Here is a 72,089-nt window from a genome sequence, read left to right as displayed (position 1 = left end):
AAAATGTCTGGGGGAAGGTAAAATTAGAAGCCAAATGTAGGCAGCAGAACAAATTTCTTCATTTTCTGAAGGCCTAATCCTGCAAAGTGCATGCATATATGAACTATTTCAGGGACATTCACTGATTATTTTCCAGCTTTGGAGATCAACCCACTTCTGCTTGAGTAACTGTCTCTTAACTAGGGATTTATTTACCCTTCCTAATTTTAGGCAGTCAAGTATAAAAATTTTGGACATAAATCCTTATTTAGTCACCTAAATACCATTTTAAGCATTAATTTAGTGATTTACTTACTGCAGTAAAAAGGCACGTTATGCGGTCAAGACTCAAAACTGGTCCTTTAGTGCCAATGGAGCAGCAAACTGGAGTCAGCCTTTTATGTTCATGAAACAATAAAGCAACTGATAGAAGCTTTGCTTTTTCAGAGGAATAACAGCCAAGCCACTGCACTAAGCAATTCCCTTTATTAATCTTTTTAAGAAAAAAATTATCTGAAGTACACGAGAATTTTATTACAGTATTTTTAAAGAGTTCATTGAAAAATGAAACGCTATGCTGCTCGTTGCCTTGTTTTTGCTGGTAGTTTATCTTTAATTGAATCAAATCCATTAGTTAGCAAGGGAATTGAGAAAACAAAATATAGCCAATGTGCCCTGACTTTAAACACCTGTTAGGGATTGCTTTATAGTGTTCCAATGAAAAACTCCATGGCTTTGAGAAAAATGACACCTTCCACATAAACAGCATTTTTATTGTATTTATAGCTGAAAGGATGGTAGGACTTATTCTGCAGTGTGACATTGGCAGATACACACTGATCAAATTCCTCAGGATCCTGAGGACACTAACAACCCTTCCTGGCCCTGCACAGGCCCATGTGGGACCTCCCCCCACCCCTTCCAGTCCTGTCCCTCTCCCTTGGATGGACCTCTTGGCACTACACTGTAGCTACTCTCCTGGCCCCTTCTCCTTTTGCCCTCAGTTTGGCTCTTGGAAGGATCCCAGACCTGGTTCATCACTTGCCATATCAGGGGCTGCAAATAGACCCTGTTACCAGTCCCCGTCTCTGCCTGCCATGTTCAGCCCCCACAGGACCATGCTTTAATGGTGAGAGCACAGCCTGTGCAAGGTCACCCTCAGCGCCTGTCTTGACACCCTCATGGGGCAGCTTGTTCCTCAGTTCTCCATCACACTCATTATTGAGCCTGTCTGTGATGTGGGGACACGCTCCTCCACATCAGGCATTAATGCTCCTTTGGATCTTTCAAACAATGCAGTGTTTGATTAATTTTGCCACAAAAATCATGGGTTTAAGTAAAAATATTTGCTAGTAATGTTTCTGATGTTTTCGGAAAAGAAAAACAAGGAGGCAAAACAGTGATGGTTCATTTAACTATGTTTTGCTATTATGATGAAATGCAATTACAGCTCAGGTTTCAGTTTTTACTCTTTGTTCACAGCAAAAGAATTCACAGTGATAAAACTTGTTTGTTATAGAGATAACTGTGCTTTAGAGTAGTATCTTTTCCAGCTAAAATAGCTCAATTTTTTCAATCATTTTCACACTAAATTAATTCCTTTTTGTCTGTCAATGATTATTTCATTTTTTTCTAAGAAAACCCAAATCAGGAAAAATTATTTCTTAGGAAACTCAATTTAATTACTGGATTTCATCTTACTAAAATTCCACATTTCCATATTTTCTGCCACTGACAGACATAAAAAGATTGTTGCTTTGTATGTATATGATAAATATCTGCTGGTGTCTCTGATGCACCTGGAAAAGAGGTGGAAAAGAGGAAATTATTAGGTAGTTGAAGACTAATTTGATTAAATGCAAATCTGTTATCTTGTTCAACCTCCCAAACCTGTATGTAGGTATGCAAGCTATCAAAATGCAGACAGTCCAGGTCCATAGAACAGCCGCTACAGTAAATAATATAATTTCCCTGATTCCAAGATATAATGGGTTGCAATAAGAATGTCACAAAAGGAAGGGTAATCTGGTGCTAAGAAAGATATTATCAGGTGGAGATGTCTTCTAGTCTCCTGATCAACCAAAGCTGAGAGGGCCTTGTGTTAGTCACCCATTAATTTTTAATTGTTTTATTTTTTTCTATTATAAGAAATAAAACACTATCAAGAAAAGAATTTGAAGTTTCCTGTAACTAACTCTTCCTTGAATGGTCAGTCTGTCAATTCTTCTGCTGAAATTGTCGACAGTTTTGAAGGAGGGCCTTTGCGGTATCTAAACAGAAGAAAAGTAAGATCCAAAAAAACAGTTTTACAGAAGACTTAGTAAAGCAGGACAGCAGAGGGAGGAACAAGAAGCAAAGGAAAAAATAACTCTCACTAAGCTAAGGATTTTCTGCTTCTCCACCCAAAATCTGTACAAACCATCGAGTATATATAACATGTTGTAGGAAAACATGAGTGGATATGTGTAAAATCTGATTACAGCCCAGTGTTAAGCTTTCATCGGTTGAATGGATTTGAGAGAGATTCCAGCATTTCTGTAAACATCAATGTAAAGGAAAATGCAAATGTCTGAGGTTTTGCTTGCTATTATGATACATTAATTCCTTTATGGTTTGGGGTTTTTTTATTATTTTTAGGGTTTGCTCAATGGGATGAACTTTAAAGAGGTGATGTTATTCTTTCCTTAGTTGCTATTGTAACTAAGCCAATATTTTTTATTTAATATGGCTTAAAAGAGAAACATATGTATAGCTATTATTCTTCTATACATTTTCACCTTATTTTGGAGCTTTTTTGCCCTCTTCTAACTTTCCTATTGCATCCCTCCTCCTCCAAACTGGTATATTTATTCTGCCTTTTTCTGAGTAGAGTCTAATAACAATACAGGATATGGTCTTGTCTGCAGGAAAATATTTTAACTGAAAAAAAAAAAAAGAGTAAGGAAATGATTCACAAAAGGAAGCTGAACAACACAAGAATGGAATTTTTTGCCTTAGTTCAAATTTATACAGCCATATGTTTAGGAAGTAAGAACACCTTATAAACAAGACTCTGAAGAGGCATTTAGTGACAGAGATTAATGCAAAGAAATCAGATTGTAAATCAGCCTCCAAAAAAAAAATCACCATCTCCTATAATATAGGTAGTATTTCTTTCTCCTTTTGTCCCACTGATTGACTGTTGCATACAGACCTCATCAATTCTTAAACACAGACCATCTGCAGCTGTAGACCTGCACTGGGTAAGTCTTAATGTCAAGTTAAAACTGTTTGATGATGTAGGTAACTGTATTCTTGGATCTTACAACCTTCTTGAACCAAATATTAAAAGATCATTGGATCTATCTCCAGTTTAACCCATAGTTTATCCAATAAATTGTGACAACACCTAAGAGCAGGTAGTCACCAAATCATTGAGCAATTGTGTGAGCAATCAATTGCTGGACGGAATTCTGGAGTCATCCTCAGTATTTGCCGTGGTTGGTTTGGAAACTACATCTTGTGTACTGTGTTTCTATTTTGTTTATGGCAATAGTGTCTGAGCATATCAAAGAAAATAATGAATTTTATTAGTGCTGCTCCTTTTTAATAGAGATTACAATAATTTTGGGAGGTTTTGATTTTTTGTTTTGTTTTGTTTGTTTTCTGATAGAGGATGGAGACAGAAGGTTTAACAAGCTGTCCAAAATTACATAGGAAACTCATCCAGGCTTGGAGAGATACATCTCTTGAGATTATGTCATTCATTGTCTAACGACAAATCTATTAATCTGCAATTACTATAGATTTACTGAAGATTAAGCATAAGATTCTTTAAAAAAATCTTGGTCTTAATTATGATTCTAATTCTGCCTTTTCTGCTTCTGCTGTGTTTTCTACTGCTTTTTCTTCTCCTACTGGCAAAGAAAATGCAAAAGCCAAAAGGAAGACTTTTAAAAGAATAGGTAAGGACTTAGCCCAGTTCTTCTTCTGAAGCCAAAGTAACTTCATTACATACTTTTATAGGAACAGATTTGGGCAAATGATGACTATTTTTGAAAATTTCACTTACAGGTTTTATCGAATCTACAGTGAACCCATTGAGAAAAATGCTAAAACATAATATCTATTAAAAAACAAAACCAAACCAAAAACCCCACCAAATAATTAAAAAAAAGAAGCATAATTTCAAGATCATCATGACATTAATTCAGAGACCAGAGTTAAACATTATTTTAACAGAATTTTTACACTGTGTATAAGGAATTTATCAATATTTGGAAAGACACATTCCAAGTGAAATGGTCCAAGAAAGGTAGCTTGCTTCAATGGTCAACAGGAATGAAAAGCCATAATTCCAAGATGATAATTAAGTGATATTATTCCAGCTATAGAATTCTTTCATACCTGAGAATCTGTCACAAAACACAGCCTTGATATTTTAAACTGTATTTCCACACAATTCACAATTAAAGTACTTCCTGCTTGCTGCCCTGTTTCTTTATGGACTCTCAAAACATGTCTTTATCCTTTTATCCCTATCATATATTTGTTCAGGAATTTGAAATGTCTATCAATTTAAAAACTTTTCTAGAATATTCTCAAATCCTGATTTAAACATCAGATATTTAACACAAAATTAATGGATTTCTGAAGTAATGAAAAAAAAAGGAAAAAGACTTCCTACCTTGACAATACAGAATGAATTTAAAAATTTGATTCCTTGTTGTTGTTTCTTGTTGCTATTGTTGTGTTCCTGAAGTAAAAGGCTTAGGAATTTAATTTTCATTAAAATATTGAATGAATATTGACTTCATTATATACTACTTCCAGGAATAAAATGCCTTTGAATCTATTTGTATGTCATCAGGCCAATAGGCCAATAGGGCAGGAGTCACTAAAATGTTACCAGTCTCAGAAAAGAACACAAATAAATGACTCTTCTTATTACAGAATTGTTGTAAAAACAAAATCAAAATGTACCTTTTCCATAGTTTTTATTTCTTAAAACTGAAAAATTTTTCAATTACACTTAATGATAGCTTTCAGGCTGAATGAAGTAAAATTGCTTTTAAGTCACTGAAACTGCATTAGTGGTGAATTTGTCTCCATGAATCTTTCTTTAATTAACATGTTGATATTCTATTTTAGTTTCTGTTAATCTAGAAAAAAATTATTTCAGAAAAGATTTAGATAACATTTTATTGCTGAAAAGAAAAGGTAACCTATTGAAACACTGTCTATTTTTTAATATATACATGCACACATTTTACACTGGTTAGTAGTTTATTAAAACTAGCTCTTCTATTTATTCATAAAAAAATACAATGTATTTATTTCTTTTGGAATATAATTTCAAATAGCAACATAACAGTGGTAACATCCATAGAATGCTTGTGGTCACACACAAATAATTTTTATTGTCAGTAGATGTAGTTTGGAAGTCTTAATGATAATTTAGCAACTAGCTTGGGTTATACTATTAGTTAACTGCTTACTTAAAGGGTTTTTTTTTTATTTTCTTTCTCTCCCTTTTTGCCCCAGTCATCTTTGCCTCAAGCAGGAAAATCTACAATCCAAATGTAAGTAATGATTTCATATATAATTCACTGAAGGAAACTTGCCATCCAGGCTTAAGGGAAAAAAACTCTGCTCTTCCAATTAACAATTTTTTCTTTCTCTTTTTAAATCTACATTTGCATTTGTGTTATAAAAAATTCATCAAACCTAGCAAATGACTGGGAACACAAAGTTTTATTTTTGTTAATAACACCAGTCAATTTTCTCCCTTCTGTTTGCTTCGAGACATTGGTCTTCACCTGTACTATCTTCTATTGCTTTGTTCAAGGTCTGGTGATTTTGTTAGCTTTCGTGTTATTCCCTTGACACTGATTTTTCCTGTAGCTCTTGTTTTTTCTTTGCTAGACCTGATAGCTTCTTCTCCCACCAAAAAATCTCAGACATCTCCTTAGACCCCAGTATCCTAATTAAAACTGTGTATTGATGTACTGCTTAGTTTGGTTTAGTAGTACATCGATAAAGTAGAGAGCAGGTTGGAAGGCAAAGTCTCCCAGAGCATTCTGAGGGATTTTGTATTGATTTAAATTACTGTCCACAGAGTAACTTTGTATTTCATCTGGTGCAGGTAATATTATACTCTCTCTGGAGCTATTAGTATGATGTTGATTTCAAACATTATGGTTAAAATTCTGGTCACTGTTGCAATGGGAGACTGCAGGTGTGAGAAGCACACAGGCAATCCTGTCTCTCTTTTCCCTTTTTTGAGGCAGCTAAAATCTTGTACACAGAGTAAGAGCCCTCTTATGACATGGAAAAAAAACAACAAATCCGCACACATTTTAAGGGTTGCCAAGAGTATGGTATCAAGATTAGTGGTGGATTATCTTCGTTATTATTGTGATCAATGTGGGGTGCATTCCTCTAAGAGATGAGTGAAGTGATGGAAACAACTCTGAACAGGTAATGGCATACTGCAGACATTCAAACTTCTAGCAGCATCAGCAGAAGTCGACAGTCAGAGTTTTGTTTCTGATTGCTTCCTCCACTCTCCCAACACTTGCTTCAGGAAAAGTCTATCTGTCCCTAAACCACTAATTTTCAGGTTTGTTGTGATGGTTATTCACTCCCCTTTTCTCAGTCCCTTCCTCCTGAAAAAGGAGAAAACAGCAACCTCTTTGACCAGTTTGACAGCCTGCACGGAAGAGATGTGCTTGCCCTGAGGCTTAGAATTCAACTGAAACAATGTTGCACAAGACAGGTTAGGAGAAACTTCCATCTCATCACTTTTTCCAAATTAGATGAGGACAAGCTGTTAGATCTGGATGCTGGTACTGGCAGCTCAGGAATCCAGACCCCAGCAACAGTGTCAGGTCTTTGTACGGGCCAGCATGTTTCTGAATCCTCTCTTCTTTTTTCCTTCTCATCTCCACTGCACCTGGTGCTCCATAGCAGATACAAACAGGAGTATTAGACCAAATTTAGCAGAAGAGAGAGATTTCTGGTGCATAGCAAGAGAAGATGGAACCTCTGTGACCACAGATGTCATGAGACCTGGTATTAGAGAAGTTAAAGTATGGGAAATACTATGACCATTTTACTGCAGTGACTATATCCCTCCTTACATTAAGAAAAGGGGTTGAATGTGGGAAAATAGGCAATAACCTTCCCGTAATGCCCACCTTATTATGTATCCAGAGTCATTCTTCCTGCAAGAACTGCCATAATTCTTGCACAACTCTGAAACCTGACACCCTTATTTACTGACTCTAAATATTTACTTCTGTTTCTTCCATCCATCCATCCATCCATCCATCCATCCATCCATCTGCCCATCCGTCCATTCAACTTTTCACCTTTCTTGGGAAGCCCTCATTACCTATCACACCCCAAACTGTGACTAAAATCTGTTTAGAGTGGACTTGATATCAGACTCAGATAGTTCTGGCATTTTGGGTAAAGTCCAGTCAGAAATTCTGTTACGGAAATTATCGCTTGTACATCTGGTTTATATGGGTTGTTTTGAGATAAAGGAGAAGGAAAAAAGTTGGGATGCCATGGGCTAAGACAGTCCTTGTCCAGTCTGTACTTTCTATCCCAGAGCAGAATGACCTAAATATAGGATGCTTATAACAGTACTATTCTGACAGTTCTTTTAGCCAAAAAGTGGAGGATGCTGTGTTCAGTTTATCAGCCTGGTTTGCAAAGACTTAGATGAACCTGTTCTAGAGGTCTGTTTTGTGGGGGGTAGTCATGTCAGAGGGGTAATTCCTGCTTGGTGTGAAAGTCCTACCCCCACATCCGTCTCCTCAGCAGAAATAACTCCAACAATGTATTCTATCTCCAAGGTCTTCATCTGAGTTTGTCTCTTTACTTTAATCTCCTCTTCCGCTCCATTCTTGATATCTGGGTCAGAAAAACGCATTTCTGCCTGTACCACTGAAGAGCATTAAACCAGCCCTGAGATGTGGTATAAAGCATTCCTGCCTATGTATCAAGTGGCTGCATTATATTCTGGACAGAGCTTTGTGTTGTCATTTTCAGTCCTGTGTACAAAGGAAGGAAAATGGGCTTGAGATACTGCGCAGTTTCACCAACATCGGTGTGTCTGCGCAGTCAGTAATGTCTAGCAAAGTAATTGCAGTTCTTCAAACAAAGGAGATAGGTAGGAACTGGAATTTTATTTTCCCTCTGAGTTCCACCAAGCACTTCAACATAGTCTGGATTAATATAGGCTGCCTATAGAGCCATATGCAGTACAATTATTTCAGACATATTTTACAACTAAAGGTTCTATTCCTATGCATCATTGGTAAGTATCTTACCTAGAAGAGCCTAAAGAGTGAATTATTTGTCGATGATTATATGTAGTGGCCTCATTTGCTAATAGTTTCGTTGTATTATGTTGAGGTGGAGCTGAGGATTTGGTGTACATAAGATGCTACCGAAGGTAGTCTCTCATCTCTTCACGTTTATCTTTCTCATTTAACAACATCAATTCTAAATCTGAATTCAGCAAGATGATGTCTAGACTCTGACATCGAGAGACAGCTCAGTGACCCTTCTTAGACGGGTACTTATGCAAAACCTATTAGCAAGTAACGTCCTTGTCAAGACCAGGACTTTCAAGCCAAGCACACATCACAAAAATGCCATGTAACTAGTGTTCATGCTGGAAGTGTCACCAAACAAACAACTGAAGGAATCTGAAGAGTGAGCTGCTTTCTTAACTTCAGTTGTTTTCTCAAAGTGCAGATGAAGTTAGCTATGCTTATTTTTTAGCTATTTGGTAACTAAACTGTTACTGGAACATGATCTTTCCATGATCTTCAGGTTCGTTACTGAAATTGTGAAGATACTTTAATAAATACTACGTGAATCCACATGGCAAAGGTTACATTTCTGAACATCTCTTCTGCCAGTACTTTTTCCACACTGAAAGTGCATTTATGGAAGCACAGTTCAGCAGAATATATGAAATACAGATTTGACTAGGAGACCGATTGGATTAGGACCTCAGCTGCATACTTTGTATGGCATATTTATGGTTATGGAGAAGCTAAACAGAGTGTCTAGTTAGGGACTGAGTGATTCCAAAATTTATTCCATTATCTGTACTTTAAGGTTCCCAGTCATGAGTGACTTATCGTCCTGTGTAAGGTCAATTTCCTCAATAGTGAGGATACCCATGGGAAAACTGTAATATGGTGGGGCTATTTATAATGTTGACACAGTCATTTGTAACAGTAATCTCTCCTTATATAGTAATAACAAAGACACTGAGGATTCTGCTGAAGTAAATGCACTGAAAATTTAGTAACAACAAGGTCTAAAATCAAAGCTCAGTGACGCCCTGCATAAAGCCACTCATCTTATTTTTCCCAGAATTGAAGGATATACAAACAGTCCAGTTGGTGGGTTCACTGAATATTTCTCACCACTTAATTTTAAATCATTTGTGATGTATATAGTAGGAAAAAAGTCCAAATCTTTTGAATATGATTCAGCACCTCTGCTTGCACTAAGTTTTTCCTATCTAAAATGTTTCATTGTTAGACTAGTTAGAAGATAGAATATATTTCAAGTTGACCATAGGTAGCACTGTTCAATCACAGTGATCTCATCAGGGAGAAAAACTCAACATCATTAGTTAATTGGACCTGTTTCAGACATTAGTCTATTCTCACTTTTCCAAAGACTTCTATGGGAAGCTCTTGTTTAAAAAACAGATACTATGATATGTTCACCAAAGTGACTATATCAAATTATGTTAAGTGTTTACTATTTTTTGTCTTAAACCTTCGATATAAAATAACACAAATTAAAGAAACTGCATCTATATCCATGTGTTTGTACGTATACATGTAAGGATATATGCATGTACACACATGAATATACATCATGACTAAGAAGTCTGCAAATTTGAGAGCATTGCAAATGACAGCATAAGCAAAATTTTATGGTCACCAAAAATCATAAAACAAGTTAAAACTTCTGTGGGAATATCTGAGCCATGGTGCATTCTTCAAATGTGTTACTACCTGTTGCCAAGGGTCCTGTTTGGTAGTTCCCCCAGACATACTTCTCAGTAACCCATTTTTTTCTTCCTTAAAGGACTCAGCCATATTATTCTTTCTCTATTCCTATCAAAGAGAATGATGCAAGAATGGCCAATTTTTTTCTTGACAGGATTTTGCCCAGCAAGAATACTTCACATTAAAATGATGACCAACAAAACCTCAGTTTAATTGCACTGACATTATACTAGCTCCATGGCAGCTGTAATGCTACCATCAGTGTATAACATGGATGTAATTAGAATCATAGAATCACAGAATGATTAGAGTTGGAAGGGACCTTGAAGATCATGTAGTTCTGACCCCCTTGCCATGGGCAGGGACGCCTTCCACTAGATTGGGTTGCTCAAAGCCCCATCCAACCTGGCCTTGAACACCTCTGGAGAAGGACCTTCCACAGCTTCTCTGGGTAACCTGTTCCAGTGTCTCACCTCCTCAGAACAAAGAATTTCTTCCTAATATCTAATCTAAGTCTACCCTCTTTGAACTTAAAACCATTACCCCTTGTCCTATCGCTACACTCACTGATAAAGAGTCCCTCCCCATCTTTCCTGTAGGCCCCCTTTAGGTACTGGAAGGTTGCTATAAGGTCTCTCCAGAGCCTTCTCTTTTCCAAGCTGAACAACCCCAACTCTCACAGCCTCTACTCATAAGAGAGGTGCTCCAGCCCTCTGATCATCTTCATTGCTCTCCTCTGGACTCGCTCCAACAGGTCGATGTCCTTGTTATGTTGGGGGGCCCCAGAGCTGGAGGCAGTACTCCAGGTGGGGTCTCACCAGAGCAGAGTAGAGGGGGAGAATCACCTCCCTCGACCTGCTGGCCATGCTTCTTTTGATGCAGCCCAGGACATGGTTGGCTTTCTGGACTGCATGCACGCGTTGCCAGCTCATGCTTCTCATCCACCAACACCCCCAACTCCTTCTCATGGGGCTGCTCTCAATCCATTCTCCACCTAGCCTGTATTTGTGCGTGGGATTGTCCCTAAGATCCAGGTTCATGGTATTTTCAGTCTAATAACTCCTTCACAGCCTATGTAACTGTATATGTAACTCTGCAAACCTTCTTTGAAATCAAGTTGCTAATATTCAACGTATATTCAACATTAATATGTAGTAGATGTTGTTCAGTGTTTTGCGATCTGTAAAGTTTGTGAAAAAGTACAAAAGTAGCCTTTTTACTTTTATTTATAAATGTTTTGCATAGGTACTCTATTTAGTCTCATTAAAACTCCAATTTGAAGTTCTCAAGTTTGATCTAGAGGAGAAGACATCATTGAGGAAACAAAGGAAAAAAATTAAATGATTCCTTCCCTCTGTCCTCCATGTACTAAAGTCCACAACTCTCTGTCTGTTCTCAGGAAAGCAAGCAAAAAAAATCCCAGAATAATCTTCACAAGTTTCCATTGTTTATTTTTTCTATTTCCACAAATATTTAGGCTAACAACTTGCAGATTATCTATTGTTCCAGTGCAACTGGATCTTTGAAAATCGGAGCTTCAAATGGAATTTTTTTCAGACTTTTATATGTAGTTGTGGGAAAATATAAATGTAGCGGTTTTTGCAGTTATACATTTGAGAGGGATGAGAGACTTGGAGTCTACTGGAAACAAGACTAATTTGTTGTCTAATTTTTAAATTTTTTTAGAAATAAGCATTTTTTATATTTTGGAATGGTGAGATCATGGGCAACAGTATTTGAAAATGGCCCAAATTAAAACTATAGGCCTTTTTTTTTTTAACCAAGTAACATTTCAACCCTTTCCTCTAAGACTTTTATATGACAAAAAAAATCCTCAGTTATTTGAGACATTTCAGTTCTGCACTCTCACACTTCTCTCTCCTCTCACTTTAAACTGTGACATCATTGCCAGAAACACAGCTAAAGTTAACTAAAGCTTGATTTCATTCACAGACACATTCAGTGCTGTCTACAAAATGGATTTACATGAGTGAATCTAACCAGAAGTGGAAGGCATTGATTAATAAGAAATTGGCATAAATGCACTCATTACTTATCTTACGTGGATAGAAACCATTATGTTCATCAAAGGGATAACGAAAATACAAAAGTACATCTTTAAATTATTTTCTCAATGGTTTTTAAAATTATACTTTCATTCATTAGCTTCTAATTCAGCAATATTTCAGTTGGTAAACTGTGGATTGGGCTATATTCTATCTCTACTTTCTCCTGACAAAATGCTCCTGACCATGATGAAATTACACTTGCCTTAGATGAAATTTAAGATGAAGTTCTCACATTGCTTAATGCTGAGTGTATGCAATAGTATAGTCTTCCTAGTCCTTGTCTTTTGGTAGCTCTTCCAGTAGCAGAAGATAAATGTTAATCATATCTTTTGAATTTTGCATTAAGGGAGTTTATCTGAATCAGCACATCTGTCACAGCTTCTAAATTCCTCAGCTTAAAGAAAAGCCCATTACTCAAATCCAACTTACATAACGGGCAACATGATGGTTGGCCTAAGGCAGCCCTAACCACCATGAAGCCTGAAACTTCATGCCAAACTTGCATTACTTCATCACTTAATGGTGATGATGAGGCCTGAAATGTCATGCTATTTTCTTGAGCTATGGGTAAAACCTGCTTTTATATAGTCTCTTGGATATTAAACTTCAGATAGTTCTAGAAAAATGCATTGATTCCCACAGACTTTGTGTTGCCCTTTGCATTCAAACTGATTACCACACATTTACTGAAGACAGAGTAGACTATTTTTAGATCCTTCTTAAAAAAATTCCTCATGCCATGTTCAGCTTCCCTGTTTCCTTTTTAACCAAAAAAAAAAAAAAGCATTATCAATTGGCAATCAGAGGAAGTATTCATATGTAATCTGAGTTTGCCTCTTGTTGCAAAAGGGCATCAGTCAGAGAAAGGCAAGGAGTTGTAACGCAGGCAACCCCATGATCATTGCTTTTTGGAGCAGTTTTGAGCCTCTCTCAACATCATGCTGTGAGACCACGTGAGCTGGTTCCCCAAGACTTTTCTCCTTGTACTCTTAGTCAACAGTTATGTGAAGGTAAAGAAACAGAGTTTGTGTAGTGTACCTTGGTGCTGCAGTCATCTGACATGCGTGGACTCGAAGGATAGGTGATAAATGACAATTTAAATGACTGTTTGTATGATGAGACCAAAGACAGAATGTGAAGTGGTAGCATTGAAACTGAGGGGAGAACACTATGTTATAGGATCTCAGGAAGTCTAGCAATCTTTGATCTAATCTCAATGGCTTGCCCTAAAAAGATCCTTACCTGCAGGGGACATGGAATACTTACATCCAACCTCAAGGGTGCTGAGGAAAACAGTACAATGAGTCTCTCTTCACCTTTTGGAGTGGGCTGTCCCACTGAAACTGAAAAAAGGAAAACCGAGGGGGTTTACGTTTGGTGGGCTCTTTAACAGCTTCAAGACATTAATTGACATACTGACTCCAGTGAATCCATTGCACAGCTCTTACTGGCTTCATCAGGATCAGATCTACATTCAAGATATGTACATGCTGAACTGAAAGACAGGAAAAGTATAAGATGCATAAGGAGGGATTTATAAGAGATGAGAAGGAAGGAAAAAAGCTAACAGACTCAGTATCCATTCTACTAATAATGGCCAGTCTGTGCTTTAGAGATCTAAGTGTATATGTACTGGGAGGTGAAGGAAAGGTTGCTTAAACATAAACTATTCCCATTGCTTAAACATAAACTAAATTAACATTAACCACTTCAATTTTTATGAAACAATGTGGTCCCAAATAGCAGATGAAATAAAAAAAAGAGAAACAACAACAAAAAAACTGTGACACTGCTGAGCACTTCAGTAAGGTAATAAAAATATTTTAAGTTTGCAAATATGCTTAAGATGAAAAAGAAAGATCCCCAAATTCAATACCAGGAAGCAGACTTTCACTTATAGTGCAAACTTTGACATGTTTTCCTAAGGCTTCACACAACTCCACTTGCCACAAACTTCCTGTATGTACACCAGGGATAAGAGAAAACATGCCTCTAGTTGTGCTTATCTAAACCTAAAAGTACATTAAGGCTTCATATTTGTAAAATATAATTATTTTGGAAATTCACAGTGCTGTTATTCTCTTAAATACTTTTGTAGTAATGTGGGTCTTTACAAATGCTGGAAAACATTTAATACATTGGTCATAGGAAATTTATAATGTCTGCTATCACAACTGATTTGTCGCAATTGCATTTGGTAGAAATAGGATGTGCTTTAGCAATTCTAAAAATTAGACAGGTAATACCATCTAATTATACTCAAAGGGATTCTCTTCTTTTCCTTAATTTATTTTTCAGTATAAGCTTCTTTTAGGAACCTAATGCTATTACTTAAAAAGAAATAATTGTTTTGCCTGTCTTTGTATATTTCTGATTCGCATAAGACTCTTCCGCTGTTCAGAAAATAAGATTTTCTTGTCCTCATGGGACATAGAAATAAGCACACTGTGTCTGAGATTTTTATGATCCTGATGCTTTGTGCATATTTCCTGTGGCAGACAAGTTATGCTACAGTGACAAAGTAGGGCGTCAGCATGACCTTGCTTTTTTATACAAGCTATCAGTGAGAGCTACCATGAGACAGCCTTGGATATGACTTGGAAATTATTGTAGTGAATTACTTAAAGCATAAGGTTGCACATGCAGCACTGTACTAAATAACAGGAGTGAATGTTTCTTCATATAAGCATCCGGCATTTAGATTTTGCAATAAATTAATCATTACATTGCAGATAACTGGAAGGTAATTTGCCTTCCTCCATTTATATTCTTAGGACTAGAACTTCTCCTGTAGCACCTGGTGGGCTTTACAGAGCAAAACAGATGCTGACCTTGACAGGATTGCGGGAGATAATTGTTAAGATGGAAAGACTGCATCCTGATGTATTTAAGGAACATGTGCCTAATAACAAGAATGTACTGAAGAAAACATGGAAGAGAGGGCAAAAATAATACTTTTCTTATTGCATTTGGTAGATATTTTTGGCTGCAGACTGAGACAATGTCACAATATGTGTTGTTGCCCAAAGGCTGTTGATAGTAAATGTATGTCATAAGGTTAGTCTGTGGACACACAAATGTCCCTGTGGACATACAAATAGACTCATGATCAAAAAAGAATGTGTGCCTATTTTATACCGTGTTCAAGCAGAGTGGGATATCAATAACCTTTTGAATAGCAGTTTTGAAGTAACTGAGGCATTTTTATGTCAAGAAGTGTATGTGACAATCGAGGAAAAAAGAGTAACTCAGGTATCTTGAACTATTGAACAGGCATCAGTACACATTGCAGAGATTCTCTGAATGGCCCATATCCACAAGACTGATGAACTAAGACAAGTGACAGTGTCAAAAGTTGGTAGGCCTTATGCTAAATCTCATAAAATCATTCCATTGGCTTTATCTTATTGCAAAATTCTCTTGTGCAGAAACATAACCCTTTGTTCACATGCAGCCTGCCACTCTGAACAGCTAGGTCTCTTGCTCTTTGGGCAGATCAGTCACACATGCTTCAGCAGTGGGAGAGGAAGATGTCTAAACTCCTGAAAAAATTTAGCTCTTTTATACCTCACATTAAAGACTCAGTGGCATTGAAAGTAGTCCAATATACAACTGAAAGGATCATTTAGGTCCAGAAGCAGAGGGGGTTGTATCTGTTGTTTTATGGTACCCTATTGAGAAAGTATTCTAAACATAAAATGAAAATGACTCCACAGGCCCGGATGGTCCAGACCCTCCATCTGCTAGTTAGCAGGAGACTGCCTTTACCATCTCTATCTGAGAGACACCCAGCTAAAGGCTACTTTTTAAAAAATCTTTTTATGACAAAAGCCATATTATGATTATTTTTTTTTCCTGGGGCATGAGAGAGACAATGAGCAAGAATTTTCATCTGATGACAGAAAACTATCTGTCAGCAGGCAGCAGAACCCAACAAGAGTGGATTTGTAGAATAAAATGGTGCTGAGGACCCAATGTCTATACTACAGGTGTTGAGGAATTTTACTTCAAGGTTGCTCCAGTTTGGCCTGAAAGAAAATTAGCTGTTGAGGGTGTGTCAGGTGGGCTTGTACTCTAGTTTAGGAGGTGTGGATTTCATGCACTTTAAGACTATTCTGCAAAGGGCACCAAAAAGTTGGAAACAATGAGGAAATTCATTTCAAAGGTACACCTGATCTGAAATGCTTGTATAGATTAACTCTTGGTTTTTTAAATTGTGAAAATTAGATGAAAGTTACTTATAGAATCACAGAATGGTTAAGGTTGGAAGGGACCTCTGGAGGTCATTGATGGAGGTGATTCTGTCCCTCTACTCTGCTCTGGTGAGACCCCACCTGGAGTACAGTGTCCAGCTCTGGAGCCCCCAACATAAGAAGGACATGGACCTGTTGGAGTTAGTCCAGAGGAGGGCCAGATGATCAAAGGGCTGGAGCACCTATCCTATGAGGAGAGGCTGAGTTGGGGTTGTTCAGCCTGGAGAAGAGAAGGCTCTGGGGAGACCTTATAGCAGCCTTCCAGTACATAAAAGGGGCCTACAGGAAACATGGGGAGGGAATCTATCAGTGAGTGTAGTGATAGGTAGTGGTTACAAATTGAAAGAGGGTAGATTTAGATTAGGTATTAGAAAGAAATTCTTAGTTCTGAGGAGGTAAGGCACTGGAACAGGCTTCCCAGGTAAGTTGTGGATGTTCCTTCCCTGGAGGTGTTCAAAGCCAGGTTGGATGGGGCTTTGAATAACCTGATCTAGTGGGAGGTGTCCCTGCCCATGGCAGGGGGGTTGGAACTAGATGATCTTTAAGGTCCCTTCCAACCCAAAGTATTCTAGGATTCCATTATTCTATAATCTGGTCCAACAACCCTGCTCATCCTTGCCACCTAGAACAGGGTGCCCAGGACCATGTCCAGATGGCTTGTAAATATCTCCAATAATGGAGACTCTACAACATCTCATGTATAAAAAAATGTTCCCTGATGCTCAGGAAGGAAACCTTCTTGGTTTCAGTTTGTGCTGATTGCTTCTTTTCCTGTCACTGTGCTCCACTGAAAAGAGCCTGAGAACGTCTCTTTGCACCCTCTCTTCAGATATTTATAGACATTGACAAGATCCCCCTCTTGAGCCTTCTCCAGACTAAATGGCCTCAGCTTTCTCAGCCTGTACTTACATAAATGATGCTCCAATCCCTTAATCATATTTGTGGCCCTTCATGGCTGGACTCTTTTCAGTATGTCCATGTCTCTCTTGTACTGGGCAGCATAGAACTGGACATGGTACTCCAGGTGTGGCCTCACCTGTGCTGAATGGAGGGGAAGGATCCCCTCTCTCTGTCTGCTGGCAACACTCCTCCTAGTGCATCCCAGAATACCATTAGCCTTCTCTGCTACAAGGACACCTTGCTGGCTCATGGTCAACCTGGTGTCCACCAGGGCCCTTAGGTCCTTTTCCGTGAAGCTGCTTTCCAGTTGGGTGGCCCCCAGAACATATTGGTGAACGGGATTGTTCCTCCACAGCTGCAGGACTTTGCACTTCCCCTTGTTGAACTTCATGAGATTCCTGTTGGTCCATTTCTCCAGCTTGTTGATGTCCCTCTGGATTGCAGCATGACCCTCTGGTTTATAAGTTTTGTGTCATCAGCGAACTTGCTGAGGATACACTCTGCCCTATATCCAGATCAGTAATGAAGATAATAAAGACAGATAATACTGATAATACTGGTCAGACACAGTGTTGACCCCCAGTGTACGCTGATGACAGGAGTCTAACTAGATTTCATGACACTGATCACCATCCTCTGGGCCTGGCCATTCAGCCAGTTTTCAATCCACTTCACTGTCTGCTCATCCAGACGATACTTCACCAGCTTCTCTATGAGGATCTTACAGGAGACAGTGTTGAAAACCTTACTGAAGTCTAGGTAGACGATATTGATTGCTGTTCCCTCATCTAGCAAGCCAGTCATTTCATTGTAGAAGTTTCTCAGGTTGTCCTCTATAAAAAGGTGACAAAAATGATAGCTAATAAACAGTAAGGTCGAAAAGGTATATAATGTAAAGTACAATGCTATTACAAAGAGGTTTTTATGTCAATAAAAACTCTAGTCAAGCTGCCCATTACATTACAGTGGTATCAAGAAGATTTTACTATGTGCCTGGAGAGAGCCTGTTTCAAAACATTTCAGTTAAAAATTAATGCTAAAATTTCAATATATTCAGCTTTTTCAACACTGCAGCGTCATTATGTCCCAGCAAGGCTGTAGAAAAAAATAATCCTATTTTTCTTTCACATTTTTCTTTTTTTCTTTTTCTTTTTTTTTTTTTTTTAATAATATAGTTTGAAACTAATTGCAGGCAGGGAATAGAATTCCCAGCTCCATCTCAAATAATACTCCCCAGGTACTGCATTTCCATGCTTATAATCTACAGATTGAATGTTCTTAGGCATAAAAACATGGCTACAGTTCATAGTGATTGGTGCCAACTACCTGAATATTCAGCCTCTGTGATGGAAAACATGCAGCCTCCTCCACACTCCTCCCCGTTGCCTCACTGTCCTTTATCCCCCACAACCTTCTGTTCCCTCTATTTCAATAGCTGCTCTCACTATAATTCTGCTTCCAATTCTTATTTGGGTTATCTTTGGCTTTATTTTCAAACAAACCTCCAGCATAAGGAGTAGAGGTGCAGTGAAGGATAAATCTGCTGCAGAATATGTGACTCAAGGCTACTGAAGGATGCGACATATTTTCTTTTTCTTTCATTTGTTGCACCCTCTTTCAAGGTGGTGTGGTTTGTCTAAGGACTATATACCTACAAATGAAACAGTTAAACTGTTCTTTATTTGATACCTCATTATTAAAACTTATAGCTTTTTTAGAAAGTTGTTCTTCACTGACTGTAGGGTGCCACCTATTGAATTATAATCTAAATAAAAAAAAATAGCTTCAACTGTGTATATTTTATAAGAATACAGTTTGTACAGTGGCAGGAAAAAGGACCTGCTTTTTTGAGTTATGAGCAATGATTTTCTAATGCTAGCCCAGAACTGTCTACATAGCTCATCATTATTGTGTTGAAAAGCTGAGGGTAATAGCAGAGCCTTCATGTCAGTAAATAGAACCATGATTTCACAGACAAGTTCATCATAAATTATAACTGTTCCTTTTATATCATATGAATTTAAAGATATATAGAGAGACTGAGTTGAAAAAATACAGTAAAGAAAAACAATTTTATATTGCTAGCAGAGAACTGTGGAGGTCGAGTCATCTGGCACTGCCCACCTCTGCTCCTACATGGTTGTGTGCCAGAGTTTACAGAACTGCATGAAATGAACTCTGGACGTAAGAAAAGTTTTAAAAAAATGTTGAAAATATTAGTGGAGTCAATATTCTACTTCAAAAGGAATTTGTTTTTTGTACTAATAGTGGACATACGACAAGTAATAAGCAAGGTATACGCATTTGGCTGGGGATCAACCTTGACATGCAAAGAATATCATTCACCAACTTTCTTGAAGAAATAAATGTTATGCCTGCTGATGTCTTAGTACTTTTTGAGTCCAACTGCCTTGTGTGATATGAGGATTATGTCAGGGTGTAGTAGAGGGTAAATTTGTCAAGGACTGCATGATCCAAAAGCCACTGAAAGCAGTGAGATGGTTCCTTTTCACTTCATCTGTCCTTGGATCAGGTTTATGATGGTAATTTTTTCATTCCGTGGATACCAGCAGGGCTTCAGAATTGCATAACTCGCATGTGCTGTCAGGCCATTTTGTACTGAACTGAGAAACCAACTAAAAGGAGAGATCTCTCTACGCCAATTGCACGTGTTAGATGGTTCTGGTTTTTTGCAGACAATACTTGATCAAGTTTTTCCTATGCTGGCTGAGTAACAGTGCAAGCTGGTAGGATTAGCGTTCACAAATTTTCTGAACACTTAATAAGGAGACAAACTGTAATGTTGAGCATGAAGAACATAAGTAGTTCTGTCTAATAGTAGCACATTTCTAATTGCAAAGGGGAAGCTTCTTTTTGTAATTGAGAATTCACTGCTGTGTGAATCTGCCTTTTAAATGATGACCATAAATGCAAAATTACTGACAACAGTTCCTCACAAATGTATACTTAGGCTTTGTAATTATCATTTATATTTTATTTCTGTAGTTTCAGTTCTTGGAGAAGGCTTTTTGTAACAAAAACAACAAACAATCATCATTCTGTTCAGTGGTTACAAGTAATTTTACAATATTTTTTAAGCTGAGCCCTCAGTGCTTTATTGTCTCTCTTTAATTATGACATAGTCAACAGTACTGCACATGGTCTTTACTGCAGAATTGTCTGATCTCTCCCAGGAAATACCAGGGATTTTTGGGCTGCAACCATAGGCCAACATTTCGAAACCTCGATGTCTGCTGTTAAATCTTTAAATCCATATTAAGGCTCGTAGATCAATATGACCTAACTTTCATTCCTCTAGCTCTTTTCAGTTGATTCATGGCCACTTACTCTCTTTGAAAAGCAGGCCAAATTTATGTAGAAGTATCAATATGGATTTAAAAATCTAATTTCAGATGCTTAGCAGTGGCCTAAAAGATTGTGCCGTGGTTTCCAATTTTAACATGAGCATCATTATAACTGTCTTTTGCAGGCAGGTCTACTTCTGCTAAAATCAGTGTAACCTGTGCCAGTATCCGGTTGGGGCAGGATTTGGCATGTTATAAGGAAAATGTTTAATTGTAAAAAATAAGAAATTGGAAACTATGGTACAATTTGTGGCGTTCCAAGGATGCAGATAGATAATTTTTGCTTTTTATGTGTTCATAATAAGAGAGTAGATATTCTATTAAACTTTTATGTGATCCATTCTTTGGCAGGATGTCAGTGTTTATGAATTAGTCTTCATTTGTAAACCTGTGTATTAATATACACCCTTTTACAATTCAATCTGACAGCTACTCCAAATTCATAGATTGCCCTGCTAGAGGCTTCCAAGGTCATAGTCCTTCAAAACACTGTTTGTGAAATTTCTCTGACACACCTCCTGCTGGCATGCCTACTCGCAGGGTGTTAATATTCCATTACACAGCCATAAGACCTTGAAAATTGATTGCAGACTGAAGTAGAAATGTCAAAAAGCTCAGGTAGATGAAGGTAACCGGTGATGGTGATGGCAGGAATCTGATATGAGCTGCAGAAATTTTCTTCAGAGGAAGCAGACATTGCACACATTTCTGAAGTCACTCACAGGATGTTTAAAGTGAATTAAAGTTTGTGGCACAATATGAGAACCATACATTTTTGTAATATGACTGTGAAAGCACATGTTGAACTCATGAGATTTATAACATAAGTGTCTGTTAGCATTGGTATGCCTACAGAATTGCACCTAGAGAGAAAATGCTTTCAACAAGAGCAGAGAGTGTGCTAAAAATGAAACCTATGGTTTAACAGTAACTAATGTTGTCAGGCAAATGGTCATGGAAATATGATTTTATTTTCATAACTACCAGTATAGATCAATACTTAAATATGTTTAAGTTAAAGCATCATGCAGATGTGAGTCAGATCAGAATCAGATCCTGTTTTTTTAACAATCAAATACAAAGGAATTCTGAAATTGTAACTGGAATGGAATAAGCTGTTGCATATAAAAGCAACAACACATTTTGTACTTAAAATTTTGGTAAGCACTGGTTTAATATGGGAATCAAATGAACTTGGAAATGCTCTGTCTACAGTTTATACATCTTACATTGTATGTTGGCAAACTAAATGTGGTCACGCAGTTTCTTGTTGTGCTAAGACGCTCAAAAGAGATGGTTTCCAGAGTTTGAAATGCCTGCTTGTTTCAACATGATGGGAAATGGATCAAGTGAGATCAAAGCAGTAAAGTGAATTTTTATGCAACAAAACATATGCTTAAAAAGTGAATCATCATCTAAAACACATACAATTGCTTGTGGGTATATTTCATAGTAGAGGCATAATCAATACGACAACCCAAGTTAGACCCTATACTAACAATAACTTCAGAATTGTCTTTGAACATTCTTTGTTAGGCTATATAGCACGTCATTTGACTTAGACTGCTTTTGATTCTACCAATGCAAACAACACAAGAGTTTTAAATCTCATCAGCAGATTTACAATGCTTTGGTAAAACAAATAAAATTGCCAAAAAGTTGTGTCATTGTTTTCCTGGCTTTTCCTACTTACTCTTTTAAAAAATAAGATCAAATGTAAGTACATTTCTTCAAATATAAACACTCTGACAATCCAATTCTCATTTTATTCTTTTATGTTCGCAGAATAAGTTTTTCTCTCTCAGTCTTGCAGTCCCTCTTTTCTTTTTCTTTTTCTTTTTTCCCCAAGCTCGACACCTACAGTTTCTTAGACTTGAATGTGCACCTGCTAAACTCCTAGAGTAAGGAAAGTAACTTTGTATGAGAAAATGTCAGGAAAGGCAGAATCTGGAATTTATTAACCAAGATATGGCAAATGTAAATGTCAGCTTGCATAACTCTGGCTACCTGGGGTTGCAGCAGATTTTTCGATTGTCTGGGCAATGAAAAATGAACTTTTGAAATAGCATGTTTTATATATATACTATATATATATATATAGATATATATAAAAAAATGAAATAGCACTATACCAGATATAAGAAAAAGCTCTCTAGCTAGAGGGCATTTTTTGAAGCAAATTAGTGTATACTTACTCACGCCCCAAAGTTTTCACATTAAAAGTAAAGTTAGTGTATATAAAATACAAAAATACATATTTTTCATGTTTTATCATTCATATTTTACTTATTTGCAAAAATATAGATGGAAAGATGCATCAGCATGTGTTCATATCATATATATTCTCAAGTCTTACCTGTAAACTATTAAATACTGCTGAATGAGAACTTCAGAACAACTCAGACTCAGGAGAGCTTAATGAAAATCAAAAGAGAGGAAAGAAACAGCCAGAGAGTAACTTCTCTCCCCAGCTAGCACAGAGAGAAAAACAGATATTAAGATTTTATTATAAAATGCACTAATTTTGTAGTTTGAAACATTCCTTCTGCTTCAGCACAAAAGAAAAAAATAATCAAACCAGACTTAAAACACAGTATAATATCTATTGGTACAGCATTTGTGGGTCTATGTTCATGGTTTGGAGTGTTATTTCCATTTATAGAGAAAAAAGACTAATTCAGAGAAAAACATCCATTTTGTGTGGTCACTTCAGTGAGTGTCAGCACAGGTTTTGATTATGGAAACATCAGTCTTTCCTCCCATGGAATGTAAAATCAGTCTATGGTAGAGGAGCATAACTCAGATGACTGCTTGGAGGTAAGCTTCAGCTCAATGGAATTACTGAAGTCAAGTGTCAAATGGAAAACAAAAAACACAAAACAACTGAAAAACAACAACAAGAATAAGTGTGGTCACTATTTTTTTCTGTCTCAACTCATGTGTTACATTTGATAAGCAATAAAACCAGGAACCATTCACGTTCTCTGTCCACTTCCTCCTTTGTCTCTTATGTGCAAGCACACATACATCATTTACTATGTTGTAAATGTACGGTAGAATTTTCCATAGAAAAGATTTTTATTTCACAGCTATATTTACTAGTTGAAAGTAGAATGATCATGAAAAAACATTCAAATTGTGAGATGTATGATATAAGTGAAAAATACATCAGATTATGTGCTGCTTTCCTAATTATTGTCCTTTGATTACTGCTATGAATTTCATCATCCCCATAATGGCAGTGATCATCTTATTATAGTTATTCACCTTTTAGTGCTTGGCCTTTTATTCACTTTTTACTGCTGCTGACACAATTCTGTTTCAACAAAGAGAGAAACAGTGAAACTAGCAGTGTAGTCCTCACTGAAAGATAAAATAAATTTTACAAATAGCTTTTCTCTGGGCAAAACTATACACTGCAGTTATAGCAATACAAAGGAAACCATTACACAGCTTAAAGAGCTACCCACCTGTATATGCTGTGAAGTATGCATAGATGCACATAGAAAGCAATATCTAAAGGAACCTTAGAGTAGATGTGGTGGTATTGTTCAAAGGTTCAGTTCAGTTCAGTTTCAGAATAAATGTCGTTTTCAACTGCAATTTACTGCTCAGTGGAGGAGCTTTGCTGTCGGGTAATAAATACATCTTTATTCTCAACACTAGATCATGGAAAACAGCTCTAGTTCCTTGAAGCAAACAGATGTATTTTAAGGTAATTGAAGTCACATGTGCTTCCAAATAATCAATAGCGCATTCAGAAATAATTTATTTGTTACAAGGCAAATCCTATATCAGGTCATTTAAAATTAATTTGAAAGAAAATTTATATCTGTGACCTACATTTAGATGTCTCTTTAAAATAAGATGGGTGACGGCAAGTACAAACAAACATGCACTTTATCACAAATAGTACCTATAATAAAAATTTCATTTTCAAGAGGCATTCACTAAACAATTCTCACAAATGGATGACTATTCCCATTTCACATCTCCATAAACCAAGGCAATAACTGTAAGAAATAAGAATCTATAAAGAAAATGATTCTCAGAGTGCTCACAGTAAAGATAAAAGTCTGTAGTGATAAAGCACTGTAGAAAAGAACATATGATAATAACAGTTCAATCATTACGCTTCACTTTTTCTAAACTTTATTGTTAATAGCAATGAAAATACTATGTGTGGATCTTCATTTCAAATGACCAAGCCTAACACAGCACTGTATGTTGGTAGACTTAATAATTATCTTATTTTTTTTTAAATAAAGACATAGCTTTTACCTGAGTGTGAATGCTATGCCACATTTGTACTTCTCATTTGACACCTCTGTTACATTTTGCAAGACATAAAAGGAAAAAAAAACGGGGGTGAACAGTCAGCCTGCAGCCAATTAATATATCTTGTGATTCACTCCACTTTACTTCCCAATGGCAGCACTTTTCTTTGTTAAGTCAGGTACATGGTTAAAAATTAGACTCAGTATTGAACTGGACTGAAAACAAGGTGATAGTTGAGATGTTTAAGATGAACCTTGAAAACCAAATCTACTGATATTTATGAGTATGTTCAAACTATTTGACTATGTATCAGAAGTATGTACAACTTTTTATTCCCTCTCTTGTAGTTTTTTCACTGTACAATAAGGAATCCAAATATTTTTAGAGAATTCATACTTTTTTCTCCAGACTAGCAGGTATGTGATTTTTCAACTTAGTGAAAAATAGCATAGGCCATTAGCATAGGCTTCTGCACTTACGAGGAAGAGAAAGGTTCAGTGCTTCAGGCCTTGCTTAGGAATTCCTTCCGTGGTGTATAACCACTGAGGGAGATACACAAACCAGTCTGGATCAGGAATCACAATCTCCAGTTAAACATCCCAGGATTTACACTTTGGACAATGGAAAGGGCTTGATCTATTTTACACCATTTGGTTTCTTTGTTGTACAGTTTTATCAGGAGTTGAGTGTTCCACACACTTAAAAATACCTGGTGAGTAGATCAGTCTTACTGAAAATAGAATTAATCTCCTGTACTTTTCATAGAGACTATTAAACTGAGAAGGATGCTGATCCTCAATTTCTGATTTAAAAACTTGCTTTAGACATGAGGTAATTATTTCAAAGGAGGATGATAGCACCAGCACCATATTGCTAAAAAACACTGTCATTCCATTTGGTGCCTGTCAAGGTACTGATGTGCCAAGGAGCAGCTCAGCCCCCACAGTGGAGTTAAACAAAAGTACACCTCATTCCTTCACCTTGAGTAGGCTAAGGTGCGGGTTGCCAAGCTTTTAAGATAGCAAGTTTAAATATAGGCAACTCAATTCCACCTACATTCTATTTTGGGTATCGAGGTCCTCTATAGGACTGAGCTCTAAGTTTCTGGTGGAACTGAGATTACATCTGCTGCAAACCTTTTAATCTTAATTACGGTTCTTGCCTGAAGAAAGAGAGTATCTGCCTATATTCAAATTAAAGCTCAAAAAAAGCTCATGAATAACTAGTTTCCAAAAAGAAAAAAATAAGAACAAACTGAAACTTTTAGTCAGAAGGAAAAACTAGAGGCTGATTTAAGATGTCAAAGCGACTGTGGGCAACAAGCCAAAACCAAGGCTGTCAGATTGTATTTGTGACTTGCCTTGTCTTTTCTGTGAAATTGTTGTCTTCAAATGCACTTTATTTTTGATCATTCTGACAATAAAATTACAAGAGAAAGTACTTCCTTCCCAAGACCTATTTGTTGAACTATTATTGTCAACACAGCTATCTCATGTTCATCAGATTATTGTCTACTTATGGAAATTCAGCAAGCAGTTAATGAACTAGAAGTTTGCAGAAAATTGTTTAAAATGATTGGAAATAGCTGTTAAAACTGGTTATATAAACAAGCTATTTTTATGCATCTTCTCTGGCACTACTTTGTTTAATCATAATTAGAAAACTCTAAGGCATAAAGATAACATTACTTTTATCTTGTTGAATTTTTGGAGGGAAATAGTAGGGAGGATGATAGCAGAGGAAATAGATTTCCAGAATATTTTTAAACTTCAGTATAATCATCTTTAAAGTCTGAGTGAAAAAAATGAAAGATGATCACAAAATACTTGATTTTTATAAAACTTTATTGTTGAACAAAATAACTTCTTTGTTCATAGGATAATCCCTCTCTTTTTTCGTTCAGGATCATAGTCAACAACAAAATATTGAATTCTATATTTAAGTTTAAATTTAAACTAGATTTCTAAATGATTTTTGTTCTCCAGGTTCCAATTAGATAATTTCTTTTAAATAGCTCCGTTACTTTTTGTAACACACATGTAATATACAACCTTACTGTCCTGCCTTTTGGCACTTTCACAAAATGTAAAATGAATAAGAGAAAAATAACCTCTAAGAGGAGAAGAAGGAAAGAGAAGTTCAGTGAGTTCACAGGCATGCTTACAGGTGTTTCGTGAAAAGGGGCAAAGTGGTTTTGGCAGAAAATAAACCCCCTTGCGTTCTAACACTCCTCACCAAAGTGGGAGGCTAGGTGCGGCTAGGTTTAATTTCTGAGTGATGCCCAACTCACCACTATCGGTCCAGTCGCATTTAGTATTTATTAAACTGTTACGATTTGGATACACTAATAGTGGACTGCACCTTCAGTCTAGTTGTGCTCATGAACTAGCACAGCCACTCTCGGGTCTTTGGTCACATTCAGTGAGAAGCCGAAACAACTAGCTACTTAAACAGCGCAGTTTATTTTTGCAACAGATATATAGGTTCTTATGATTGGCAGTGATAAATACACTGTCTGCAAAGCTCGTGCAAATAAAAGTACTGTTAAATATGCTAAACGTGCGACAAAGTTATAAACAATACAGCCTGGCTATAAATGTAGGATAGAGATTCTCTAGAAAAATTTCTAAGTTTCCTGAGGAAGCGCTCTAGGTCTCTAGTCTAAGTCTTACCCAAAGGTGTTCCTAAGTGGGGGGAAGAAAAGCTCAGCCCGTTGACTGATCCTGGCAGGCAGTGGTGGAGTTCTCCTCGACTTGTTCACGATGGTGTCTTCCCTCATATCCCCCCTCTCTCAGGTTATTTTTATACTATATTTTATCTTCAAGGTGGAGTTTTAGTGACTTTAATCATAAATACTTTTATTATGATTAGTGTAAAATTTTCTCGCTTCACATTTAAAGGTATAGTTTACGAAAAATTCAGGGCACAGACTCAAGAAGGAGTGGTCGCACCTTGGAGGTGGGTAGTCTTCGGGATGGAGGTGTGTTTTGGTATTATAATGACATTATAATGAGCAAAGTTCGCACAAAGGACAGCATTTCATCAAAATTTGACAAAATGTTGGCTCAGGGTAGCGAGTAGGCAGTTTATTGGTTCCGTGGTACAATGTCGTTCCCATATCTGCTATTCGTCACAAGGCAAAGCCATGGAATGATCACATTCTGTCCCGTCCCTCGTGTAGCTTCGCAAGGAATCTTGCACAGGGAATCGCAGATGTTGCATTCTTTGCATGCTAGCTGTGGCTGTATTCTACCTTAGAAGCCTTTTGGTTTTATAACTTTCCTTAATGTGTGAACGATGCTGTATTTTTGGCCATTTTAGTCATTATTCCACAACAGGAGACAGCAGTAGAACCAAGGAATGCTCTAAGGTTGGTTTCAAATACTGAAATCATGCTGCCTTTCAGCGCACAGCTGAAAAGCTAAGCCAAAGGTAATTCTCTAATAGTCCTGGATTGGGCAGTATTGCTGGTTACTGACTCACAAAATTGTCTCTGCACTTGCTATGTGTAAAGCAGAAAATAGAAAGGTTCCAAATTTCATCAGTTTTAGCCTCAATCTAGTGTTTAACTAGTTTAACAGCTGAAACTTCTGTAATATATTTTAATATATTAAGTATACATAGTCATGATATGTTAAAGAAACCGTGAGGAGTGGAACTAGAGACCTGGACACAGAAAGAAGAAAAGTGAGAAAACATATGCTCCTGAATAAGGAATGAGGTAACACAAGTGTCACTTAATACATTTTTAGAGCTCTTTCTAAAACAGAAATGGGAAATACAGTTTCCTGCCTTGTACTGTGTGCATGGCCAGTGAATATGAATGGACAAATGGTTTAAACACCACTGAGAACCCCTGACATGATGCAGAACACCACTAACTAAAAATCTCCAGTTCATTCCAAAGAATATTCCAGAACATCTATAAAAAAACAGCATGAAACTTTCCAGAAAGATCATATGTTGTTTGAATTCATGAAGATATTTCATACTCCAGCAGTTTACGCTTCAGTGCTGAAGCAAGGACAAAAACCCTGGAAGACAGTTTCTGAAGATAGTGACTCTTTTGGATTGAAAAAAAAAAAATAACAACAACAACAACCCAGACATAATTATCTCTCTATGTAATCACTTCCACCACTATTCGCAAATTATTTGGTTTAATCAGCATCTATGTTATACTATGTATGAGAAGGCTTCTTTGCTTTGTTTCATGGCCTACATTCTGAAGGACAACATAGGTTTAATTTTAGGAGATCCAAAACAGATTTCGAGGTGTCGTCTGCAGCAGTAATTTGGTCTGAGCAGGTCTAGCTTGGCTGAGAGCTCAACACCTTTCCTGGAAACCTCAGGGTAAGGTTTCTAGAGAATCCTATGGTGTATGTATGCAGCAGAGCAACCACAGCAATCCAGTGTAAAATTAACCACATGTGTGTAAGATACACAGTGGTTCATGTGGACTGGTGTGTACTGATATGGTGGAGTGGCACTTTTTAGGGCTTCAGTGGTTGGCTTTTTATCATTTGGCTGCCTAGGCTGCAGAGGATTCTTTTTCTATGCCACGTCATTACTTTTTTTCCCCAGTTTCTACCACTGTATGTCCATGCATGTGTGAATATTAATAAAATAGAAAAATAATCCAAGATATATATGTCGTACCCATATAAATTGAACATTTCTAGTTTGATATTAGTTTATTTACAGTGATAATTACTTGGTCATAGTCATCCTGATAAAACATTCATATTTAACTTTAAATAATACCCCAGTAATACAACTGTTGCTGTGTGGACCCATCATAAAATATAGGAAAATAGTATGAATGGCTTGCAGTATAGCATTTTGTCATATTAATTTCTCATTTCTCATTTTAATTCAGCTGATACTTCACATTTACCTTGAAAATACAAGCTAATAAAACAAAAGACTGTAAAAAGTTGGTAAGAGTCTGGAATGCTTTCGGTACCACCCAGTGTAAAAGAAAAATAAAAAAGGGACCTGAATGATTTCATGTATTTATACTATTTTTAATTAAATATTAGGACCCTTTACTTACTTATCTTCTTCCTGCAGTCTTGTGTTAGTTCTCTTCTTCCCCTGTCTATTCTGTTTCTGTTACCGTTTCTATAATGTCCTTAGGTGGTGATTAACTGGTGAGTATTGAAACATTTGAGTTTATAACTATGAGGTCTTTAATATTAAAAAATAATACTGAGAGACAGAACATACAAAGACTAGAAGAGATATAAGTGACAAATTTTATATGCCAACTGGGCTCCAACAGACAGAACCAAATCAGAATGGTGTAATACATTTTTGCCCATACCTCTTAAAGGGACTCTTCTCCATACAAGTTCTACTTCTTTCACATTTCATGTCTATTTGCATTTCAAATGCATTCCGCAAACACATTTCCTCTGAGCTTTTCCCTTTTGATCACTGTACTCTTTCTTTTGGTCCTTTCACTTGTCACTGTCATTTCTGCTTTTTCTTCAGTGCTGAAGTGTAGCTGTTCAATGTTCATACTTCATTTTCTGCCATTGTTTAACCATCAATTTATGCATGTTGGTAATGAAATGGAAATTATTTTCAATGCAGACAAATGTGTCACACACAAACTCTGTTTTTTCTTAAGTCTGACACATGATGCACTTCAAGTGTTTCTTCACATGCAGGAGACATACTGATCGTTGATCTCAAAAATATCTTTCTCATGTACAGGCTTACGGAAAGGAGAGGACAGAATGGGACAATTAATCCACAGTAAAATAATTTCATTCTGTAAGTGCTCAGTTTACCATGGAAATCAAAAAGAAGAAGGTCTGCAACATCTAAGAACACTTTGAAAACAGATATCTTCTTGAAAAAAGCTATACATTAGTAGGTCACACCATGACCTACTCACATCACATTTCTCACATCATGAGAAATGATAATGTAGTTTTTACTCCTGATGTCAGGGGAGTTGGAACTAGGTGATCTTTAAGGTCCCTTCCAACCTAAACCATTTTATGATTCTATGAATTTTAAAACCTTTATGTATTCTCCATTGACTGCTTAATTTTAGTATATGTGCTATCTTTGATAGATGATGCCTTGATGGGATTATGACTAAAATTATAACTATTACAATATTGCATTGATAAAGGCAATTTAATATAGGGTTTGTAAAAGTTAACACTATAGTAGAAATGCTGGCTCATGATTAGCTAAGAAATCCCCATACGTTGCTGGATATCTTATGGCAATCCATTATTTTTCGTTAGGTTTGTCTTATTTTTTTTTCAGATTTATGGTTTTAGACAATCACTTATCAAGGGAGAAGAAGGATTTTCGTCCTCCAATGTAAAAAACACTGTTTTGAAAACCTAGTAATGGATCCAGAATAAAGGATTATTTGTCTCATTTTAAGGTGATGAATTTAGTAACAGTAAAAATTAATTCTATTTAATTTGATTATTTAAAAAGCAAAATAAAATTTAAAAAAGCCACAGAAATCTGTAGTTTCCAAATAATAATGTATGTCTTGGGTTTCTTGGAATGGAACTTTCTGAGCCATCTGTAAGTTTTAAGTGAAAAAAGGTCATAACCAAATGAGTTTTAATTTCCCCATTGTGGGTTAAACCCAAGTAATAAAACACCGCAAAGGACTACAACTATGCTCACTCACAGCATTGGTTGCTAGCAGTACTGAAATAATTTTACCAGTTTCCCACTTAGGAAAACAGCTGACATTCAGCTTGTCTGAGTGAATTGTTGCATTCTTGTCTTTACTTCTAGTGTTCTTTGCATTCTTGTCTTTACTTCTAGTGTTCTTTCCATAATATGACAGCTGATGCACCACAGATGAAACTCAGACATATACCTGAAACACATCTCAAGTTTAAATTATTGTTATATTTGCAATTTTTTCCAAATTTGGAATAAGTTTCTAGTTTTCATTTAAAATATTAAGGAATCTATAATATTAATATTAATAATATTTGATGAACTTCCAAATTAATTTATAAATTTTTTTCACAGTTAGGGGCAGCTGAAATCACCTCTTCCTATTTCCATTTGCTTTGAAGTCTTTTCTCTTCCCAGTTTTGGTATTTGCATTGCTACCAACATTTTGAGGAGTCACTCCAGCTGTAGCTTCTGTATAAATGTATGAACTGAAGATAATTACCATTTTCTATATTGTTCTGTTGTTTTTATGTCTAAGCCTTGCAGAATTTTGCACATATTTCCAGTTATACGTAGAACTGTTTTATCCAAGATAGAAGACGGATTTAATCGCCTTGTCTATATAAGGATGTTCCAATATTCTGATTAAAGTGGATACCTTGAGATACATTTCTGTTTCCATTTGTTCAAAGATTCTTCTCAGGTACACATCAATCCAGCTTCTTTTTAAATAATGTAATGCTTTTTTTATTTCCACAGAATATGTACTTTTGCTGTTTTGATTCTTACGCTGGCTTTGTCACTGTGCTATTTCAGAAAGAAGTATCCAAATGTTGGAGTTAGTGGTGATAAAGGTTTATCTATGGTAACCTCTTGGAGAAGATTAAACCTTTTAATATTAATTATCTGAGCTTTACCATGGAACCTGAATCTTTATGAAAGGGAAAAATGGGCTTTTTTCCTTTGGAAGCATTTAAGCAAATAAGAAAAGTCAAAGCAAGACTCCTCAGACACTACAGAATCCCTGCTGACAGCAAGTAAGGAACACCCAAAGTCAATGCAATCCTCTTTCACTACTCCCTTGGGAAGAAATAGAGTTTTTTAAAAACTTAGTTTGAGTCAAGCAGAAGTCCAGTTCAATAGTTTGTGACCTTTTTAACAAGTCTGGATTGAGTTTTGGTTTTGTATTAGTTGAGTTAAACACTTAGTTTCTTGAGTGTGTAGTTTAATCCCTATGATCTCCATATTTTGATCATTTTGCAACTTCCTTTCAATTTGATTTCAATTTGAGTATTTTGAAGTATCTTTCATGAAAGCGATTGGGCTACATAACCCCACTGTCTGCCTTGGTTAGTGAACCATCATGCCTCTAAAAATAACTAACAGCACAGAAATTCCTTGTTTTAAAAGCTTTTGCTTTTCTGATTCTTGTATTTGTTACACAGCTGAGATGATATTCCAGAAAACGTCAGTTCAACATGCAGCTAGACAATTATACAATGGTGACGACAAAATAGCCCAAAACATAGTATTCAGTGTAGCTCAAAGTTACTGTGTTCAACATTTGGCACTGCAAGAAGTCCAGTTCAGAATCCTGCATATTCAAAATGGAAAATCTTAAATAAAAACATTTTTTTATGGTTTATACTGTGTTTGGTCACCAGCTGCAACAAGCCATGAATAACCATTTGGACCAATGAAGTTTACTTTGTGCTGCTAAGTAATCAGCTGTATTTTGTCCTTGTTGATCGCAACACCTGATTATGTCACTGCCTAAAAGTGAATCTTTTAGGAATTGCGAAGTCTGGTAGCCCAACAGAGGCAAGGGCATTGCAGCTTCTTAACTCCAGGTCCAGCCAGTAGTGAGGCTGAGCATGTATTCCCAACAGGTATACTTTCTCTATGTATGTATACTTTTGCATGGTTGACCATACAGCTCAATACAGATATAAAACACACCATGCTCATTCAAATACAAGCACAAATCGCCAGACCCTGTTCCTCTCTTGGCTCATAGAATCATAGAATCATAGGGTTGGAAGGGACCTCTGGAGATCATCTAGTCCAACCCCCCTGCCAGAGCAGGGTCACCTACAGCAGGTTGCACAGGAACGTGTCCAGGCAGGTTTTGAATGTCTCCAGAGATGGAGACTCCACCACCTCTCTGGGCAGCCTGTTCCAGTGCTCTGCCACCCTCGAAGGAAAGAAGTTCCTCCTCATGTTTAGGTGGAACTTCCTATGCTCAAGTTTGTGCCCATTACCTCTTGTCCTGTTGCTGAGCACCACTGAAAAGAGCCCGGCCCCATCCTCCTGACACCCACCCTTTAAGTATTTGTAAGTATTGATAAGATCCCCCCTCAGCCATCTTTTTTCCAGACTGAAGAGACCCGAGTCCCTCAGTCTTTCTTCCTAAGAGAGATGTTCCAGTCCCCTAGTCATCTTGGTAGCTCTCTGCTGCACCCTCTCCAGCAGTTCCCTGTGATTCTATGATCAATATTAAAACACCAGTGGAAATTATATACATATATACAGTAGCCGGCCTTGGATCCTCACTCTCCTCAGTGGCTAGCACATGGACACATGAGCCCCTGAAGCTCACAGCCCCGCTCCAGCTGCTGATACCCAGACATGCACTCAAAACCCCACACATATCCATGCAGAGACACACAACCTCTAATTCCCTCCAGTAATAAACCTTAAACATTTTCTGTCCAGTAGCTGGCCCATGGGTCCCTGCATCTCCCCATTTGCTTCAAACACAAAAATGCACACGTGCATGGATGGATGGTTTAGATCTGTGACCTTACTATTAGCCGTCCCCCAGATCCCCTGATCTCTCAGCAGACAGATTGGACCACCTGTCTCTCCAGTAGACAGTCGCAGACCCTCTGATGCCTCCAGTATTTGAGTAAAGTTATGGCATCCCTGATACCTGGTTCCTACCCCTCTTATTCCATTCATTGTCTAGTCCAGCTTGATGTTCTCTAGCAAATTACGTGCACCAACATGCACACCCCTGTACAATATACACACACTCCAGTCTCTTCTGTTGCTGGCACCTCAGACACAAAGACCCCCTGAGCAATGGTCCCACTTCAGCTGCTGCACTCAGACCTCCACATGTGCAATGCATGCCCATCCCCTCTCACTCAGGAAAACAGTTAGAAATCCAGTTTAATGGGAACACAGAATTGACTACGTTTACCAGGAACAGGGCATGGGTAGACAAGCATATAGATCCTTTTCTTACACAAGAGCAGCCCATTTTGTCTCCTTATCCCTCTGTTTTCCAACTCTTCCAACCGCCTTGATCTCTCTCTTTCCCACCCTTGGCTCCTCCCCTAAACATCCCATAAGTTGTCTTGTGCAATCATAGAATGCTCTTTCTTGGCATCCCATAGTGCCATTCTCCAGATCAGGGACTCTGTCTGTTTGTTGCCCGAGACATCTGCGTCTGTGGACTCATGGTGCTGGGTCTTACCCACTCCATAGGGATGATACTTTCCTGGGATAGCCCTGCAGTGAAATGGAGCAGAGGGTCATGTTTCTGACTTGGGGTAAAGAGGTTCCTTCAGACTTGTTGTCTTTATGCAAATTAGCATTTAATCACATAACCTAACAGAGCCCATCACGTAGAATTTGTTGTAAATCTTCTGGTTAATATTTATTAGTTAATTTGCATGATCACTTTATTTTCTCTTGGTAGATAAATCAATGGGGAAACTGAAGATAAGTTAAAATTCCCATCATGACAGTGATTTCTACAGACTCATTACCTTTGGTAATCTTAAAACAGAGATCTTTTAGAAGAATAGCCACAACAGTGGAGATTGAGCAATGGATGAGAAACTCAACCAATACGAAGTTTCTATAGACAATTTAAAAAAATGAACCTAAGCTTTATCACAACATTTTTTGACACACAGTTCCAAAATTTTGTTATATCTAGGTATAAGTCAATTGTGACTCTTAATTTTAAGTCATTCTCTCAGAGACATATAAATGACCAGTTCTGTCTGTCAGTGAGATCATCAGTAACTTCTGATTCCTTGCTCCATAAGCAGTATAATGGATCAGGAAAACAAAATAAGAAAATGCAAGAGTTAACTTCTGGTGATGTTTTGGGGAACAAAATACAGATGAAATGATCTGTATGAAGCGTTATTACAGTCACAGCCTTTCATCTAAATCTATAATTTTAAATCAACAGATTTGCAATATTACAATATCATTTGTCCTTTGATACTACTAAAACAAAAGTGGTATAAAATCCTAGAGAGAAAATACACTGTCATATGTTTAGTGATAAGATTATAACCTTGGCCTACAGAGGTTGCAATGTAAGGACCTAAACCGAAAATACTGATTAACAGGTACAAACCTTATGACCTGTATAGCAAATCATCTGATAACGGGTTATAGGTCTGGATTAAACAGGCTACACATACACAAAAGCAGAGATTTATGATGTATGAAAGTGATATGATTTTATACAGGTTTATTCAAATAGATCATTTGAAATTAACTGAATGGAATTTCCTTCACTGACAAGTGCATGACTTACTGGAAAGAAAAGAAGAAATCAGTGTGAAATACCTTTATTAGACTTCTGATAGATAACATTCTGAAAAGCATAGTAAAATAAAACCTTCAAAGATACATTATCAAGTCAATCCATAAAACTTATTCAAAAAGGACAATAGATTTCTCTCAAATTGCAAAACATATCAGGAGGTGGTCTCCCAGAATGATTCAGTTCAGTGAAGAATTTGTGTGAAAAAATGGTTAACAAATACGAAAAGTAGGTTAAATTAATAGGTAATAATATTGTTCAGAAAAAGATCTTATGCCATGCTGGGTGGAGGGATTAAATATGATTTATCATTTAAGTGTTATTGCAGAATGGGATGTATTAAGACAAGTGTCAGATGTAAGAAACTGGGAATAATTGCTTCTCTGCCTTTAGTTCTGCAATGGTTTTGGCTGCTTACTTTAAGAAAAAGACAAAGACAATTGGGATATAATGTCAAGTGGAATTATAAGAGTGGTAAGAAGTTTTGAAAATAAGATTTCCCCAAAACCAAAATGACGAGGTTGTCTAGGTTGGAGACAAGAATGAGAGGATATATGAAGACTATGTCTGGGAACAGCATAACAAATGTTTCAGAAATAGTCCAGGTGTCATCTTAGAGAAAGGTAACAGACTAGATTCTATGAAAGACCTCTTCCAACTACATGCGTATAAGATTTCTGATTGATCTGTCTCTTTAGTCACAGCATTTTTGCTGCCAAGTGGTGTATATATGCTATTGGCTCAAATATGTAGGTGCATGTTCAATATATACGTGAAAAATCAGATGCAAATATGAGAATTTGTAAGCTGTTTTTAAAGTTATATTTAATGGTGAAGCTATGATTTGCATTAAAATTTTACTCATATCTTCCTTCAAATTTTACTTTCAGTACAAGTGATTTAGTTACGAGCTGTAAAAACTCCCACGAGTCCTTTAAATTAAAAAATGAAAGGGATGAAATTATCTGTCTCGGGCATCTTAGGGGGTTTGCTCCTTTGAAGAACCTTTTTCAACAATGAAGTCTTTACCTTTGATGTTTTTTCTCATGTCTCTGGTGATTTATCTATGAATTTCCTGGGGCATCAGGAAACTGAGAACTGGTGTCCAAGAAATGCACTAAAGTAAACATCATGTGTAGTTTTTTAGTGGACTTGAGCAAACGAATCTCAAAAATGGTATATTCCTAGATTTTCTGAGGGTTTTCACACACATTTAAGATACATTCTATATTCAGAGGTATTAGAGTAATTCATTATTTCAGGTTAGTCTGGATTTTTATTAGTTAATTGAAAACTGAAGATTTTAAAAAAAAATGATATATGCAGACTAAGAAATCACACAAATCTCATTCATTTAATAAGTCAAATTATATAGTGCCTTGGTTGCAAATGAATGACTTAATGGTACAAATCCGTTTGCTAATTAATAAATTGTTCATCGTCAATACTAGTTATTAGCAAGTATTTGGGGATAATGACAGCAAAGCAGAGTTTGGAAACAAAGTTCTATTGGTCATGACAGGATATAACATATTCAAAAACGGTGTTGGAATTTGCACACTTTTTTGCTAAGCATTTTTATTCCATTTGGTTGCATTGCCTGATCAGTCAGTAAACTATTATATACCTATGGTTTGAACTTGTTCCACATTCTCTTGTGATTTGGCATCATAGCAGACAAGGCAGTTATAGCGAAAAATGTGGGGAAAAAAAACCCATTTTGAATGCACAAAATGCTATTTCTGCTTATTTTTCCACTTTTCCACTTTTGTTTTTTTTGGTATCTCAAGGAGTAGACACCCACTAGCTGATTCAAAGAAAGCTCTTTGCCACACTACATACATAATTCCTATCCCTACGGACAACCGGAGAACTGGAAATTATTCATCCCTAGTCTCCAATATCCACTCTAACAGCAGTGTTTATGACTCCTTGGGTTCTCATTCTTGATAAGGTATTTTTTATGCATGGTTCTCTCTAGCATAATATTTTAGCATAGAAAGACTTCTGATATTGTGGGATTCTAGCATTACTTCTATAAACTGCAGAAGTGCTGTTATTCTGCACCATAGTGCAGGGAATTGGAACACAAAGAAACTGATTCACCCTAGATCACAAGGCTATATCAGCAACACACCGGGTAGCTGTCGTTGAGGCTAAACTTAAGCTCAAGGCTACAAAGGTATGTGGTTTAAGCTACTTGTGTCCCCAGTTTAAGGGAAGATCTCAGTCATGAACCAGAGTCCTTAGGCCTGCATTTCTTTCCCTGGAATAAAGGGGAACCTCACAAAATCCAAACTGTAGTCAAAATGAGAACTGCCTTGCTGGTTAATTGGAAAATTTTTGTTGACTATCAGCCTGAGAAATCACAGCAATATGGATCCAGAGCTTGTGGTACAGGCAGTACCTAAACCTTAACAATCATCTTGTGCTCTAATGACCAAATCCATTCTATAGCAGCCAAAATTATTTCTGAAGCAAATCTTATCAAGCTAGGAAAAGCCATTGATCCCTAGGAAGGGATTCAAGCCAAGCAGTGGTGTGTCTGAACTTAAACTCTCTCTGAATTTAAACTTTGTATGGGAGAAATTCCTGACTATATTGGTTCATTAGTAGTTTTATTCTTGAGTTAAATGGAGAATAATTCTTTCACTTCTCCCTCTAGTTGGTCCTATGTGCCTCCAAAAACTGTTGCTTCATTTGCTTGTCTATGATAGGAGTAAGAGCTTGTATACACACACAGCTTAACAAAAACAAGGGATTGCCTTATCCCATATTTCTCATTGGTTTCTATTCTTGCATTAACAGTCTTTCTTGAAGAATGAAAAAGCATTATTGGGGGTGTTTAGTAATACCTTATAAAATAATTAATAGAAAAATGTAATTGACATATAATGATAGTGACTATTTTTAATGGTGATAGGTCGACGCTTTAATTAAAATTTCTTTCATGTAATTTTAAACCTATCTTCTTCTATAAGCTGATAAGACAGCTACTCTGTATGGATGTACTTTGATTGGAATAATGTACGTCTTTCTATTTTATAACTGTTTTATAACTGTTTATTCAGAAAAAAACTTTGATGTGAAATGCCTGTAAAACTTTCAGGGATATCGGTTTTATTTTGATAATGTTTGAAGAATCTGTACTTTTTCATGGAGCTATTAAAACTATTAACAACTGGGATTTATGTGAAAAAATATATTCCTCCTTAAATATTTTGAAAAGGGAGGTAATTCTTATTTTGCAGGATTGTCGACATTGCAATTAAGAGTACTATTCATGGACCAAAAACCTCACTGTGGAGGGTATTGTAGAAGGACAGATCAAAATAATGTCCCCTACTCCAAAGCCATTCATTGAACTGTGCATTGTAGTGACTTAGATTTCTATGAGATCTTTTATCTTTTCTAGGAGTTTTAACTTGTCACTCAAAACCCCATTGTATGGAAATCTAAGTGGAGCATTGAGCATTTATTCCTAGCTTGCTACTACGTTTCTTGGAGGACTGATAATTATCAGCAGGACATCAGAAAAATTATGAACATTATTTCAATGTCATGACTTTAGATTGATGGAATATTTTCAACTTAGAGTATGAAGCTATGTAAAATAATGTATGTTAACTTAAGTTTCAATTAACTCCAAAGATTCTTTTCAGAATATAACATTTATAACATTATATAACATTTTTAACTTTATAACATTGACCTGTGCTGCATCATATGAAAGAATTTTAACCGAGAGAGAGTAGCTTAGTGGATGGGAGGGGGACACTCTGTTTGGTTGGTGTGGTTTTTTTTGTTTGATTTGTTTTGGTTTTGAAGTGTTATAAGGTAGAGACATTCTGGGATTCAATCCAAAAGATAAAGAGAAGCCTTGAAACTAGGTAACAGAAATGAAACGCAAATTGACTCAAGAAATTAAAAATATCTTGATTATATTATTCCATCTGTGTTGATTTCACTGTGAAGTCTGCCTGTATTTTTGTAAAGGCACATGCTAGTCGGATAATCAGGTTAAGCTGTTCTAACTTAAGAAAGCTACTATGTACTCCTACTCATACTCCCTTCAAATATGATACACACATACTTCACTGGAGTCATGCTTCTAATTATAACCTGAAACCACTTTTAAATTAAGATTTATTGGATAAAGATTGGGTTGTTTTGTTGTTGTTGCTGGTTTTTTTTTCCTTTTTTTTTTTTCCAGCTGAGGTTCGCAAGTGTTTGGAGGTGTGTCATTGCTTTGGGAAATGGGGTTAGAATCACAGAATCATAGAATCATTCAGGTTGGAAAAGACCCTTGGGATCATCAAGTCCAACCATCAACCCCACTCTACAAAGCTCTCCCCTACACCATATCCCCTAACACCACACCTAAACAAGTTTTAAACACATTCAGGGATGGTGACTCCACCACCTCCCTGGGCAGCCTATTCCAGTGTCTAACCACTCTTTCTGTGAAGATTTTTTTCCTAATGTCCAGCCTAAACCTACCCTGCTGCAGCTTGAAGCCATTCCCTCTTGTTCTATTGCTAATTACCTGTGAGAAGGGACCAGCACCAACCTCTCTACAATGTCCTTTCAAGTAGTTGTAGAGAGTGATGAGGTCTCCCCTCAGCCTCCTCTTCCTCAAACTAAACAGTCCCAGCTCCTTCAATTGCTCCTCATAAGATTTATTCTCCAGGCCCTTCACCAGCTTCGTTGCCCTCCTCTGCACTCGCTCCAGCACCTCGATATCTCTCTCGTATTGAGGTGCCCAGAACTGGACACAATACTCAAGGTGTGGCCTCACCAGTGCTGAGTACAGGGGGACAATCACCTCCCTCCTTCTGCTGGCTGGTCACACTATTTCTAATACAAGCCAGGATGGCATTGGCCCTCTTGGCCACCTGGGCACACTGCTGGCTCATGTTCAGCCGCTTGTCAATTAGAACCTCCACGTCCTTTTCTGGCAGGCAGCTCTCCAGCCACACTTCCCCAAGCCTGTAGTGATGCATGGGGTTGTTGTGGCCCAAATGCAGGACCCAGCACTTGGCCTTGTTGAAGCACATTCCATTAGCATTGGCCCATTGGTCCAATCTATCCAAGTCTCTCTGTAGAGCCTCCCTATCCTCATGCAGATCAACACTCCCGCTTAACTTGGTGTCATCTGCAAACTTACTGATGATACACTCTATGTCCTTATCAAGATCATCAACAAAGACGTTAAACAGAAATGGTCCCAACACCGAGCCCTGAGGGACACCACTTGTGACCGGCCGCCAGCTGGATTTAACTCCATTGACCACCACTCTTTGGGACCGCCCATCCAGCCAGTGCTTGATCCAGCAGATTGTTTGCTCATCCAGGCCGTGAGCCGCCAGTTTTTCCATGAGAATTCTATGGGGGACAGTGTCAAATGCTTTTCAAAAGTCTAGGTAGACAACATCCACAGCCTTTCCCTTATCCAATAATCAGGTCATCTTGTCATAGAAGGAGATCAGATTCATCAGGTAGGACCTGCCTTTCATAAGCCCATGCTGACTAGGCCTGATCCCCTGCTTGTCCATTATATGACTTGTAATGGCACTCAAGATGATCTGCTCCATGACCTTCCCTGCTATCGAGGTCAGACTGACAGGTCTACAGTTTCCTGGATCCTCCTTTCTGCCTTTTTTGTAGGTGGGTGCTACATTTGCTACCCTCCAGTCCATTGGGACCTCCACAGTTAGCCATGACTTCAGGTAAATAATGGAAAATGGCTTGGTGAGCACGTCTGCCAACTCTTTCAGCACTTTAATTGTGGTGACCTCATTCTGCTTCCCCTCCCTGAGTGAGGCAAAGTAGGCGTTGAGCACCTCAGCCTTTTCCTCATCCTTTGTGACTATCTTTCCCTCTACATCCAGAGAGGGAGGGAGATTTTCCTTAATCCTCCTTTTGTTGTTAATGAATTTATAGAAACATTTTTTATTATCCTTAACAGCTGTAGCTAGGTTGAGCTTTAGCTGCGCTTTGGCTCTCCTAATTTTCTCCCTCTTCGCTATATCCTTATAGTCTTCATGAGAGACCTGCCTCCTCTTCCAGAGGTCATAGACTCTCCTTTTGTTCTTGAGGTCCAGCCAAAGGTCCCTATTTAGCCAGGCTGGTCTCCTTCCCCACCTACTTGGTTTTTGACACACGGGGACAGTCTCCTCCTGTGCCTTTAAGACTTCTCTCTTGATGTATGTCCTTCCTGAGTTCCTATATCCTTCAGGGCAGCCTCCCAAGGGATTTTGTCCAGCAGTCTTCTGAACAGGTCAAAGTTTGCCCTCCAGAAGTCTAAGGTGGCAGTTTTACTGACCCCTCTCCTTGTTTCTCCAAGAATTGAAAACTCAGTCATCTCATGATCACTGTGCCCTAGACGGCTGCCAACCTTTACTTCCCCCACAAGTTCCTCCCTGTTCACAAGAAGCAGGTCCAGAAGGGCGCCTTCCCCGGTCAGCTCACTTACCAGCTGTGTGAGGAAGTTATCCTCCACACATTCCAGGAACCTCCTGGATTGTACCTTCTTTGCTATGTTGTATTCCCAGCAGATATACTCAGGTGGTTAAAGTCCCCCACAAGAACAACGGCAAGTGACTGCGAGATTTGTCTCAACTGCTTCATCCACCTCACTGCTTTGGTTGGGAGGTCTATAGCAGACTCCCACAGCGATATCAGCTTTATTGGCCCTTAACCTAATCCAAACACTCTCAACCCCATCATCACTATACTTGATTTCCGAGCATTCTCTAACATACAGGGCCACTCCACCACCTCTCCTTTCCTGTCTATCCCTCCTGAAGAGCTTGTAGCCATCGATTGTGGCTCTCCAGTCGTGTGAGGCATCCCACCATGTTTCTGTGATAGCCGCTATGTCATAGTTTTCCTGGTGCATCATGGCTTCAAGCTCCCCGTTTGTTGCTCATACTGCGTACGTTGGTATAGATGCACTTCGGATGAGGTAATGATTCCAACACCTTTTTGTGAGTGTGGGCCCCATTTCCTACCAGGCCCTTCTCAGGTGCTTCCATGATTTCTAAATGTCTGTCCCTTCTCTCAAATGAAATGGCAGAGTGAGGGTCCTCACTAGTCCACCATCCTTCAAGCCCTGGCATGCCTCCCTTGCGTTTATTCCTGATGGGCCCAGTTGTCTCCCCTTCCCCCCTCATATCTAGTTTAAAGCCCTGTCAATGAGCCCTGCTAACTCCTGCCCCAAAATTCTTTTTCCCCTCTGGGACAGGTGCATCCCACCTGCCACCAGCAGGCCAAGTGTCTCGTATAGCAGCCTATGATCAAAAAACCCAAAGCCATGAGTTGACCTGTTGCCTCTTCCTGTTAATTTCCTCATTCATGATTGCCACTGAAGGGACAGAGGAGAACACAATTTGCGTTGCTGATCCCTTAAGCAGCCATCCCAAGGCTCTAAAATCTCTTTTAATCGATTTTGGGCTCCTTCTACCCACTTCATCACTACCCACCTGAAATACTAAAAGGAGGTAATAGTCAGAGGAGTTTACTAGGGCAGGAAGTTTGTTCAACACATCCCTGACCCGTGCCCCAGGGAGGCAGCAGACTTCCCTGCAAAGTGGGTCTGGACAGCATATTGGCCCCTCCGCCCCCCTCAGTAGAGAGTCACCCACAACAGTGACCCATCTGCTTCTCCTTTTGGAGCCAGTTGTGATGCCAGGTCTATGGCGACTTGGTCTTTCTGACATTTCTGGCCTGGGTGTACCATCCTCCTCTCCAACAGCCAGTTACTCCTGCATGATTCCATACCTGTTCTGCAAGGGCAAGGTGGGAGGGGCCAGGAGGGGATTCGCCTGCTTCCCCGAGCAAGCAGGGACCTGTTTCCATTCCCCCTCTTCTCTGCGATCCCCTCCTACTGCCTGGTGACGAGAGGGGAGGAGGTCCTCTGATTTGTGTGGGGCCTCAACCTCTTCCCCTTCTCTCAGGGAGTGGGTCCACCAGTCAATCCCTCTCTCACATTCCCTGATACTCTACAACCTCTCCACTTCATCCTTCGGCTCAGCCACCTGGCTGAGCAGATCATTCACCTGTTCACGTCTGACACAGGTGTTGTCTCCGCTACCCTCCATTGCAAGTGCCACTCTCACATGCAAGTGGCACACTCTGCAGCCAGAGGTCTGGACGCCCACATGTTTGTGTGGGGCCTCTGTCTGGGTGTCCACAGCTTTTCTAACAACAGCCTTTGACCAGGTAGCAACCATCGCTGGATCTCTGCAAGCAACTGACACCTTGCGACTCGAGGTTCAGTTGGGATGAGCGCCCCAGTCCTCTGACCGCTTAGAGGGATTGAACTTACCTCGTGCGCTGGCAGAGGCTCAGCGCCCTGCCGTACAAGCTGCAGCCAGCTGAGGCACCCGCCGGGGCGCACACACGACCACTGGTTGCTCGCTCTGTACTCTGAGGGCAGGGTCCCTGCCCTCCCTGAGGCTTCTTATAACCTGGTGGCTTGATCAACCGGGGGTGGTGCTGTCCGTGCCCAGGCTCACTCAGCAGCCCGCCCACCAACTGACTGCCCCCAGCACAAGCCGAGGGCTTTTCCCGGCTTCAAAAAGCCCCCAAAAGAGCTTTTCATCGGCCCTTTTTGCTGTAGATCCCTTCCCCAGTGCAGTCTTACCTGCCCTGAAGCTGGTCTCCGTGACAACTCCGTGGGTTGTTGAAAACATACTATCCCTTTTTGATAAACGATCCGGATCATTCTCAGGTTTTTTTTTTTTAGATGGTATTTGCTACATTCTCAACCAGGGACAAAATTATTGTTGATGTGATTACTGAAATAGAATATGCATAAGATCTATTCTTTAGATCCATTGAGTTCCTCCAAAATATAATTTTTTGAATGGCATGAGTAAACAACAGGTTTACATAGATTAAAAGTCTATTAAACTCTACCAATTTAATCTGGAACTCTGAATAAGTAAGATTTTCTTGAAGTGAGAATTAGAAGAAGACCAGACAAATGCAGCATGCTTTTCACATCAGCTAAGCATTGTAATTACCATGCAGTTTTACATTCTGTTAAGGTTTAATAAATATATAAGTAAAAAAGAATTTCCATGGCATAATAAATCCAAAGTTTAAAAACTTAAAAATACTACTGGTTAAAAAAGAAAAGTAACAAAAAAGCAATGTCATATCATTTCAAAGTTATGAATGACTTCTCACAAACAAATCAAATTGAACATTTGATTTAAATGGAACAGATCAGATGCCTCAAATATAAAATAGGCCTTGTCACTCAACAAGAAAGACATTTTCCAGGCCAATTGAGCTCCCTTGGACACCTGAACTACAAAATATTTGACAAAAAGTCTGGTAGAGTAAATTCTTACCTATCATTATAATATCCAGAATAAGATACTTCGAATGCAGAACTGGTAAAGATTTAAAGGTATGGGAGGATAAAGATTTTCCAAATATCTTAGATTTTCAGATTTCTGAAAGTCCTTTACAGTTGTTTTCTCAGTATCTATACTTCAGTCAGAATCTTATTCAGAGTTCTAAAAAGAATGTCTGTATTGGATAGTTTATGATTTTTTCCTCATAAACATGGATTTAGAAGCAGCAGATCTTGCATAAAATGGTCTACTACAGAAAGAAAAATACTGGTTAAACTCAGAAAAGAGGCACCCCTTGAAAATAAGCAGAAGAGAGATTTGAATGGAGAAAACAACTTTCAGTTTGTGTCTAATGGGAAAATGCACTTAAATTTTATATGGATACTGGTTTATATTACAGAAGTATTATACCAGTAATTTTACCAGCTGGAAGGAATCTAGGAATAAATAAATTATGGGGGTTTTATGTGGTTGAAAATCCAAGTCTTTCATAGAACTTTATTTAAAATTAGAGAATACACTGAACTGAGTTCTACACACCAGCCCTCTGGGGAGTTGATCCAAAGTCCAAGAGGTCAATATTCCAGCTAAATCATGCTGGCATCTAGTACAGTTCATATTCCACTATAATCATCCATACTTAGTGGCAGCCAGAATGATGATACCACATATCCTGAGTTAAGTATCTAAAAGAAGAAATGGCTGTGCTAAGTATCAAAACATTTAAGAAAATACTATAAAAATATCTGACAAAACATAGTCAGAGAGAAAAGAATAAAAGAAAAGAAAAAGACCCAGACTGAATAATGACTCAAAATTTGGTCACTTCTAATGAAAAAGAATAACATGTAGCAGTAGTCTAGAAATTTTATGGCTCTTTGGACAACCATAGAGGCAGAAATATACAAGGAATTAATGTGTGCTTCTTTCTCTTTCAAGTGTAAAATGTCTAATATAAATTCTTATGGTTGCAAATTTTGTCAACAACTCTTTTCAGAAACTTTTTGTGCAGGAAATATGAATTTGGTACTTTTATAATCTACAAAATATCTCTGAATATTAACAAATTTATTAGGGCTGCAAAGATGAAGGCCTATGTGGTTCTTTGTAGTCACGAAAGCAACTTGGAAACTGTAACATTTGGTGAAGGTAAAGGAATATTGGTTTTTACTGTTTGGACTTAGACTTTATACTAAAACATCAAATATGTTGAGAAAATTTGAGAGTGTTTTTTTATACAATAAGAACTTGTTGAAAAATCTTATTCTTTTGAGTAAATATCAGCTAGATAGCAAGAATAATGGAACAGTGGTAAAAGGATTACACTAATTTTTGTATGCAGATGCTCATGTCTGTACATATGTGTCTGTATCTACTGCTTGGAAATAAGTGAACTGTCAAAATGTCAACATGATGATTTTATTGCAGGATTGTGGAGAAGGATCATGTGGGTATGTGAGGAAGAACAAAACCCTGATAATTAACAGAGCAGGTAAGAAAGCATTCAAACTTGTGAAAAGCTAATGGCTCTAAATTTCAAGGAACTTAAATGTAAAGCACTCCCCACAGCATGAAGGTAGGTCTGCTTTGACAAACACTAAATGTTGCAGTGCTGATGCTCCTCTCAGCAGGGGACTTGGAGTTCACCCAGGAACAGAATCACTGCACTGGTCTGCTGTAACTGCTGCTTTTACTTTTGTTCATCGGCACTTGACACTCCGCTCCGAGTCTGTAGTCTACATTGTCAGAAGAAATGCTTTCCAACTGCAGTGTGACTGAATATGCTTTGGAGGACTGGAAAGTTGTTTATGGAGTTATGTATAGTCTATCTTTCCAATTTCCATCTATCTTTACAATATTTTGAGGGATCAAGATATCTTGATAGGCTTGTGGAAGAGTGGCTGGAAAGCTGCTTGGCAGAAAAGGATCTGGGGATGCTGGTCAACATCTGGCTGAATATGAACGGACAGTGTGCCCAGGTGGCCAAGAAGGCAAATAGTGCCCTGCCTTGTATCAGAAATAGTCTGGCCAGCAGGACAAGAGAAGTGATTGTCCCCATGTGCTCAGCACTGATGAGGCCGCACCTTGAATACTGTATTCAGTTTTGAGCACCTCACTAAAAGAAAGACACTGAGGTCCCCAAAGAAGGGCAACAAAGTTGGTGAAGGTTCTAGAGCACAAGTCTTATGAGGAGTGGCTGAGGGAACTGGGATTGTTTAGTCTGGAGATAAGGAGACTGAGGTGAGGCCTTATCACTCCCTACAACTACCTGAAAGGAGGTTGTAGAGAGGCGGGGGTTGGTCTCTTCACCTAAGTAACAAGCAATAGGATGAGAGGAAATGGCCTCAAGTTGTGCCAGGGGAGGTTTAGATTGGATATTAGGAAAAAATTTCTTCACTGAAAGTGTTATCAAGCATTGGAACAGACTGCCCAGGGAAGTGGTTGAGTCACCAACCCCGGAGGTATTTAAAAGATATGTAGACATGGTGCTTAGGGACATGGTTTTGTGGTGGATTAGGCAGTGTTAGGTTAATGGTTGGACTTGATCTCAAAGGTCCCTTCCAGCCTAAATGATTCTATGATTCAATGACTCTATCTTTCTATAATATATATATGATATGTGATACATGAGATGATATATCGTGTATGCAACATGTAAGTGTAATATATAACGTATTATAGAATATATTAAAACAATCCTTTTGATTCTTCTTCTTGAGCCATCTTAAAATTCCATGAACCTTTCCCCTAAGCTGTTTGCACCCATCCTATCCACATGATATTAGCATAACCTGTAGGAACTAAAGAAACTCAAAGATGGTATAGTGACAGTGCATAGCTCGGTTCCTTTACCAGTCTGAATACATCTAAGAGAATGAATCTGCTAAACATTACAGAAGGAGCTCTTTTCTTGGTGATAGCAGTAAAGTATTTTCATCTCATCCGCTCGCTTCATGACTTATAATTTTCCAAATCATTTACTTTTCATTCTCCTTACAGTTCTTGTAACATTAATGCCCAGTCTTGCAAAGATTCATGTATAAATTTCATTTCATACATAAGAGAAATAATTACATGTTCAGAAATTTTTTGCGGATTCTGGACCCACTTGTTGAACCAGGCAATACGAAATTAAAATCAAAACCATACTAACAGAAGAAGGACAATTAAGAGGATGCTGAAAACAGGTGACATGAAGTGAAAAGTAGGCCCTAACATTTTATATTTTTTTCTGTTTTCTTTGTATGCAAATCACACTGGCTTATGCCATTTGTATTAATAAGCATATTTCAATAAGCTTAAGGTGGGAAAAAGTAGCTAAGTTCAGGTTATTCAAGTGATTTCTGAACTGAATCTTTGATGATGCCTTTAAAGATTCTCCCCCAAGTGTTTAACAGGAAGACAGGGAGAACTGGCCTATCACTAAGAAACAGGGAAGTGTAAAAAGCTGTGGGTTTGGGGTTTGGTTTTGTTATTTTTTTTTTCTTAGTTATTATCAAGTACAGGTGTTGCTAGAATTGGCTTCTGTGTCTGTGAGTTAGACACAGCCTATCCAATTACAGGGCAGCTTCTGCCATTGTATAGCCTGTTAAGATGAGTGAAATCCCATGATTTGACCCAGAAATCACCTCCTTTATAAGGGTCTTATAAAATCTAAGGAATATTCTTTAAAGACTTGGAGACACTGAGATTAAAGATGCTACGTAAATACAGAGGATTATTATACTAATTAGTTTTGTAAACTAGCAAAATGCCTTACTTGAAAGGTCTGACAGAGATTTTTAATTTTATCTAGAGATGAAAATTAAAGGTTGTTTGTATTCAGGGAAAAACAGTTTAAAACAAAGAGATGTGTGACTATGCAGCCATTAGTTGTGATCTTTGTTTTTGTTAAATACTGACTAGAATGCAATGAGGAGGTTTTATCAAAAGGAACTGCTCAGTGGTTACTAGTCACACAATTAAAGCAATTGTCTGAAATTTTTATGCATTAGTAAGGTTCTAAAAATCATAAACCAAGAAGAATCACAGAGGCATACATCTTAGTCTTCTCTCATTGCTTCTTCAGAAAAAAATGTTCATTGTTAGGATAAGCTGACTTGTGCTTTTAAGATTTTCATTACTAATGACTATGGTTCAGGGTCAAAATGTACATGAACTTTAAAAAAATCAACTGAAAACTCATGTACTTTTTATACAAAAGGTAGCGATTCTGCTACCACTTCACTACTTTGCAGTCTTTTATACTGTGAAAACGGATCTTGAAATGGGCACGTATTTTTGGCAGAATGACTAGCCATTTTAATTCTGTGTGAATTATTATATATGGTGCTCAGTGACCATTGCATGTCCATGAAGAAATATCTGCCTTATAATCCCGAGCAACAACTGACAGGCAAAGCCAAGGATTCAGCAATGCAGCAGCTCAGATATTCATCTGAAAGTATAAACACTTCTTACAGATAATGCTGAGAAAAATCACCTGTGTGATACAGTGAGGAAGAAATCAGTCTCATCTAACACAGAAAAGCTGTTTTTAGTGTGACGCTATCCTTTTCTCTTACCTTCGTTATATGGATATTTTCAGCATGAGGCAAACAAAGCTGTAAGGGTAGTATTTATAAGGCCAGGATCAAGTCTCACTGAGGTGCTATGAATTTTAAGTGATGCATGGTTTTCGTAGAAGGCTTTGTACATGTGGGGGTAATAACACCAGAAGATTTCCTACTTTTCTTTCCCATTTGTTTGCATGCCAGATTTACTTCTGTGTTAGTCCACAGAGTACAACTGGAAAAATAGAAAGTCGCTTAACCTGAGGGGATGTCCTTGCTGTGTGTCTGGAAACCTGAAAAATACCCTCTAAAGGAGGTATAGAGAGTTCCAACTTTCTCTGGATACAGGAGTCTTCTTTTACATTACATTAAACTCCTTATTTAGCATTTGTATTTGCAATGGCCATGGTAGACTATAAGAGTTTTTTCATATGCAACTATGCTCTGGAGCAATAGGAGGACTGAAAAATACTAAAAGTGTTTTGTGTCACTTCACAGATATAAACATGAATATGGGGATCAGGGATAAAAAGGTTAAGCTTTAGTGATTTTTCTAACAAGGCATTCTCTTTAAAAATGAGCTGACAAGCAATAAAACAGTCTATTCCTCCTGTGGCAGTCTTGCTTCTTTAAGTTATATAAAAGTGGGTTCATAAAGGCCTAAATTTTGTCTCTCTGACACATACCATGGACAGAGGTAGAATAGGATTTCTTCATTATAACATTCGTCTTCATTCTTTTAATATCTCTCACCAAGCTAACTTTGCTTTCAAAATGGATTTTAGAATGAGTGGTAAGATACCATTTTTTGCCACAAATATTGGCCTTCTGCAGTTCTTTGTTTTCTCTGTAGAAATTGTACAGATAATGTTATAAAGCAGCAGAATTTGGCACGCACCATTTTTTATTCTTCAGATTGATTTAAATGATTTTCAGGATTAGTCAGTTGCACAGATGTCTACATTCACAACATAATGACATCCATATCTTCTTTCACTGGCCTTTTTCTGTGTAAGAAAACGACATGTGCAGGGACATAATTATAAGAGAGTATCAGATTTAGAGTGATGCTAAGGGCTTATTTTAGATGTTGTTCCTGTAGTTATCATGATAAAATCTGCTCCCAGATTCAATGGACAAAAATATTTTCCAATAAACAAATAAATAATTACCTAAACTCTTGGGAAAGGTCAGTCTTTCCTGAAAACCATTATGCGGAATAGAATACTACAGGTTAGCTAACAAATTTATTAAGATAAAAATGGTTCCTTCTAACAGTCAATGAATTTGTGTCATTAAAAGTCTAGCAAAAGAGTCTCATGAGCAAATTGGACAATAGTTATGGGTTTAGTTTAAAGAGTATGAGTATCTGGGGTGAGATTTGTATTTAATTGGAGTGAAATTTGTATGCATCTGTGGTGAAATTTGTATATATCTAGGAGTCTGGAGCAAATTTAGTACCTAAGAGCATAGAGCTCTCCACAGTCAAGGGAAACCTGAACCTACTCAAGAAAAATGGAGACTGATCTATCGTAGAAAGGTAGTTGCACTGGTTACAGAAATAGCAAACCTGCCGGTAGGAACGTCAGAATAACGTATCTTAATCTCTCCCTTGGGTTTATGTAAAATGGCAGTTTCATAGCATTTTTGAAAACATAAAAACTTAGTTTCTGCTCTATCATCCTTCATACCCACAAATGGATGGTGAGGATGTGGCTCCTGCCTACTATTTTTCTGAAGAGTCGATTTGATTATTAGTGTTCATATTTCTTCTCATTGCTATAAACTGTGTTTTGCCATATTAATGAAATATAGGACTTTGATACGTTTTTCGCTTTTCTCACCTTAGTTCCAGTAAAAGCCATCAGTTAACCTAAATCACAGAATCACAGAATGGTTGAGGTTGAAAGGGACCTCTGGAAGTCATCTGCTCCAACGTTCCTGCTCCAGCAGGGCTACCTACAGCAGGCTGCCCAGGACCATGTCTAGATGGTTTTTAAATATCTCCAGTGATGAAGACTCCACAGCCTCCCTGGGCAACCTGTACCCATGCTCAGTCACCCTCACAGTAAAAAAGTGTTTCCTGATGTTCAGATGGAATGTCCCGTGTTTCAGTTTGTGCCCATTGCTTCTTGTCCTGTTACTGGGCCCCACTGAAAAGACCCTGAATCTGTCTTCTTTGCACCCTCCCTTCAGATATTTATAGCCATTAATGAGTTTCCCTCTTGAGCCTTCTCCTCTGCAGGCTAAACATTCTCATCTTTCTTAGCCTATGCTTATATGAGTGATGCTCCATTCCCTTAATAATCTTCATGGCCCTTCATGGCTGGACTTTTTTCAGTATGTCCATGTCTCTCTTGTACTGGGCAGCACAGAACTGGACATGGTACTCCAGGTGCGGCCTCACATGTGCTGAGTAGAGGGGAAGGATCCCCTCTCTCAATCTGCTGGCCACACTCCTCCTAGTGTATCCCAGAATACCATTAGCTTTCTCTGCTATGAGGGTACATTGCTGGCTCATGGTCAACTTGGTGTCCACCAGGAAGGACCCTGAGGTCCTTTTCTGGGAAGCTGCTTTCCAACTGGCCCACCTGCAGCATATACTGGTGAATGGGGATGTTCTGCCCCAGGACCAGGACTTTGCACTTCCGCTTATGACCTGGATTTCTTATGTCCTACCGTGCTGTCCCTCTGGAATATACCCATTCTCATGTCGCTCCAACAGAAATCCATTTTTAAATTTTATTTTCAACAGACAATTGAGTGGGAAAAGCACTGATTGATGGTTTATTAGCAGCAATTATTGCTGGAGTTTTGGAGTTGTCTGAACACCACACTAGGATTTGAAAACTGTTATGTACTTTGCTTAGCAGTGACATTTATTTCCTCAATGGCCTTACTATCTTTCTGCTCAGTTGTGCTCACTGGTATAAAAAAGTAGTAATTGGTCTAAATTATGATTTATATTTATAAAATGAAGGAGACTTTCAGGAAGAAAATAATTTTGGGGAGTTGCTGTAGAAATGACTGAATAATGCACTAAAATAGGACATAATCAGTCGGGATTTAGTTCCACCCTCTATCATGGACTTCATGATACTTTATGGGCAGGTAATTACTAATTGCTTCTTACTTCCTCCAGAATAAAGTTGATAAAAATTATAGTTTCTTACTTTTCTTCCCCTTGTTCAATAAAAAGAGCTTGGTTAAGACCCAAGAAAGGTATAGTATTTTAGCCCTTTAAATTACCCGGTGCTAGATTAGATTCTCCAGTTATTCACACTTTCATCTTCTAATTGTTAACATGAAACTGCTTTGCTGCATTGAACTTCCTGAAACCAATCAATGTAGTACAGGGATGCTTAATCTTGTATTCCTCCACCAAAAATGCCTTCTATGCAGTTAGAAGCTGCCGTGCTTTCTTAAATCCACTGAAAATTCCTCCTACAAAAGGATAAGCTGTGTAACTTCATGTCCTGATTCTGCCAATAACTCATTGTAAAACTGTCTGGATCTGAAATTAAAAACTACTCACATATACATTCTGATAAAAATAGCTCAAGCAGCAGCTACATCATTAATTCAATTTTACAATTATTTAACAGACCACATCTTCCTGTAGCAACTATTATCCTACACAGAATAATATACATTAGGAAGTTTTAAATATGTATTTATGAATTATGCCAATAACTTGTGATGTTCATAGAAGCCCAGTATAAATTTATTTAAATCAGAATCTTAATGCTTTATTAAGAGAGCGTGTGTTTGCATTGCTGTGCAATTGCACACATGCAATTGCACACATGACTCAATAAGTGACCTATTAATTCTTCCCTTTATTAACATTTTTACTATTGCCATTAGCAAAACTCTCTGTACACAGTCAGTCTGAATATAATGACTACTTCTATAACACATAGCAGGTATTTTATAATCTTAAACATTATCATGAAGTGTGAAATAAAAATGAATGAATAACAGACAAAATATTAAAATAGTTAATATCAAATACGAAAACCCCTTAATAATTGAGTTTGTTCCCTTTTTACATTATTTCCTTTTCAGAATACAGCTCAAAGGAAAACCATGATCACAGACAAGTTTGTGCTTTCTTCTTTTTAATCAGATATCATTGTATTTATAGTTCCAGACAGGATATCAGGAACCATGAATTCTAAGTCAATGATTTAGGAGTTTTCTTATTCTCTGTACAGCATAAGTGCCATCTGTCTCAAAATCTCATTCATCCTTCATCACTGTCTCATCAAGAATATAAAATTAGGCCTGGACTTGGCCAGAAAATGGCATAAGAAAAGATCTTAAGCATGTCTTGTGGTCTCCAAAGGAGGGATCATTTTTAAACTTTTTTTAGAATTTATAAGATGAGTACTTGTCAGTGAAACTTGAGCTTTTGCTTGACTTACAATAATTTACAGTTCTAAATACACTTATTATCAAAATCTAATACTGTGAAAATCTGGTCTTACCTGGCAAATGATTCCTTTCCCATATATAAGCTCTATAAAATATCTGATGTCAGAATTTTAGTCACGAAGGAAAAGATATATTATGGAAAACGCTAAATGAAACACCAGAAAATCAAAGACTTCATTTTATGCAAAGAGCAGGTCTTATATGGGTATATGGACTGAGCTCTCAAAGTCCTTTCTTAATATGAAGCAATTTTACCTATCTTTTTCCACATATCTCCTAAAATGAAGGTTCTAAAAAAAATAAGCATAATTTGATGACTGTAATAACATTGCCAAACTTTGGCATCCTATGTTAGGGTCTCTGTATAAGTAAATGAAGATAAAAGGCTCCTAACTCATCACACATTCAAAACACTTATACGCGTTGTAATATTACAGGATTACAGATTTTAAATTTAAATTGAGGAGAAAGGTCTATCTAACCCACTACTGGGATTTTCGTTGTCTTAATTTACTTCACTGGTCACACATGATACAAACTGTCATCATACCTTGCACCAAATACATTTTCAAACCAGTATTTTTATGATCACCAGTGCTCTCTGACGTGGCTCGGATAGTCATCCACCAAAGTAATTCATATTTTTATTTCAAAGTCTTCCATGAACCTTTTCTTGGCCTCAATGCAGAGAGCAGAGTCTATTGTATTAACCACAACTGTCTCAGATTTCCTTGCACTCCTCTGTTTCCTTCTATCTAATATTTATTCTCCTTTTTCCTATATAAAGTTTAAAAAAGTTAAAGCCTTAATAAAGTCTATGGATCCCTTTGTGCTCTATACCTGCACAGTGCTTTGAGTAAAGGTATTCTGTATGTGAATAGCACAGCTGGACACTATGAGAATAATAAAGCAACAGCAACATTAAGTAGCTTATGTAAAGTCATTTTTCACCAAAAATTGATCTCTTTGTACAAGGAATAAGCATCTGGTATAAGCATAAAGCAAAGAGTCAGAGCTCCAGACCTGTCTCAGTAAAAGCTTAAAAGAAATTATTAAAAATTTTTCCACAATTTAAAATAAAAAGATAGTTTAGCAGTTTTTCACCAAAATGAACTACTTCAGATTTATTATTATTTAAATATTTTTCTATAGTCTTAAAATTGTGCCAGGGGATGCTCTACAACTTAAATACTTTCAGTCATCGGAAGAAGTCAACTAAAAAGGAACGTGAAACCGTAACGCACAACATTCTTCTCTCTGAAATGGAGAATTATGGATTTGATGGGTGGACTGTTTGGTGGGTGAGGAATCGGTTGGATTGTCACATCCAGAGGGTAGTGGTCAGAGACCCAATGTCCACATGGAGATCAGTAACAAATGGTGTGCCTCAGTGGTATGTCCTGGGACCAGTACTGTTTAATATCTTATCAATGACATAGACTGTGGGATCGAGCAAGTTTGCAGATGACACCAAGCTAAGTGGTGCAGTTGATATGCCTGAGGGACAGAGTGCCATCCAGAGGGATCTGGAGAATCTTGAGAAGTGACCCTGTGTGAACCTCATGAGGTTAAACAAGGCCAAGTGCAAGGTCCTGCACCTGGGTCGGGGCAACCCCCGGTATCAATACAGGCTGGGGGATGAAGGGATTGAGAGCAGCCCCAACAGCTGACAAATGTGTAGTCACAACACAGAAAGCCATCTGTATCCTAGGCTGCATCAAAAGGAGTGTGGCCTCTACTTTGCTCTGGTGAGACCCCACCTGGAGTACTACCTCCAGCTCTGGAGTCCTCACCACAAGAACATGGACCTGTTGGAGTGGGTCCAGTGGAGGGCCACGAAGATGATTAGAGGGCTGGAGCACCTCTGCTATGAGGACAGGCTGAGAGAGTTGGGTTTTTTCAGCCTGGAGAAGAGAAGGCTCCAGGGAGACCTTATTGAGGCCATCCAGTACTTAAAGGGGTCTTATAAAAAGCATAAGAACAAACTTTGTAGTAGTCCCTGTTGTGATAGGACAAGAGGTTTGGTTTTAAACTAAAAAAGGGTAGATCCAGACTAAATATAAGGAAGAAATTTTTTACAATGCGGGTGATGAAACACAGGACCAGGTTTCCCAGAGAGGTGGTAGATGCGCCATCCCTGGAGATATTCAAGGTGCGGTTGGGCAGGGCTCTGAGCAACCTGATCTAGTTGAAGATGTCCCTGGTCACTGCAGGGGAAGGGTTGGAATTGATGGCCTTCAAAGGTCCCTTCCAACTCAAACTATTCTGTGATTCTATGTTCCTTCAAAATAATGACCTACTGAAAATGCCATTAGAGTGGCTCAAGTTACACAGGTATTAACTTATCTTATAATCCTTGGCCAAGAATAGCATTGTAATTTTGGCAGAGCTATGGACAGGGTTGCCGTACGTAAGTTACACGCAAACATGCAGAGGAATTGTGGTTATAAGAGGCATCAGACTGTTGTACACAGTGTGCATCCATTTTAAGTTTAAAGGTGTTTCCAGGATATTTTAAAATTGTTACTTCACGCCAAGCAGGTATTAACATTTGAAAAGCTGTGGCAGTTAAATGACCTGCAGCAGATTAGTACCAGCCTGAAGAGGAACCAAATATCTGTAAATCCTGGGCAAGTTTCATAGAATCCTTAAAGTCTATCCAGACAGCATTTCAGAAAAGAAGGGAAACGTGGAAGTACCATAGTTCCAGTCTAGAAGGTTTTGTATTTGTAGAGACATATTATTGCATTTCTGCAGTGGCTGTAGTGGGTATAACTTGGGTCAACATAGAAGAGGCGGGAAAAAGATATCTCAAGACTGGTTTAAGTTTTAGGCAATTTTGGGATGAGGAACAAAATGATTGAGTTTCTTGTTTTACCATCCTTCCATGTCCAGATCACTACCAGTGTATTTTCTATTCCTGCTAAGGTTTTGCTCCTGATAGACCTGATTCGCTTTGCATAAGTAATCGAATACTAGTTGGAATATGGTCTTGACCCTCAGCCTTCCACATGACAAATAAAAGCCCTAAGTACTGCGAGTCAAGCTCAACCCAGGACCACCAAATATGTAATTTAGAAAAAGTGAAATAGCTTCAGGTTTTGAGAATGTGAAAGCAACTTGTGTTATGTAGCGCTCTTGTGATAGTTCACATTTCAGGACTGAAAACAGATTTGACATTAACTTCATATTTTTAAAAGGTCTTTCTTCTTGAAATCAAAGAATAACTTTTAAAGTTTCTTTATTACTTCAGGATAAGGTGTTCAAATTATATTTAAAACATTATAACATTTGGAAAAATGACCTGCACTTTCAATTGTCATTTAAATTGTAATTTGTAGGAAAAATTATGCACTTTGAAAATCATGTAAATGACATCTAGTAGCTCGGTTGTCTATTTTAGTAGTAGACATAAGAGTTGAATTAGGTGTTGTTTTTCTTATTTTTACTGCCTTTATAACTAAGTTATGTTATTTGAACAGATTTATTTTTACTTCAATTTTTAATTAGGCAAATATATATTTCTTTGTTGGAAATTTATTGTCACGATATTTGGGGGGAAACTGAAATATTTTACAATGGGCAGCCGTGAAAATCTAGATATAGAATTAACTCATTATCTAAATGATTCCCTGATAAATGACCCCTGAAAATGTTGAGATACCTCAAACATAGCTTTCTGAGGGTTCAGAGCAAGGATATGACTTTGATTTTGTTTTTATAATAACTGAAATGAGATGGTTACTGCTTCAGAGTGCCATTTCTTCAAGGATATGGATTTCTTGAACAAATTTCACGCTCATGGTAAGAGGATAGTTTCACCTCTCTTTTGGACTTTGTTTTGAAACTTCTACACAGCCTTACAGGTACACTGTTATTAAATTACAGGATACAGAAAAAATTATAAAAAAAAAAATTACAGACCTTTCCTTGACCATCAAGTTTGCAAATAGGAATAAGTTGTTAATTTAGGTCTATACTTCTGGTCAGCTAGGATTTATACTTTAGGCAAACAGATTGGAAATGGTGTAAGCTGTTACCGAGGAGATAGTGAGTCAGAATCTCTTTCTAGAATGACTTAAAGGTATTGGTGCTATAAATGTTAGATATCTAATTTATTCTGGGAGATCAAACCTGTTCAGCAGGTGCCTATTAAAATTGCTGATTTCTCTCTCATTTTCAGTTATCTTTTTTTAGGTCACTGACACTGAAGGCATGAAAAAGTACTTTAACGACTTTTTTTCAGTATAGAGGTAAATTATTTTTTTTCCCAAGACCTTTCCTTTCTCACCATACCTCTTCTTCATCCCTCTTGGAATATTTCTCTTATCTTCTCTTATTTTACTTCATAAAGATATATACAGGCACTTAGGTATGTCATGTGCTAGCCATGCCGCATGAAGACTAAGTGTAAACCCATTTTTAACCAATGGGTCTTTTCATTGATTACATCTGTTCTTTCATAAAGTTACGTAATCCATTTTGCCTTTCATTTTTACTGCAAGGTAGAAAATGGGCATTTTTTGTTGCTGTTTATAAGGTGCTTTGCCCAGTTTAAGGTGCTGAAATAATAACAATCTTGAAAACACAATACTGGAAATAAACATGTAGACCTGCTTTTCTTATAATCCCATTAAATGAGAGAAATGCACACTTCTCCCTGCTCTTGCCCTTGGTTTTGCATTATTTAAAGTAAATTTTCCGGAACCCCCTTGTAGTACAGGATGCTGTTGCTAGGCTAAAAGCAAGAAAAAAAAACAGGCTACAGAGCCTCTCTAACAGAAAATTAAACATAAGATTTTCCTGCTTGAAAGTCCTTTCTGTTCTGCCCTTTTGCACATTTTACACTGGCAGGTGAGTATCTCAAATGAGTAGGTTCAATACACAGTAAATAGATGTACAGCTTTTGTGCTTATCGCTGTTGGTCATGAGGCAGCACTGGAGCAGGCTGCTGACGGACTATGTGCTATGATCATCAGAGCTTGAGGATTTCTGAAGTATTTCACAGCATCACAAAATTACTTTTCTTTTTTCTTTTTTCTTTTTTATTTTCTCTTTTTTCTTTTTTCTTTTTTCTTTTTTCTTTTTCCTTTTTTCTTTTTTCTTTTTTCTTTTTTTCTTCTTTCTTCTTTCTTTTCTCTTTTTTTCATCCAGAAATTTTAAAATACCTTCAAATACCTCCAGCACTTCCCTGTTATAAAGTTAAGGCTGAACATACTGTTCTTGCAGCCCCTGAAACTTTTCTGAAGATCTAAAGGAAAGCCTGATCAGCGAGGTGTTATGAAAGTTCAAGCTGTATTTTACAAAGGTGTGCCATAGTCTATAAATGAGGGAAATGTGGGCTGTTAAATCATACAGCCTGTTGTGGGTAAAACACAGAATTAAGTCAGTTGTGACTTACAGACAGCTGATCATGATTGACTTTGCAGTAAGTAACTCTCAGTCCAACTTTAACTTTCCAACCAATCTATTAATAACTTTCAAAGAGTCAAATGACTTCGTAGCTGCCCAGCTTTTTGGTCTCATGGTTAAGGCTGGATCGGCGAATGACAGGCAACAGATGCTCTCCCCCACCTCTCGCACTGAGGAGAGGAGGAGGAGAGATGAAGAAATTTACAAGTTTAGAAGGAACTAAACTACTTTAATGTAATATTAATAATAAAATAAAAATAAAATAATGAAATAGATACAATATATACAAAACTGTATCAAGCTCCCAGGATAATGTCACTGGCAGGCACTGGGAGAGTCCCAGACTGGACTCAGGGATGGATGGGAACTGGATTCCAGATCGGGAGTCAGGAACACATGGATCAGGATCAAAGGCAGACAAACAGACAGGGTCATCCTCAGACATCAGCCATTGAAGAAAGAGGGTTGACCCTTTGATCCCTCAGCTTTTATACCGATCATGGGGCAGATGGGATGGAATATGCCTGTTGGTTGGTTTTTGGTCAGCAATAAGCATAAGCAAGAGCCTGTCTGCATACCATTCCTTGGCTTTAACTATAAACATAGGTCTTACCACTCTGAGAACGAGCAGTTTTCTGCACAATATGCTTTTAATTTCAGAGAGTCAGAAGAGACTTAGCTAAGAAGTAAAATTACTAAACAGAAAGTTGGTTCTGTTCTACCTCAAACCAGGACACTTGGTAAGGCCATTCTTGATATAGTGAAAACCTGAAGTTTCAACTACTTTCACTATGTTTTTACTGAGGCTTTTAACTTCAAAGTAAACAAGTTCTAAAGATTCAGAGAAGTTTTTACTGCTTCTCCCTCCAAGCAAGAAATTCTGTAGGATTTCCAATCACCAAAAGCATTTTTTATCAAGTACTTCAAAAAGATATCCATCAAAGAGCCAAGGCTTGTGTTTAGAAATCCTCAGAAGAGAGTAAAAAAGAAAATAAAACAAAATAGGTCTGTATAAGCTACATTAAAAGAAAAAAAAATTCACTTTCACACTAATTTACCAAAAGTTGTCCCAATAAGATTATGGGAAATTGAAAATGAATGGATTAGTCATCTAAACCAAATTCTTACTCTGTCCTGGAGTTTTCATGATATTATAAGTGAGTATGAGCAGAGATAAGCAAGCTCTCCAGATTCAGCCTGCTCTACTTCTTTTTGAACAAGTAAAATATCATGGAAGATATTGTCTTTGAATCAACAATGATATTTCAGGACCACAATAGAACTTCCTGGGGGAAGCAATCAGGAAGATTTCAGATAGATGTCTGGAAGGTGCCAGAAGTCTATGAAGACACAAGAGATTTAAGAGTTTAATGATTGTTTTCATGAAGCCGTGTTTGTACTTCAAAGACAGATGCTTTAAAAACATGAATGACATAGGTGTAAAAAGTAAATAGCAATTTGTGTAAAAGGACAAGGTCAATTTCAGACCCCTGGGTTGGAGACTTCACTGTTGTCATTCTTTAGGAGCTGCTTTGGGAACCATTCAATCTTCTTACTGATCTAGAGTAGAAAAGTGCAGCAATCTGGCAATAAAATATGGAGATTTAGAGAACATAAACATCTTCTGAAATACTGATGAAATCTTCAAAAAGACTGATGAACACTACAGGAGATGTTTATATTATTCCCATGCTTGCAATAGACACATTCTTATAGAGATTTAACAAGCTTCGCCATAGAAATTCATGTCTTTGAATTTAGGAAACTGTCATCACAGAAGTGTGAACTGAAATCTAGACAAAAACTATCCCTATAGTTAAATTTCCTTTTCAGCTTCTTTCTTCAAATATGTTTACAGCTGCAAACTTCTCTAGGAATTTAGATCTCTCATCCTAGAACATTTAATCTGCAGGTGTTTTGGGTTTGCATGGTAAGTTTTGGTAGCAGGGGGCTATTGTGAAGCCCTGTGGTGAAGACTAGTGTGGAAGGCTGTCCCCCTGCAGCCCATGGAGGTAAACAGCAGAGCAGGTAAGCACCTGCAGACCTTGGAGGACCCCACACCAGAGCAGGTGGAGGCTGGGACCCTGTGGAGAACCTATGCTGGAGCAGGCTCCTGGTAGGACCTGTGGACCCATGGAGAGAGAAGCCTACGCTGGAGCAGGTTTGCTGGCAGGATTTGTGACCCCACAGGGAACCCACACTGGAGCAGTCTGTTCCTGAAGGACTGCACCACATGTGGTGTGGACTCATGTTGGAGAAGTTAATGGAGAACTGTCTCCTGTGGGAGGGACCCCATGCTGGAGCAGGGGAAGAGTGTGAGGAATCCTCCCCTTGAGGAGAAAGGAGTGGCAGAGACAACGCGTGGTAAATTGACCACAATCCGCATTCCCCATCCCCCTGTGCCACTCAGGGGGAGGAGGGAGAGAAAATCAGGAGTGAAGTTGAGCCCGGGAAGAAGGGAAGGGTGGGGGGAGGTGTTTTAAGATTTAGCTTTTATTTCTCATTACCCTACTCTGTTTTATTTAATTTGATAAATTAAATTTATTTTCCCCAAGTTGATCCTGTTTTGCCTGTGATGGTACATGCTGAGTGATTTCCCTGTCCTTACCTTGACCCCTGAGCCTTTTGTCATATTTTCTCTCACCCTGTCTAGCTTAGGAGGGCCACTGATAAAGTGGCTTTGATGGGTACCTGGCATCCAGCCAGGGTCAACACACCACAGCAGGGCTGTGAGAAATGCATAGTAAAGTACAAGTTTGAGAGCATATGATGATGGTTTTGAAGATCCTTCATTAAGGATCCTGTTCCTCTTAAACTGAACAATTTCTCCTAGTGTATCTATCACACAGCTAGTATACACAATGCTAAGTGATTAATTTGGTTTTAAGTCATGTCGGAATTTAAACAGATTGAGATAAATATTCTCAGATACAAATCATTGTGTTATTGCAAGTCTATAAATGATTCTATAACAAGTAACCTTGAAATATGATTAAATATTATATAACAGATGAAACTCTGTTGATGCCCATAATTTTCTGGGATGAAGATTTTGTCTTAAAAGCCCATGTTTCTAATGCAACTGTTAATTGTGTTGAAAAATTTTAAAAATGAAAAATTACATTTTCTCTGATCCTTCTTTTGTGTGTCTTTTTTTTTCTTTCTAAATACAAATTATTTTCAAGTTTTTTGAATTATTTTCAAGTATTAGATCTAAAAAGTATCTGGACAGATTTTTTAGAAGTCACATCACCTGTTTTTTATAGGATTTTGATGTTTATTTTCATAAATATTGAAAGAGTAACCTAACAAGTAAAAAGAAAGGATCAACCAGTAGAAAACTGACATTTGTATCTACGCTTTGATTTTCCCAAACTACGATATTTCAGAAATTAATACAATTATGTTTCTTCTAAAACTTCTGGAAAAAACCTATTTTTTTTCTGATCATACTGTCAGCTCTTCTAATCTCTGCTCTGAAAAACATGTACATTCTTAATCTGATCGTTTTCTATGTCAGCATACTGACACAACTTAAATGATATAAGGATATAATATTTATTTTATCAATCTTGTTTTTCCAGTGCACTGTCACTTATAGTTATAACAAATCTCACAACTAACTCTGCTGGAGACTTTCAGGAGGCTGTGGACTCAAGTTTATCATTGTGTTCATGTGAAGATTGGTATGAATGATGCAATATACTTTGCATTTCAAGAAGTATCTTCATTATTTAAATTCCTTTTTCTGGTGTTCTTAACTTTACAACCTTACTATTCTCTTAGCATTTTTCACATCAGTTTGTGAGACAGCTAAGAAATACTCCTCTACTTTAATAACAAAGCTTCAAGTCACAAAGTTAAACCAACATATGGTGATTACAAATAGCTCAGTGCAACAATTTTTGGAAAATCCCTCATTTTATAATTTTACTAAAGAAATACAACACATATATAGAATTTCTCTCCCCTGATTCAACTTTAAGTATGAATACGATACTCTATGCATGTCTGATATATTAAAATGGGCATAATATATTCCTGGAAGTATCCTAATACATACATACATACAGCACCTCCACATTTCTCATTGAAAACTCACCCAGTCTGTTTTCTATTTATTTTATGCTGATTTTATGCTAACTCGTCAGAAAATTTAATGAAAATTACTGTTCTAGAGTAGTTCAATGATAGTGATACTATGTAATTTCTTATGCTTGTACACAATGTTCCAGTTAGTCTTGCAACTACACATGAAGTCTTTTTCATGTCACTAAAACCAGATTCTATGAATTTATATATTCTACCAATCTGTAGGCTGCAACTTTTTTTTAAGTATGGTCTTCATATATACATAATACAAGCTGACCTTAGATTACAATCAATAGAAATATGTTACTTATTTAAAGGAATGGCAATAATATTTGCAGTTAAATGCGGTAAGACAGGTGACTTACAGAAACAAAATGTGATTTGCAGGGAAAAAATTACAAGGGCCAAAGCCCGACTAGAACTTAATCTGGCTACTACCATAACAGGCAAGAAAAAAATGTTACTATAAATACATTAGCAACAAAAGAAGGGTTAAAGACAATCTTCATCCTTCACTGGAAGAGGGGAGGGAACATAGTGACAAAGGCTGAGGAAAGGCTGAGGTACTTAATGCCTTCTTTAACTCAGCCTTTAATAGTAAGACCAGTTGTTTTTTAGGTAACCAGCCCTCTGAGCTGGAATACAGGCATGGGGAGCAGAATGAGGCCCCCATAATCCAAGGAGAATTGGTGAGTGACCTGCTGCAGCACTTAGACATACATAAGTCTATGGGGCTGGATGGGATCAGCCCAAGTGTAGCGAGGGAGCTGGCAGAAGTGCTCACCAAGCCACTTTCCATCATTTACCAGCAGTCCTGGCTAACTGGGGGGGAGTCCTAGTCGACTAGAAGTTAGCAAATGTGACATCCATAGACGAGAAGGGCCAGATGGAGGATCTGGGGAACTGCAGGCCTGTCAGTCTGACCTTGGTGCCAGGGAAGGTTATGGAGCAAATTATCTTGAGTGCCATCACATGGCATGTAAGGACAACTAGGCAATCAGGCACAGTCAGCATGGGTTCACGAAAGGCAGGTCCTGCTTGACTAACCTTATCTCCTTTTCTGACAAGGTGACCTGCTTAGTGGATTCCAGCATTCTGCTGGAGAAACTGGCTGCCCATGGTTTGGATGGGCATACACTTTGCTGGGTAAAAAACTTTCTGGGTGGCCGGGCCCAAAGAGTTGTGGTAAATGGATTTAAACACAGTTGGTGAACAGTCACAAATGGTGTTCTCCAGGGCTCGGTATTGGGACCAGTTCTGTTTGATCTCTCTATCAATGATCTGGACAAGGAGATTGAGTACATCCTCAGTAAGTTTGCAGATGACGCCCAGTTGGGCAGAATCATTGATCTGCTTGAGGGTAAGAAGGCTTTAGGGAGGGATCTGGACAGGCTGTATTGATGGGCCAAGGCCAATGGTATGAGGTTCAAGAAAGTCAAGTGCCAGATCCTGCAATTGGGTCACAAGAACCCCATGCAATGCCACAGGTTGTGGGAAGAGTAGCTGGAGATCTGCCCAGCAGAAAATGACCTGGGGGTGCATTGACAGCCAGATGAATATGAGCCAGCAATGTGCCCACATGGCCAAGAAGGCCAATAACATCCTGCCTTGTATCAGAAATAGTGTGGCCAGCAGGACGAGGGAAGTGCTCTGCATGTGCTCAGCACTGATGAGGCTGCACTTCGAATACTGTGTTCAGTTTTGGGCCCCTCACTACAAGAAAGACATTGAGGTGCTGGAGTGTCTCCAAAGAAGGGCAACGAAGTTGGCAAAGGTTCTAGAGCACAAGTCTTATGAGGAGTGGCTGAGGGAGCTGGGATTGTTTAGCCTGGAGGAAAGGAGGCTGAGGGGAGACCTTATTGCTTTCTACAACTACCTGAAAGGAGATTGTACAGAGGTGAGTGTTGAACTCTTGTCCCAAGTAACAAGTGATAGGACGAGAAGAAATGGCCTCAAGTTGCACCAGAGGAGGTTTAGACTGGATATTAGGAAAAATTTCTTCACTGAAAGTGTTGTCAAGTATTGGAACAGACTGCCCAGGGAAGTGGTTCAGCCACCAACCCCGGAGGTATTTAAAAGATGTGTAGACGTGGTGCTTAGGGACATGGTTTTGTGGTGGATTAGGCAGTGTTAGGTTAATGGTTGGACTCAATGATCTTAAAGGTCTTTTTTAATCTAAATGATTTGATGATTCTATGATTTCAGCTCTAGATCTAAACAAGGTCAGTACAGAATCTGCCAGAACCACAAGTAGCTCAAATTCTTTCCCTTTTTATAAAATGTTTTATTTTTGTTTCCCATATATTAACATTTTACATTTTGCCTTTACATGTAATATAAATCATTTCTTTCTCTCTCTCTCTCTCTCTTTTTCTCTCTCCCCTGCACAAATACACACAGACACACACAGAGTCCAGCTGCGTTTGCTGTTCTGGACAAGTTGATAGGCTTTGCCTAGCAACATAGCTTATCTGAAGACACCTTCAGTGATAGTGTAACCTACAGGGCTAAGAACCTGTTTTAAGGCTCAAAATACAATAGGCATTCTTCTGAAGAACTCCTGGTCTTCATGTATCAGTATTCACCTTCTATCTTCTATCTTTAGGCTTTGCTTATTTTGTACTAAATCCTAAATACTTGTATCAGTTTTTACACTATGGGTCTTTCGTATCTTTTTAGCATTTTTGATTGATGACTACTTTTTACTATGAGGTTGTATATTGGTTGTTACCAAACTATATCGATTGTTACCAAACTAATGTCTATCACCTACTTAATACCTGAAAATTGTCATTTTGTCTTGGCTCCATCTCTTCATTGTAACTACAAAAACTATGCTTCCTTTTCATATTCTTCTATTTTCATGTTGAAATTTTTTATACTATTATTCTTGATACAAAAGAGGTAGCACATCATGTGGAAGCACAGAGCTGATCTGCACTGAACTGAGCTAAAACCTCTATACATGAATTTTTCACACAGTGTAGTGTTACATTCCCAAAGATGACAACATCCAAGATGACCAAGTGTGTGAATCATTGTCAGAATCTGTAATTTTAAGGAAAGTATAATATTAATAAAAAGCATGCTTTTCTTTTTGAATGAACTTGAATTTTGTATTATTTAAATCCAAACTCAGTAAATTCATTTCAATTAGAAAAATACATGAAATAAATTATGATGAGTGACATTTTAATGCTTATATGGTGAAAAAGAGTAAAAAGCCTGCATGAAACTTTTCTTCTCACTTAGATAAACAGTAATAATTTAGTCACTTTTCCTCATTTAGTTCAATTTCTCACGTTCTGAGAAATGCATCATCACATAAAACTCAATCCCTATAATAAGTTATCTGAATCCAGTTCAAGTCAAATAAAGAAAATTTTCAAGTGAGCCTTCTTTGTACAAATGCTATTATTTTTCAAAGATTGGCATAGTGTAGGAAAACAGCCAAGAACATGCAAGAACAGCCTCTTGAATTTGAAGAAAAATTTCATTTACACAAAAGAGCATCAAACTGAAAATTAACACTCATTTCAGAATCTAAAGAACAGCAATTCCCCAAGCATTGATCTATGCGTGACATTTTGATGGCTAATTGCCCAGGGAACGTACCACTCACCAGACTACTTCTGTATGGGAAAATTTAGGCACCTAAGGGTAGGAGCCAAAAAGACTCTCAGGTGTAAACAGAGTAACTTCTGCTATGTGATGTTTGGAGTGGTTGCCTCCTCTAGCAGCCCCAGCCCAGGATGCTCCAGCCCAGTTGCTGCAGCCCAGTCTGGTGCCCAGGGAGCCAGGCTGAGGGATGCAGCTGCTGCTTTCCCCTCTGTAAGGTCAACCGGTAGGGAAGCTGAGCTCAGGTCCCAGAGATGCACACACAGAGGACACTTACATGGCTGGTCACACAGACTGCCACAGAGAAGGTGCTGTCTTCAACAGCACCTACATACAGGACTCACATAAAACACAAGCACAGGTGGCCAAGTCCCCTCCTCCTTTTGGGCTGGCAGAGGCAGAAAGTCACTAGTGCAGGCACACACACAATTCTTCAATACCACCGCTCAGATCTCAGGCCCCACGGGTCTCCTATTGCCTGCCTGGTCCAACATGGTGCTTGATGGCAAAAAGACACAAGTTCTCAGACATATGGGACAGATGGTGAGATTACGCAAAAAGACAGGTAAGAAAAGATTTAATAAGATAGGACAGACTGCAGTGATCAGGCGCAGGGCTCAGTCAGACAGGCATAATGGCCGTCCACAGTCTTCACGTGACCAGCCCCTTTTGTTCCTCCCTGATCCCTTTCCCCTTCAAATTCCCTCGTCAGGTGTCATAGTTCCTCTGGCACCCCACCCCATGCCACACCTTTATCTTTCCGTCTTTATGGGTTGCAAATTCCTGGTTTGCCTAAGATTCTCGATAGCCCATCAGTTAGTGAGACTGACAAGGTTTGTTTCTTGTTTTTCTCTCCATAATGCTAATCTGTCAGGTTTGAGATTGTATTTTTTGTTTCTTACTTCACTCTTTTCCTTAGTGTCCCATTTGGCAAGGTCTTCAAACAGATCGTCTTACTGAAACAAACATTCCTACATTCCACATAGTCTTATCAGTCAGTGTGACTGACCAGGTTTGGTTCTTGTTCCTGTCTGCCTTATCATTTTTCAGTCAGGTTTGTGTCTCTGTGTGTTCTTGTTTATGGCTTCCTCCTTTGCTTCTTATCCTCTTTTTCGATTGGAAAGTCCTTGACCAGATGTCATTAAATGAGAGCAGATGCTCTCTCCTTCCATATAACCTTACAGATTCCATCGGATAAATAGCAATCACAGAGCAATTAGATACAGTGGAACATCACTACTTTTTCTGGCATAGATATATACAATGAGAGGTGCAAAGAAACTGCACATTTGAGATACCTAACAAGAAGATTTGGAATTAATTAGGCTCAGCATAGTCAAATCCGAGGCATCTGTGAATGTGCAAGAAAGCAATTTCTAGAATCACAATGTTAGAAATGTAGATAACTACACATTTCAGACATCCAGGGTCTGAAATAAGATAAACAATGATTAAGAAATATATATTTTGGGTTTCAAAACAGTAAAAAACTTAATTCCTACTGTAGAACTACTTGACAATGTTTTCCTTTGGAAAGCATATAAGAATGAGAGAATAAGTTTGACACATGGATTATGCATTATTTATGAAGTACATACTAGATAAATTTCCAGATAAGAGACCTTGTCAACGAGAATGTTAATATTTTCCGTGACAATCCTATTCATGTCGGCTTCTGTTTGGTAATTCTATTAGTGGATCTCCTGCTATAATCGGTGAAGGCATAAATGTTCCAGTTATTTATCCTTAGTCAGAACTTTGAAACAAATTGAGACTTGTTCTTTACCTGCAGGTGCTCCATCACAGACAATACATTTTTCTTACACTCATTCGTACGTGAACCTTGATGCAAAGATATATGGCTTAATACTTAAAAGACTGATTTGAAGGGGCCTTTCAGCACATGATAACATCAGAAGTGAAAAGTACACAAGTTGCACCCAAGGAAGTGATAGAAAAGAAAACCAATTGGTATTCAGCAGAACACTGACTTTTGTGTACGGAATAAGGTAGACAGGAAATAGAGATTTTGGGAATTATACCCTTTACCTGTCATAATGCCAGACTTTCTCATTTTCAGTGCTGTTTAACACCTTTATCGGTGACATGGACAGTGAGATCGAGTGCATCCTCAGCAAGTTTGCCGACGACACCAAGATGTGTGGCACAGTCGACACACTAGAGGGAAGGGATGCCATCCAGAGGGACCTTGATAGGCTTGAGAGGTAGGCCTGTGCGAGCCTCATGAAGTTCAACCAGGCCAAGTGCAAGGTCCTGTACCTGGGTCATGGCAATCCCAGGTGCAAATACAGGTTGGGTGGAGAATGGCTTGAGAGCAGCCCTGAGGAGAAGGACTTGGGGGTGCTGGTGGACGAGAAGCTCAAAATGAGCAGGCAATGTTCACTTGCAGCTCAGAGAGCCAACTGCAACCTGGGCTGCATTAAAAGAAGTGTGGCCAGCAGGTCGAGGGAGGTGATTCTCCCCCTCTACTCTGCTCTGGTGAGACCCCACCTGGAGTACTGCCTCCAGCTCTGGAGTCCTCACCACAAGAAGGACATGGACCTGTTGCAGTGAGTCCAGTGGAGGGCCATGAAGATGATTAGAGGGTTGGAGCACCTATGCTATGAGGAGAGGCTGAGAGAGTTGGGGTTGTTCAGCCTGGAGAAGAGAAGGCTCTGGGGAGACCTTATAGCAGCATTCCAGTACCTAAAGGGGGCCTACAGGAAGGATGGGGAGGGACTCTTTATCAGGGAGTGTAATGATAGGACATGGGGTAACGGCCTTAAGTTGAGAGAGGGTGGATTTAGATTGGGTATCAGGAAAAAATTCTTTACCGTAAGGGTAGTGAGGGACTGCAACAGGTTGCCCAGGGAGGCTGTCAATGCCCCATCCCTGGAAGTGTTCAAGGCCAGGCTGGATGGGGCTTTGAGCAGCCTGGTCGGGTGGGAGGTGTCCCTGCCCATGACAGGGGGGTTGTGACTGGGTGATCTTTAAGGTCCATCCCAACCCAAACTATTCTGTGATTCTGTAAATGTGTCACTAGTTGGTGGTATTTGAGTTTGTCTGTAATACTGTTTAGTAAAAGCTCTAACTCTAACCAATTGGATTAAACCAAGAAGTTTGGAGCATCATTTTTTTCTTTGAAAACAACGTTTCTGCAGTTCTTTCTCTCAGATCCCCTCATTACATTTCAGTATAACTCTGGATAAGCAGGCAAGATCTGTCAGAACAAGAAAAGAAAATTTCAGGAGTGACAGAATTTGACATAACATCAGATTTTGTAAAGGTTAAAAATCTTTGAAAAGCAGATTTTGGAAATTAATTTTATGCATACAGTGGAGTGCTGTGTGGCTCCAAATGAGTGGTAATGAAACATCATTTATATCTTCATGTGTGGTTAGTCTGATTAAGCTATTAAACAAAGATGTTCATTTAAGGATACAACTCTAATATTGTAGATATTTTCAACACAAAGTATTATTAAACATACAGTAACTACTAATTAATGAGCTTGCTTTATTTTCCCAAAACCTGCACTGGGCACTGAGAAGTGAGTAGTATGCAGATCAAGAAGTGAGGAAAGCACAGTAAAAGAATAAATATTGGTAATATTCAGCCATTTTCTTACAGAATGGTTTTGTATCCTCAGAGCTTATGGTAGCATGTTTTCAGTGAAGTTTAGCTGAAGTCTGCATTTACTCAAGTAATTAATTTTTCACATTTTAGAGGGGTAGAAATATGCTACAGTATCAAAGAGAACTTGAGAAACAAAAAATATTTATATTAATACTAGTAATATTAACACTCACCTCTGAATCGAACTTCATTTTCTTTCTTGAATTGTCTCCTATTTCTAGAGCACTACCAGAAACACACATTGAATAAATAAATACCTGTAATTTCACTCTGTCATTTTTATTTTTTTTTCAGTGTTTGCATGGACTTAACACTGGCATAACCAAGACATAACTCATGAACTACATAGAGTTTGCTTAAATACAGATGCTGTACTGGGTGCTATGTCATGTGAATAAGCTGGCTCAGGGGCTACTGGAGGAGTCAAACTCATGACTATTGACAAAGTGAGTAAACAAGAAATGCAGAGATCAGCATTTCTGTGTTTCCCTACTCACTCAGCCTATCCAAATCACATAATGAAGCAGCTGAGGTTTTGTCTCTTTTTGTGAAATATATGCATATTTCACCCTCTTTTTAGGGTGTGATACGCATTTGAGACACTTGATGTGTCCTGTATCCCCTGATTATAGGTCATATACAAGACCTTGTTATGTATATCTTCATAGAGTCATAGAATCATAGAATCATAGAATCACAGAATGGTTTGGGTTGGAAGGCACCTTAAAGATCACCTAGTTCCAACCCCCCTGCCCTGGGCAGGGACACCTCCCATTAGGCCAGGTTACTCAGAGCCACATCCAACGTGGCCTTGAACACCTCCAGGGATGAGGCATCCACAACTTCTGTGGGCAGT

The sequence above is a fragment of the Rissa tridactyla genome, chromosome 2 (assembly GCF_028500815.1).
Source record: "Rissa tridactyla isolate bRisTri1 chromosome 2, bRisTri1.patW.cur.20221130, whole genome shotgun sequence".
NCBI classification, from domain to species: domain Eukaryota; kingdom Metazoa; phylum Chordata; class Aves; order Charadriiformes; family Laridae; genus Rissa; species Rissa tridactyla.
The sequence above is the reverse complement of the archived record's forward strand: the minus strand, read 5'-3'. Positions refer to the sequence as shown.